Below are 72,089 nucleotides of genomic sequence, written 5' to 3' on the forward strand. Positions count from 1 at the left end.
GTCCCGACTTGTTCCGAGTAACTTCCAGAAAGAAAACACGACTGTCGCAATGTAACTAGGCGTTTATTTTTTTCCGGTGGACCGATTAATTCCCGAATGCGATCCCACCCCCCCTTTATTGTGGAACGCGCTGAATGTATCCCTTACGCAGGTTCGCAGAAGCATCAGCTAGCACGCCATTCCTTTTTTTGATCTTGACTTTGATTTACTGTGAAAGGATCGAACTGGCTCGTTTCCCGGCCAAGCGGGAGCACAATCCCGCGCGAATGAAAAGCCGAACGGAGCTCACTCCTAAAATTTACGTGTCCTGGAGGCACACCTTCGTTCTCCCTGCCCCGTTCCTGCTTGCAACAATTCCGGTGGGAGATTATCCTCAGATCATCCGCATTTTCCGACTGGAAGAAGATCTGAGCCAGGACTGTTCCTGTTGATCTCCTGTTCCTGGAGATCAACTGTCCTGTAGGTTTTCGCTCCAACCCCAATAGTACTATGCCACATCTGATTCTCCTAATTAGCAGCTAAACGAGATCTCTAGCTGTTCAATGAGGCGTGCTTTGTTAGGGTTGGAGTGAAAACTAACAGGATGGTAAATGGTTGGCATTTATATAGCGCTTTTATCCACAGTGCTGTACAATTGATGCTTCTCATTCACCCATTCATACACACACTCAAACACCAACAGGGACTGGCTGCCATGCAAGGTATCAACCAGTTTGTCAGGACCATTTTGGGGTTAGGTGTCTTGCTCAGGGACACTTCGACACACCCAGGGCGGGATCGAACCGGCAACCCTCCAACTGCCAGATGACTGCCTGAGCTAATGTCAATGCCGACAAATGGTAGATCTCCAGGAACTGGGTTGGGCAGCCCCACTCTAGCTGTTGAATGAGGTGTGCTTTGTCAGGGTTGGAGTGAAAACCTACAGGAGGGCAGCCTAGATCTCCACAGCAGTTAACCAATAAAGGTCCTCCCCAGTATTTTGTTCTAATCACCTGGATTTGCTAATTAGCACAATTATTCTGTCAGGAGAAACAAATGGCGGGATGTTTACTTTCTGAACCCTGCTGCCCAACCCTGCTCTTCAAGCAAAAAACTCAAACCCTGACCTTCTATAGCCATCTTCTTCCTTTTGTTTGCACTTCCCTTTGTAATAACAATGCAATAACACCAGTTATAGCTGTCCAATGGTAGATTAGCCTGACAGTGGCATTTCTCTTTGTTTACAGTATAGTATAGTATTGTCGGTTTTACCTATTTATCTTACGATTATTTATTAGTTATTGGGACTTTTGCGCCTTTTGCTGATATCGCACTTTTGCAGAGAGTAATACTCACGTGGCTCTGAATAAGACTGCTGTAATGTAACGACCTGTGTCATTAGCAGAGTGTGGCCACGCTATCCACAGGAAACGATAACGTCAATAAGGCCAAGGTTAATTTGGATAACACTGCAGGGCGATATGGCTCAGGCAGTAAGAGCAGTCGTCTGGCAGTCGGAGGGTTGCCGGCTCGATCCCTGTGTCGAAGTGTCCCTGAGCGAGACACCTAACCCCCGAAATGCTCCTGACGAGCTGGCCGGCGCCTTGCATGGCAGCCAATCGCCGTCGGTGTGTGAGTGTGTGTGTATGAATGGGTGAATGAGAAGCATCAATTGTACAGCGCTTTGGATAAAGGCGCTATATAAATGCCAACCATTTACCATTTACCATTTATATCGCCCCCTAGCTTGCTCACTTGACACACTCCTGTGGTGTGGTGAGAAGCTCCGGGGTGAAATAGCCGCCCGTTGTCATCTGTCAGAAAACTGGGTAGCACCAAGCACTTCACCAAACCCCTCCCCCCCGGTCGTGTGACGGACAGTTACAGGGGCCAGTTTTGCCCACGATTTCCAGACACTGTTGTTGTCCCCTTGAGCAAGGTATGCTACTACTACAGTACCAGAAATGCTTCACTATACAGTATATTCAGACATATGAATGAATGAATGAATGAATGAATACTATGTCTAAAATGCCGCGAGTTCTGTAAGTTGTTTTGGATAAAGATCGTCTGCTAAATAACCTACCTGGAATGTAATGTCATTCATGCAAAGTTACATTTCTGGTGCAGCAGTGGCTTCACCTGAAGTTCTCCCGGGGGAAAGTGAAGTTATTCTATTCTGTCCGCCAGCCAGTCTCACCGAGCCCCACCCCGTCAGTGAGGAGGCGACAGGGGCCAATTTTACCCAACCTCTAGCGCGAAGCCTGTAATGTGGAAAGTGGCTCGCTCATGGGCGTCGTCGACAGACCAGCACCACGCGTTTAGTTGTAGCTCTCGGGTGGCATGGCAACGATACAAGGGCTCGGTAGAACTACCGATTCCAAAATTGGAAAAGAGGGGAGGAAAGGAGGGGGAAAAAAAAAAAAAAAAAAAAAAGCTCTCTGAATGACGTAACGGTGGACAGATAAAAATGAATAGCAGCCGGCTGTGTTTATGCGTTTGCTCAAGTATGTTTATAAAAAGACTACATTTCAAGAACACGGCTTCCTGTTTGATAATCCATTGAAAACCGAGTTTAAAAGCATGTTTGACATCAGCTTGCACCAGACGAAAAAAAAAAAAAAAAAATCAGTACGACAGATACACCTACACGACCCTGAACTTCTTATGGCCTGTTTTCACGATGCCTGTATCCAATTAACCGAATGACAACAGTACTTTAGAAACCCTAGCACTGTGTGCGCATACATAGCATTAACTAGATAACAGAACATATGTCAAAAGAAATATACACTCGTACTGCTGCTCGCACAATAATTACAATAGAACACAAGCGTCCCACGAAACGTAAATACGCCTTAACGTAATCTTTAAGTATCATTTATTCGACTGTCCGGCTAAGTGTAGGTTCACAAATAGTTACCCATAGCAACACCGCTCACTGATCCACACCCTAGAACGTAGTGCCATCTCACCAGCCACGCATGTCGGCGAGGGGCAAAATTCCACTTCTCAAGCACGTCCCGCGTCCCACTACACAGAGGTACCGCGGAGTTTAATTGAATACAACCAATGTGCTTTTGTGAGACGTCCATTTCAAAGATGTACATTCAACAAGATACATAGGCAAAAGTGATCTCTTCATAGTATTGGAAATGATACTGGCTCCGAGGAGGGAAAACAAACTGTGAGCGTTAGTTGAAAGTACACCACACAGGCAAAATTGGGGGAATTTAATGTTGAATGCAGCGGCCAATCTCTAATATGGCACCCTTAAAAGGCTGTTTGAGGGGGAAAAAAAATGTTTCGCACCCAGCTAGTCTCATAAAAAATGTGCAACATCATTCGACTTATTCATGAGAACGTTGGTCAAAAATGTATCATTATTTAAAGATCCAGTCTCAGAAAAACAGTTTATGCCTTGAGCAGTCTTAAGGCAGTGACACCCTCGCGAGTTTCGCTCAGCTAGAACATTTAAAAAATGTTCACCAAAACAGGGAACATGTACTTAAGAAATGTGCACATTTAATGCCCAGAGCAACGCAGATGCTGCTGCAAGTGTGTGGCACTGTAGTTGAGAGGACAGCGCCATCTGTTGGACGAAGCTGAGAAATGCCTGACGAAGAAGATTGCACTTTACATTAGAAAACTAAACGGGGTGAGCTGGGTGCATCATCTTAACGGAGTGAGTGTAGTTTAATACGGTCAGAATTGGCAGAGAAGCTGAAGAACCAAAAAAAAAAAAACACAAATTGCTGGGATCAACCCATTAATTCATCAGTAGAGGCGAAAACGCATACCTGCCCGAACGTTGGCGGAACAGGACTACTCCTGGAGCGTGGTGTGATTTAGAGAAGGGTTTCTGGTGTGGAACGTGAGGGTTGCAGGTTTGAATGCAATGCGAGACACCATGCCATTGTAATATTCCGCCATGTCCTTGCACCTCAGCTGATGTGGCCAAAGCGCTTCATCGACACCTTAACCCTTTAATGTGTGCGACTAGTGTTCTGAACTGAACATTCTAATACTGATGTCACAATCCATCCATCCATCCATCCATTATCTGAACCCGCTTATGCTGATCAGGGTCGCAGGGGGGCTGGAGCCTATCCCAGCATACATAGGGCGAAAGGCAGGAATACTCCCTGGACAGGTTGCCAGTCCATCGCAGGGCACACACACCATTCACTCACACGCTCATGCCTACGGGCAATTTAGACTCTCCAATCAGCCTAACGTGCATGTCTTTGGACTGTGGGAGGAAACCGGAGTACCCGGAGGAAACCCACGCAGACACGGGGAGAACATGCAAACTCCGCACAGAGAGGCCCTGGCCGACGGGGATTCGAACCCAGGACCTCCTTGCTGTGAGGCGGCAGTGCTACCCACTGCACCATCCATGCCGCCGATGTCACAATCACTGATGGTAATTGAATGCAGTGGACTTCCAGGAGACTGACTAGGAATGTTGGGAAACCATTTCAAAAATGGGGAGGGGGGACCAACGTCCCCCTGCGTATAAAAGACATGACCAGGATTCACGTGTGTTATTCACTTTTTTGTATTGTTTATACAGCATTTACAAATTCTTGAATAACAACAATCCCCGTTAGGAAAAGCGGAGGAACCCGGTGGTAGACTAGATCAAACAGAAATGAGTTCAGCTGGTCCGTGAGCAACCCGGCTTGGGCAAACGAGTCTGGGGCTCCTTTAAGCCTGTTAGAAAAGGAAAGAAAAAGAAGAAACCCCCAAAAAAACAAAGCCACTGAGGCAACACCTCTGGTTTGCATCAAAAAAAAAAAAAAAACGACAAGGTTGCCATGGAAACTGCCACTGCCATCTTGTAGCCAATGATGTGAAAGGTTGAAGCAGCAGGGGAGTTTCCCCAGGAGACGGATGGGCTACCTGGACGACACCAGGGTTAAGGCTGGAGAACACGCCACACCACCAGTCCCCCCTACAACAACCTCCACAGCCCAACTAAAACATCTTCATCACCATCACCACCATCATCATCACCACCATCATCATCATCATCACGTCTCCTACACAAAGGGCATCAGGACTCTTCCCCTTATGGGGGGGGGGGGTTCACCACTAAAAGAAAAGCCGCTAAACACTTTACTCCAACCCCTCGCCACAGGGCTGACATGACACAGACATACACATGACATACACATGACATAGCGGCTGTTGTCACAAGATAACGGATGTCAGTCGATATAAAACTGCCAGTTTCATCTGTGAACGTTATGACAAATGTTAAGTCATAAAATTTCAAGACAAAAGGATGAGTCAAGTCATTTGACAAAACCTGAAATCCATCAGTTATGCCATCATTTGACAGCGGTTATGTCATGTGTGACAGTGTTGTCAGCCGTATGACGAAGGGTTCAGGTAAAGTGTTAGCGAAAAGCCAAACTCAGCTCCTGAGAAAACTGTCATCTATACAAAAAAAAAAAAAACACAAAGCCTGACACTTAAGAGCCAAGAGAATACAAAGCAAACTTATCTTCAATTATTCAAAGCTGAATATACAAACCACTTTTTTTCCTTTCTTCAAAATATATTCAGAGTCAAAAGTTACAAAGAATTGTTTTAATTGTACATATTGTCACAATTCTGCCAGCAAAAAAAAAGTTTTTTTTTTTTAGTTTTTTTTTTTTTACTCTTAATTTTTTTACTTCTGGAAAATGTACATAAGGCCTCCTGAAAATGTACATGACTTTTTATAGAGTAACAACCTCATATGTTCAGATGTATAATTGACAATATCTTACATTCTTTCACTTACAAGTTAGTCGATGTTCCAAAATACAGCGCTCTCTCAGTGCACCCAGGCCATATAAGGAAGGGTCTCCATGGTAACGGAGCGACCGGACTCCTCCAATGGCGTGCACCGAGGCACCACAGTAAGGTTTCTCAAAAAGGTCAATATTAACAGAATATTTAACAGATAGAAGTATAAACAAAAGGCTACTTTTCTTTCAAACAAAGGATAAAAAGAATGCCATTTTAGATAGTGAAGGCATATAAAGATTTTTAAAAATCACTCTGGATTCAAAGAAATATACAGTATACCCTATATGTAAGTGGGGCAGATTGGGGGTGGGGGTTGGGGGGTGATGCATATACACTAAAATTCAAATTTTTGCTTTTTTTTTTTTTTTTTTTTTTTTCAAAAGGGGTAAAAGACTTACATTTACAGCAGTAAGGTTTACAAATGTACAACTGTACAGACGTCGACTGCTACCAAAGCTAGCAAAGGCTCAAAATAAACCACCAAACCAAGACTTCTTCTTTTTCCCAAAAAACTGTAAACTTACATCTATGTAAATAACTACACGTACACTACATATTTATATGAAGCAAAAAACGATGGCTATTCGTATAATCATGCAAGCCTTAGATGGAGGCGTCGAGCGTGTCCCTCCCGGTCTTCGACGGCACTCCCTACCTGCTCACCACCTACGCGTCTGCCGCTAATATATCAGAGAAAAAAGAAAGCTAAGGACGACGTAAAAGACCCTCTCTCTCCTCCCAGTTCGCTGTGACGGGTTTAAAACATGCAGAGCGTGCGGCTCGTTCCGATAGGCCGACGGAGAGCCCGCCCCCCGAATCCAAGAAACGCCCCCTTTTAAAAAAGCCCCTCCCTCTTCTCTAGGAACCGCCCATGTTTGGCTCCGCCCTCTGCCAAAACCAAACTAATATTTACTTATGTACAAGGCTGCTATACATCACAGAACGGCTTTTGTTTAAAAAAAAAATTATATATATATTTATAATTTATATTTATATATAGGGCAGTGTTCATCTCTCAAAACAAAATGGCTGGACTTTTCACAAACTGGAGATGAATGTTTAAAATCATTGCTCTTATTAACATCGTGTCAAGTAACACAAGAAACAAAAAACTTTTGCCCTTTTGTGAGAAAAAAAAAAAAGTGAGATTAAATCTATGAAAATACAACTGAACCCAACATGCTTTGTTTGTGTGGAACCCTTTTAAAGAGCTGTACGGAGGGGGGACGTCAGGCACAGACACGCACGGTGTTACAGACTAAATCTTCCCCGGGGAAACGTACACAGCAGCTTCATGTTAAAACTCATCCGGTCAGCGCTATTCATCAAAACGAAAAACATAATGGAGGTGAAATTAATCATTTTTCCGATGGAGCTGCGTCAAGTCCTGGTGTACAGTGGGCTCTGTCATGGGAGGACTAGTGTGTGCCTGGGACTCTGTACCTGCCCTCTACCCCTCCGTACGGCCGGAAAACAGGGTCCCCTCGGGTACGATAACAAGAAAACCCAAAAGAACAGCAACATGAGGGATGTCTCGGTTGTGCGGAGTTGCCAGAATCATTATCATCATCATCATCATCATCATCATCTTCAACTCACATGCTGGTGCAGCTGTAAGAACAGTAAACTTTTTTTTCTTTTTAAAAACTACTCATTTTTTTTGTACACAGTGAATTTACAAGGTAAAAATTTACAAAATATATGACAACCAGTTTTGATACAATTAACATCATGTACATGCGTTCTGTGCTTAGCCCAGCTTGGGGGGGGGGGGGGGGGCGGCGGCGGCTTTGAAGGGGGCGCTCATGAACGGGGGGGGGGTCATGATCACAGCGTTACTCTTAGGTTAAGATGATTTCTTTTTGGTAAGTCCCGTCGTTGAGGAGGGGGGTCGATTTGGGGGAGGAAGGGGGCGCTGCTGCCTACATCAGCCCGTTGGGGGGGCCACCGATGGGGCCCAGGTCAGAGTTGTTCTTCATGTAGTACTTCTCCAGCTTGGCCAAAATGTGCTTCCCGTAGGTGTACTTCCTCAGGGTGGCGATGTGGGGCCGAATCTGGAGCGAGAGGGGAGGGGATGGAGAGGGAGAGAGAGAGGAGAGGAGAGGCAGAGAGAGAGGAGAGGAGAGGTAGGGGGGGGAGAGGGAGAGAGGAATGGAGAGAGGGGGGTGGGCAGAGGAAAGGTGTGAGATTGTGGAAACTCTAAATATTAATAAGTAAAAAGATAAATTTATGGTCCTTCAGGGCTTTCTCAGCAAGATGTAAACCATCCAGAGTATGCCTCCTCTGCTCTCTAAAATATGCATTCTGTGAATCTGCGCAACTCAATCTATGTGTGTGTGCGCGTGTGTGCGCGTGTGTGTGCGCGTGTGTGTGTGGATATGCCCCATAGCATTGTTAGCCTACAAGCTAGACACTACATGCTACTGATGACTAAAGGCTACAGGACATAGGCTAGGCTACAGGCTAAAGACTACATGGTACAGACCACAAGCTACAGGCTAAAGGCAACAGGACATATGCTAGACTACACGCTACAGACGATAGGCTAAAGGCTACAGGACATAGGCTAAGCTACAGGCTAGAGACTGCATGCTACAGACCACGGGCTATAGGCTAAAGCAGGGGTCTCCAATCTTATCCAGAAAGGGCCGGTGTGTGTGCAGGTTGTTGTTTTAGCACAGGACTAAGACAGCTGATTCTACTCATCTAGGTCTTGATTAAAGACCACGATTAGTTCATTAGTATAATCAGGTGTGTTACTGCTGGGTTAAAACAAAAACCTGCACCCACGCCGGCCCTTTTAGGATAAGATTGGAGACCCCTGGGCTAAAGGCTACAGGACATAGGCTAAGCTACAGGCTAGAAACTGCATGCTATAGACCACAGGCTACAGGGCATAGGCTAGGCGACAGGCTAGAGACTACATGCTACAGACCACAGGCTATAGGCTAAAGGCTACAGGACATAGGCTAAGCTACAGGCTAGAAACTGCATGCTATAGACCACAGGCTACAGGGCATAGGCTAGGCGACAGGCTAGAGACTACATGCTACAGACCACAGGCTATAGGCTAAAGGCTACAGGACATAGGCTAAGCTACAGGCTAGAAACTGCATGCTATAGACCACAGGCTACAGGGCATAGGCTAGGCGACAGGCTAGAGACTACACGCTACAGACCACAGGCGACAGGACAAAGGCTAGGCTAGAGACTACATGTTACAGTGCCACATGGTACAGGCAGGCCCGGCGAGGAAGCGGCTTCTCGCGCGTCGCGGGGAAAGCGGACCCCGGCGGGAAGGCGAGAGCCGCGGGAGAAGCCGGCGGTGATGGACAGGGGCGATGACGGGCCCCGATAACGGAGGATAATAAAGCGCTGAATAACCCGGAGCAGCGGAACCGCACGGCGACAGCCGAGGGGCGGGGGCGCGGAAACGGCCCATTAGCGCAGGGCTGAGACCCGGGGAGAGGAGCTCTGTCACTGTCACACATTACGCTGCGCTGGCAGACTGAGTCCAGGCTTTAAAATCGCATACTGGGGGGTTTCCCCCCCTAAACCAGGGTATATAAACCACACCAGCCGTAGGGCTGCGATAGGGCTCTCCTGTAGCCCTGCTTACTCCACAGCCCAGGGAGAATCTGCCCATACACCGCGGCCCCTGAAAAATAACCCACCGCCCACGGCAAATACGGCATTCCGATTGGCCGAGACGCGTCACGTGGGCGTGCGTTATTTTCGTACGACCTCGCTAACGAGGACAGATCGAACGGGCACGCAGACTTTTTTTTCACACCTAAAGTATCTAACGAATATCAATGCGCGAAACAGACTACTAGAATTCATGCAAGCGGTCTGGTTATAGCTGAACTGGTGACCAAAATATGTTACCGTCGGCTACACGGCATTGAGTTAAACCTAAACTTTGCATTGTCGGAAAGATAATCGCGGGAGACGTTTCAAACGGGATGTAACCGAGCGTTTCAACTTGCGCAGTAATAATAACAGCACTTACAACACACGAGTGATTGATGAGACAACGGCCAGGCGTTTACAATCTGGTATTCATTCTTTACCGTCCGTAATTCACACCGTGAAACAGAAAGAGCCGGAAGTGTAGAGGGATATACTTAGACACAGCAGCTGCAGCAGGCACTATTAGGCGGCATGAACATTTATTTTCTGAGCAACAGGGACTATTTTTCCCCCCTGTTCCCATTCCGTTTCGATTAATACGTTTGTTACTAAATGAAAAATAAATTGTCCATAACTACATTACTTTGACAAGTTACTCGTGGTATAAGCGGGAAAAATGCCCTATGGAGAAGTCGGTTATGAGGAAATAATTGCCCTTCAGGGTGGTAAACGTCATTCCCTCATAACGGATTCGTTCATAGAGTTCATTATCCCTAACGTAAACAGACCTGCTCACTACAGCATACTCTCATTCCGGGTTGAGTTGAACTGCCATTCCGTTGGACTTGCATGAGGATCTTGCGTTACCTTGCGGCATGAGGATCCTGCGTTACCTTGCGCATGAGGATCCTGCGTTACCTTGCGCATGAGGATCTTGCGTTACCTTGCGCACGAGGATCTTGCGTTACCTTGCGCACGAGGATCCTGCGTTACCTTGCGCACGAGGATCCTGCGTTACCTTGCGCACGAGGATCCTGCGTTACCTTGCGCACGAGGATCCTGCGTTACCTTGCGCACGAGGATCCTGCGTTACCTTGCGCACGAGGATCCTGCGTTACCTTGCGCACGAGGATCCTGCGTTACCTTGCGCACGAGGATCCTGCGTTACCTTGCGCACGAGGATCTTGCGTTACCTTGCGCACGAGGATCTTGCGTTACCTTGCGCACGAGGATCTTGCGTTACCTTGCGCACGAGGATCTTGCGTTACCTTGCGCACGAGGATCTTGCGTTACCTTGCGCACGAGGATCTTGCGTTACCTTGCGCACGAGGATCTTGCGTTACCTTGCGCACGAGGATCTTGCGTTACCTTGCGCACGAGGATCTTGCGTTACCTTGCGCATGAGGATCTTGCGTTACCTTGCGCATGAGGATCTTGCGTTACCTTGCGCATGAGGATCTTGCGTTACCTTGCGCATGAGGATCTTGCGTTACCTTGTGCATGAGGATCTCGCGTTACCTTGTGCATGATGATCTTGCGCTGGGCGGGCTCGGCCATGTCGATCATCTTCTGCACCACGTAGTTGGCGTACTGGTCCTTCATCATGGTGTAGAGGGCGCTGTGGGGCCCGTCGTTCTGACAGCACACCTCGTCTATCAGCAGGGCCCGCTCCGCCCGAGAAGAGTGGGTCACGCACTTCTCCACCACGTTACTGAGGGACAGACAGAGAGAGACAGAGAGAGACAGAGAGAGAGACAGAGAGAGAGACAGAGAGAGAGACAGAGAGAGAGACAGAGAGAGAGAGAGACAGAGAGAGAGAGAGACACAGAGACAGACACAGAGACAGACACAGAGACAGACACAGAGACAGACACAGAGACAGACACAGAGACAGACACAGAGACAGACACAGACACAGAGACAGAGACAGAGACAGAGACAGAGACAGACACAGAGACAGACACAGAGACAGACACAGAGACAGACACAGAGACAGACACAGAGACAGACAGAGACAGAGAGAGACAGAGAGAGACAGACAGAGAGAGAGACAGAGAGACACACAGTGTTAATGATAATACATCTGTTATTTAGCCTTTACCAAAAGTGACTTACAGGTGATTAGACTAAGCAGTGGAGAAATGCAGCGTTAAGGGCCTTGCTCAAGAGCCCAACAGCTGCCGGGATCTTATCGTGGCCACACCATAACTCGAAACACCAACCTTCAGAGTCCCAGTCATGTACCTCAGCCACGAGGGTATAAGCTACCTGGTTATACTGCAAACGCTCCCATTACGCACGCCTATACCAGGTCAGGCGCTTCACCTTTCACAAGCTCCACTAACGCGGGAACGAGAAGTGGGTCAAACAAGGCGAGGTGGCCGCCGGAAAGCAATTTAAACGCAGCCGAGCACAACAGCGGAAAATGCAAACACTGGTGTGTCATTAGAGACAGAAATACCTTCTTGACATCACCATAAAAATTGCAGGTTGCCAAAATATTTTCCCGCAAATTGCTCCTCTGTAAATAAAATATCACCCTCCCCAGTTGTCTCGGCCTCGGAGAACCTTTTTTTTTTGTACCCCTGAAGCTAACCAGACCACATACTTAGAAAAGGTAGCAGTAAACACACAAGGGTCTTTTGTACAACAAAACTTGTGTAATCTCTTGATTCTGGGCCTTTTCATGAGCTCAGTCATGCAGAGGCATATGCGCTAAAAAGACCCCCCCAGTTTTTCCTGTGGGCCTTATCCCCATATACACAACATTACAGTCCTGGTGCAGAACACTATCCATTTCAACAGCCATGCAGAGGTTAATCAATTCTATAGGCGGCGCCCCAATATGTCAAAGATGAACTTAATCAAAAGGGGCCAAGAGGCTTCCAAATCTCCCAAAGATGCAGAAACATTAGGCTAATAAACGACTGAACTGTGAAAACGAAGCCACGTTAATGCCCGAGGTATGAGAGTTAGCACAAACTCGTTGAGGAGGGTTGAGGGCCCAACACACAGCAAGGTTACATAACACCCAGTCTCTGTTTTTATCCCTACACAACGGCAGGCTTAAATATAAACACTGTGGGCGATTCTCAGGAAGTCTGGTTACTGTGAGCCCTGCCCTGCGGACAGTACGTCGGTAAACTGATGCAGGGCCCGTCTAAAACAGGAAACAGGAAGTGATGGGAAGATGGAGAACACAGGGTGGCATGAAGGCAAGAGAGATGTGAGAGGAGCCTGGAGATTAAACCCAGGACTGGACTAAAGTACCTGGAGATTAAACCCAGGACTGGACAAAAGTACCTGGAGATTAAACGCAGAACTGGACTAAAGTACCTGGAGATTAAACGCAGAACTGGAATAAGGAACCTGGAGATTAACCTACCTGGAGATTAAACCCAGGACTGTACTAAGGAACCTGGAGATTAAGCCCAGGACTGGACTAAGGAAACTACAGAATAATCGAGGACAGGACTAGAGAAACTACAGATTAACCCAGGACTAGACTAGGGGAACTGTACTAGACAACTGTCCAAGGAGTAGACAACAAAATTGGGACACAATAGTTGTCCTTGCAGACTTTACTCATAGACAGAGCCCCACCAATCACACAGTAGTCTAGTATCATCCAACAGAGCAACTCTGACAGGGACTGGCTACTTCCGGGTCATCACAGGGACCTTGGAAGCAGGACGGGAAACGATTAATCAATCACAATCAAAATGGCTCCACTGGTCATTACCAAGACACTCTTAAGATTGGTGGAGCTCCTGCATATATATTCCTTCCGTGAGTAAAGTTGACGGCAATATGCACCAACGCCCATGTTATTATCCCTAAGCAGGAGGAGGAGACGTGCGATCTTTACCTGGCGAACTTGTGCTGGCTCAAGGCCAGGACCTTCCCCCGGATCTCGGCCACGATCTTGCTCTTGTCCTCGGAGCGCCCGTGCTCCAGAACGTGCTGGATGACGTAATTCCCGTACTGATCCTGTCGGGACGAGGAGGTCAACACAATCGTGACATCTCGTCACTACCCCCCCAATCGCAGGTAGACAAAAACAAACAAACAAACAAACAAACAAACAAAAACACCCCACACGCTCGCACACAAACATACAACAAATAATAAAAATGCATCAAAGTAATTTTGTCCCCATGAAATATATGCATGCAGAGGGTGGATGTGATTAACTCAGATTCAAGTCCCTTCCCACCACAAACATCTGGGTCATCGGACCGTGACCCTGCTGAAGAGGACCCGGTCATTTAAATCCCGCTCAGAACCCGCTCTCTCTGTGCCCGAAAACGGGGACGTGCCGTAGCCCGTTCTGCACAGCGTCTGCACCGCGTCTCCGATAACTCCGACACAAATCACCTGCACAGAAAAGTCCAATGCGGCTACATAATACAGATTGATAGGGTTGTTACCTCACGACAGTTATTAAGAAGCACGTATCAGTCTAAATTATGTAGCTGTACGGGGGTTTTCCACACAAATATTTCACAGTTGTAAAGTCAGTTATCGCAGACCTGCCCTTTAAATGAACAGCATTCAGGCTTAACGCAGCAGACAAGCTTTGACGTAATTAAGCAACCGGGCTGGGATTCTGCGCTGACACTGGCAACATCGTTAGTGCTTCATATTTTACCTGCCTTTCTTCTCACAGCAGCTGACTCGACACTCCTGATGCATTACCACCAGTTCTACAAACATTATAATATTTTATGCTCCGCAATTTATCTTTTTTTCTATATTACTTTTGTAGTCATAAAAGTTAAGAATGTGCACATGAGCATTGTCGGTCTCTCCCTGGTTTTATTTTAATAACACGGTTACACGTGCATCTGCAGTGTATACATCAGGGTTTAGCTGTAGTTTATGTTCCTTTATCACTTTCCACTATCAGATGCTAGGCCTGTTCTTATCCCATACCATCCATGCCAAATTAATCTGTGTTCTGTCCGTTAACTATTACATTACACGCCATTTAGCGGACGCTTTGCAGTTGATTTAGACTAAGCAGGAGACAATCCCCCCCTGGAGCAACGTGGGGTTAAGGGGCTTGCTCAAGTGCCCGACAGCTGTGCGGATCTCACAGGTTCCCGGTCATGTACCTCAGCCAACGTGCTACAGGCTGCCCCCACTATTCAACCAACAGAGCAGTCGCAAACTAAGCCAGTGAACAGGAAAGAAATGTACACATTTTATGCAGGTTTAAAGAATAAAAAAAGAAATCTTTAATCGTAAACAGACACATCTGAATGGATGGTATGGATGAGCGTGAGCTGAAGGTGAGAGTCGATGCTCAGCGCTGACCACAAGGGGGCGCCGCACAGGGCCCAAGCAGCGCTGCATGCAGACGGCGCAGTGCACAGAGAGAGCGGGACACACGAGGCGGGCGGAGGGCCACGCTCAGAGGACACGACTCCTGACACCAGAGGTTTGCGGTTCGGAATAATGCTGAAAACAAAGGGAAAAAAAAAAAATCTCTGGGAAAATAAAACATTGGACCTCTTCTTAAGATTCAAACTACCGTCTAAAGCTTTGCAAGATTGGGAAGAGCGGTTTGTTCGCGTTTGCCACAACAACATAGACAAAAGTAACGTGTCAAGAACGACACCTTTTCGATTCGGATGGATTACGGATTAAGATATTTATGGCAATCCTATTATTGCTATCTTTTAAAAATACGTTTATTTTTCGAAAGCAAGACCGCAGCCAGAGAGCCGATGAGTTTTGTCAAACTACATTCTTGGACACTTTGGCATAAAAGCGATGTAAAAAACACTAAGTACGAAGCTGCTGAAAGGGCAGTGACCATTTTAGTACAAGTTGCACACCGATCAAATAAAGTGCAACCCCGTTCACCACCAGACTTCCATCAATATCCAGCATCCGATGAACCGATACATCGAACCAAAGGGACAGGAGGCCAGAATCTGTGAATTAATTACAATTTCATTTAACCTTTGCTGTAGCAGGTTAGTCCCGTGGAGATTAAAAACCCCTTGCATTAGCAGGATGCAGGGCCTTTTGGGGCTATGTTGTTGTTTCAGACGGCACAACGCTCTTTGGAGGGTTTCTATGTAAAAGCACGGAGAGCAGGTCAACAGGAAGGAGGCGGAGCCTGGGAGGAGAGGCGGGGGTAAGGGGCGGGGTAGGGGGGCGGGTTCTGACCTTGAAGAGCGCATCGCTTGACACTGTATAAAATGTTTTGGATGTCATCTCCAATGAAACTCCTTGATATTTCTAGATGGAATAAGGGGGGGGTGGTTTTCATAAGAAATTACTCCATCGGCTTAGTCAGGTCATTCTGCAGCATGGATATACTTTATCACTTCCGTATGGGGAATACATTTCAAATCCACTAGCATAACGGCGAACACTAACAAATAAAATAAAATAAAAAATAACCGACAAACATGCCAACATGCAATTACGCTATAGACATACAGGGCCTAGAACTCACTATAACAGACATTCAGTGCTACTGGTTTTACAGTGACCATTGTACTTTAAAAAAACGTATGCTATCAGGGCATGCATTAAAATATCATTACCATACATTATATCTATCAAAAAGGAGCATCTCTACCTTCAGTCTTTAAGAATGTATAAAAGCATGCTTCAAACATCACGGTGCAGAATATGAAATATGACAACGGTCCGTCAGTGAGTGAAGCGCACTGTGAGCAGAGTAATGGGGAGAATGGACGATGATCTGTGGATCTGTTCCGCAGACAGGCGTGTTGAGGAAGTGTTCAGGCCCGCCCCAACGTCAGCCACAGGAGCCCAACAGAGCCAAAGAAGGAGAGCCACGTTTCTCATAAAACTCCTAAACGCCACTCATTAGTCAACTCCTATATGTGATGCTCAACAGGGCTTTGGGAGCAATCTTCCTGGAACTGTGAACTGAGACTGCAATGTCCCGGGATGTTTTGTCTTTTCAAGTACGTATCAACACTATTCTGCCGTGTTAAAAGCTTTGAGAATAGCAGTGAACTGTACTATATGACCATTATTAATATACCCGGGGCCTGGTTCCACAAAGCAGGATTATAGAGTTAGTCAGCCAACTGCACACAAAGTAAAACCTGGAATAGCTCTACTTCAAGTCCATATTCCAGACTTTGCCAGGGACCGGGTTTTACTCAGTGTAGTTTTCAGGCTAGCTCCATAAACCTGCTTTGTGGAACAGGCCCATGGTCTGATAGCGTAGCCGTGCTATGGGGAGCCCTGGTGTGATAGGATAGCTGTGTTATGGGGCCCCTGGTCTGATAGGATAGCTGCTTTATGGGGCCCCTGGTCTGATAGGATAGCTGCGTTATGGGGCCCCTGGTCTGATAGGATAGCTGTGCTGTGGGGGCCTGAGGTCTGATGGCATAGCTGTGCTATGGGGGCCCCTGGTCTGATAGGATAGCTGTGCTATGGGGCCCCTGGTCTGATAGGATAGCTGTACTATGGGGGCCGTAGTCTGATATGACAGCTGTGCTATGGGGCCCCTGGTCTAACAGGATATCTGAGCTATGGGGCCCCTGGTCTGATAGGATAGCTGTGCTATGGGGCCCCTGGTCTAACAGGATATCTGAGCTATGGGGCCCCTGGTCTGATAGGATAGCTGTGCTATGGGGCCCCTGGTCTGATAGGATATCTGAGCTATGGGGCCCCTGGTCTGATAGGATAGCTGTGCTGTGGGGCCCCTGGTCTGATAGGATATCTGAGCTATGGGGCCCCTGGTCTGATAGGATAGCTGTGCTGTGGGGCCCCTGGTCTGATAGGATATCTGAGCTATGGGGCCCCTGGTCTGACAGGATAGCTGTACTATGGGGGGCGCAGTCTGATATGACAGCTGCGGTATGGGGGCCCTGATACCCTGCAGTGCTCTGGGCCTGACGTTGGGGAAAGGCAGCTAGGCCGGGAGTGAAGCCGGGGGCTGGAGTGAAGGCCCTACCTGCACGAGCTGCTCGGTGTGCTGGTGCAGCTCCTCCAGGATGGGCAGGGTCTGCTCCTGGGTGCAGTGCTCCAGGATGCGCTGGATCACCCTGCAGCCGTACGGGTGGGTCGACAGCACAAACACCTGGGGAGGGCCAGCCACAGTACACTCCTCTTTCAGTACACTCATGTGATCGAGCCTGTGTTCAGTAACTCCCCCTGTTCAGTAAGGCAGTATGTAGCCTGTGTTATGTAAACGCAGTGTGTGTTGTGCAAGGCAGTAGGCAGTGTGTTGAGCGTACAGGCAGTGTGTGTCATGTAAACTTAGGGTGTTCAGTAAGGCAGTATGTAGCCTGTGTTATGTAAACGCAGTGTGTGTTGTGCAAGGCAGTATGCAGTGTGTTGAGTGTACAGGTAGTGTGTGTCATGTAAACTTAGGGTGTTCAGTAAGGCAGTGTGTAGCATGTGTTATGTAAACGCAGTGTGTGTTGTGCAAGGCAGTGTGTGCTGAGTGCAAAGGCAGTGTGTGTTATGTAAACTCAGTGTGTTCAGTAAGGCAGTATGTGGTGGGAGTGTAAACGCTGTGTGTGAGTGTGTGAGTGTGAGTGTGTGTGTGAGAGTGTGAGAGTGTGTGTGTGTGTGTGTGTGTCTGTATGTGTGTGTCTGTGTCTGTGTCTGTGTCTGTGTGTGTGTCTGTGTGTGTGTCTGTGTGTGTGTCTGTGTGTGTGTCTGTGTGTGTGTCTGTGTGTGTGTCTGTGTGTGTGTCTGTGTGTGTGTCTGTGTGTGTGTCTGTGTGTGTGTCTGTGTGTGTGTCTGTGTCTGTGTGTGTGTGTGTGTGTGTGTCTGTGTCTGTGTGTGTGTGTGTGTCTGTGTCTGTGTCTGTGTCTGTCTGTGTGTGTCTGTGTGTGTGTGTGTGTGTGTGTGTGTCTGTGTGTGTGTGTCTGTGTGTGTGTGTGTGTGTGAGTGTCTGTGTGTGAGTGTGTGTGTGTGTGTGTGTGTGTGTGTGAGTGTGTGTGTGTGTGTGTGAGAGTGTGTGTGTGAATGTGTGTGAGTGTGTGTGTGTGTCTTTGTGTGTGTGTGTGAGTGTGTGTCTTTGTGTGTGTGTGTGAGTGTGTGTGTGTGTGTGTGTGTGTGTGTGTGTCTGTGTGTGTGTGTGTGCGTGTGTGCGTCTGTGTGTGTGTGTGTGTGTGTGTGTGTGTGTGACCCACCTGGCCCTTGAAGGCGTCGATGATGAACTGCAGGGCTTGCGGCTGCACACACTCGATGCACTTCTGCACCACGTGGTTCCCGTTCTGATCCTTCACACACTTCAGAACATGGCCGTCCAGCTCCCGCACCATGTCACTCTGAGAGGCACAGCAACGCGTCAATCACCCGTTCACCAGCTCAATCACCTGCTCGTTCACCTGCTCAATCACCCGTTCACCTGCTCAATCACCCGTTCACCAGCTCAATCACCTGCTCAATCCCCCGTTCACCAGCTCAATCCCCCGTTCACCTGCTCAATCACCCGTTCACCAGCTCAATCACCTGCTCGTTCACCTGCTCAATCACCTGCTCAATCACCTGCTCGTTCACCAGCTCAATCCCCCGTTCACCTGCTCAATCCCCCGTTCACCTGCTCAATCCCCCGTTCACCTGCTCAATCCCCCGTTCACCTGCTCAATCCCCCGTTCACCTGCTCAATCCCCCGTTCACCTGCTCAATCCCCCGTTCACCTGCTCAATCCCCCGTTCACCCGTTCACCAGCTCAATCCCCCGTTCACCCGTTCACCAGCTCAATCCCCCGTTCACCTGCTCAATCACCTGTTCATTCAACCATCCACCTGTTCATTCAACCATTCATCTGTTCATTCAACCATCCACCTGTTCATTCAACCATTCATCTGTTCATTCAACCATCCACCTGTTCATTCAACCATCCACCTGTTCATTCAACCATCCACCTGTTCATTCAACCATTCATCTGTTCATTCAACCATCCACCTGTTCATTCAACCATTCATCTGTTCATTCAACCATTCATCCATTTATTCACACGTTGATTCATTTGTTCACTCAACCCTGCATTCATTAGTTCATTCATCTATTCACTCATTGTCTTGAAATAACTAAATTCATTCATATACTCATTCATTGATTACTCTGTTCATTCACCATCACTACAGCAGCACAGACCACAACACAAACACACACACACACACACAGTATTTGAAGGTATCCTGAAGGTCATTCGAAGGTCACAGAGGGGTAGAAGGTCACCGAGCCCCGCCTCCACTCTACACAGCCAATGAGCACGCAGGGAAGCGCAGCAGAGAGACAGAGGGCTCTGACTTACGATTACCTGCTGGTCGGAGGAGATGGACTCCAGCGCTTTCTGAATCACCCTGCAGCCGTACATCTGCAGGGCCAGGGGCAGCACATGACCCCGGATACGAGTTGCCAGGGCCAGCTTCTGATCCATACTGCCAAACTGCAGCACAAACAGGCAGGGCATTAACACTGGTACTACAGGGCATGAACACTGGTACAGCAGGGCATTAACACTGGTACTGCAGGGCATTAACACAGGTACTGCAGCACAAACACAGGCAGGGCATTAACACTGGTACTGCAGGGCATTAACACTGGTACAGCAGGGCATTAACACTGGTACTACAGGGCATTAACACAGGTACAGCAGGGCATTAACACTGGTACTGCAGGGCATTAACACAGGTACTGCAGCACAAACAGGCAGGGCATTAACACTGGTACTACAGGGCATTAACACAGGTACTACAGCACAAACAGGCAGGGCATTAACACTGGTACTACAGGGCATTAACATAGGTACTGCAGGGCATTAATGCACGCACGCACGCACGCACGCACGCACGCACGCACGCACGCACGCACGCACACACGCACACACGCACACAGAGCGGTGCGTTATCCAACAGCCTCGGCGTTCCGCTGGTGTCAATAACGGCCTGGCTTAAATCCCACAACCTGTCAATTTCAGGACTAAAAATAGAACTTGAAACCCCCGTTGGGGGAACCTTGGCCCGGTGTGGAAGACGCGTGACTCGTTTGCCAAGGGCCCGTGAGGAGGACTCCCCGAGCGGGGGCAGGGAGGCCGGGGACCAGGTCTCACCTCGAAGAACTTCTGGATGACGTAGTTGCCGAAGACGTCGGTCATGAGCTGGTAGGCGGCCTGCAGGATCTCGCTGAACACCAGCTGCCTCTCGGCGGGCGTGGCCCGCTCCAGCTTCTGCTGGATGAACCTGCGCCACAGGAACCATGACAACCGTCAGCCAGCCCACCGGCAGAGACCGCAATCAGCAGGGTTTCAACCCAAACTACAGTCGGCTACAGTCACACTCACCCATCTCACGCACACCGACAAGCCCACACACACACAGACAGACACACAGACACACACACACACACAGACAGACAGACACACACCTGGAGCCGTTCTGGTCCTGGGAGAACTCCATGATGTGGCCCAGCACATAGACACAGACAGACACAGACAGACACAGACAGACACAGACAGACACAGACAGACACAGACAGACACAGACAGACACAGACACACACAGACACACACAGACACACACAGACACACACAGACACACACAGACACGGAGCCGTGCTGGTCCTGGGAGAACTCCACGATGTGGCCCAGCACACAGACACACACAGACACACACAGACACACACAGACACACACAGACACACACAGACACACACAGACACACACAGACACACACAGACACACACAGACACACACAGACACACACAGACACACACAGACACACACAGACACACAGAGACAGACAGAGACACACACAGACAGAGACACACACAGACAGAGACACACACAGACAGAGACACACACAGACAGAGACACAGACACAGACAGAGACACAGACACAGGCACACACACACACCTGGAGCCGTGCTGGTCCTGGGAGAACTCCACGATGTGGCCCAGCAGGTCCCGGAGCTGCAGGTTGGGGAAGCGGTTGTTGCGGAAGTCCTCCAGCAGCCGGCTGCGGCCGGAGGGCATGATGTCGGAGCGGGAGTAGCGCAGGCGGGATGGGGGGAACAGCTGGCTGCTCCCGGAGCTGAACAGGCTGGAGCCGCTCCCCGCGCTGCGAAACTTGGCCTCCGCGCCCGGCGCCGCCGAGATGTACCGCCCGCTCCCATTGGTCAGCCCGCCTGCGTCACCGCGGAGACGGAGAGAGGAGAGGGGGATGAGCGGGGAGGAGAGAGGAGAGGGGGATGAGCGGGGAGGAGAGGAGAGGGGGATGAGCGGGGAGGAGAGAGGAGGAGAGAGTCATGTTTTAAACCACCCGGTTCAGTGGCACACCTACAAAAGCTTCACACTGAGCGATCCATATGGTTTATATTGGCCTTCATGAATGCCCGTCAAGTGACCAAGGTTGACACTAAGCACTAGCTATTACCACGACAGTGCTCTGCATGGGACAACTGTTTATTCAACATCAGTACATCTGACCATATTCAAATAACCCAGAAATAAGTGCGGAAATGCATTCAGCATTACACCGCTTAAAGGGTAATAAACAGGGCACGAGATTAACACCAGCCAACAGCCAAATGTGGGTAAACTGAACCTGCGGCTGGTTAGCTGGTCTGTTGTAGCAGGCTCTTTGGCAGGACCCATCACACAGGTCCCGTTCTATTCTGAGTATCTCGCAGAGTTATCTAACGAACGCCGAGATTTGCTGGCGAACTCTGGGGGCGCCCCAGCCGCTGTGTCCTGCGGACAGAAAGGTGAACCTCGCGCGGCGGGTTCGTTTCGGGGCGTACCCAGGTGCAGGCTGGAGGAGGAGCCGTGCGATGACAGGGACGGGGGCGGGGTCTGGCTGGGCAGGGGCATCCCGATTGGGCTGGGCGAGGAGGAGAAGCTCAGGCTGTTGTAGAACGGCTGGCCAATGGGAGCCAGGCTGTTGCCGCTGCGCTTGTACAGGTCCGAGCTCGTAGACAGGGAGTCCCTGCGGGGGGCGCTGTTACTGACGGAGCTTCCTGCCGGGGAGAGGGAGGGAGAGAGAGCGAGAGAAGCCTTAGCTTTAGGTCCGTCCCTTCATAAGCCATTATATGGACTAATGCTCCCTCTAGAAAACCCATAGAAAGGCCCAGGAATCACAAAGCATTTCAACGGTCGTGTGTCAAATACAACGCTCAGTCACACAGCATCTTGGTCATTTGTATAAAAACCAGCGACAGTCACAGACTGCAGGTGTATCCAAAAAAGTTTTACTGATCCAGTACAGGAGAGACACCCAGTGTAGTTTATAGAGAGGTCAGAAAACTAAAACTACGGCAATGTGGCCGGAACGAAAACCGGCACGGAGATCGGCCGCCTCCAGGACCCCCGCCGCTCTAGGTCGACGTTTCCGGGACTGACCTGAGGACCCGAACCCCCCCAGGGCGGAGCCGATGGCGGCCCCCAGGGACCCGGTGCCTCCGAAGCCCAGGGAGGAGTTGGTGGGCTGGGGGCCCGGCCCGTGGGAGAACAGGGAGCTGCTCTGGGAGCTGGAGGCGTAGAAGGAGCTGGACTGCATGCTGTTGTTGGGGTGGGGCGGCTGTTGCTGTTGCTGCTGCTGCTGTTGTTGCTGCTGCTGCTGTTGTTGTTGCTGCTGCTGCTGTTGCTGCTGTTGTTGCTGCTGCTGCTGCTGCGAGCTGATTGGACGGAAGAGCCCGTTGGCCGCACCCCCCAGGTTGTTCCCGGAACCGGATGCAGAGGCCGCGGCAGCTGCTGAGGAAGAAAATTAGAACGAGAGAGAGAGAAAGAGAGGGGAGATGGAGAGAGAGAGAGGAAAAGAGAGATGGAGAGTGAGAGAGGGAAAGAGAGATGGAGAGAGAGGAGGGAGAGAGGAAGAGAGGGAGAGACCAAAAGAGTGAGAAGGAAGAGAAAGATCAAGAAAGTGATGGAGGAGAGAGAAGGAAGAAGAGAAAGAGCAAGAAAGAACAAAAGAAAGTGAGACAGAGAGGAGAGAGTGGGGTGAATAATCTGTCCTCTTAGCTTGAACATTAGCCGGAAAAACGGAAATTCCAGTGGGGGCGGACTTGAGAAGGATACATTTAAAATGTTTTATTTAAACCAAAATATTTCAATGTGTTTACTTCATTACTCAGCCGAGCGCAGGAGTCTAGAGAGCTTCTCAGTTTCTGTGTAGCTTTTCATGCCCGGCTTGGCACGCAAAAAAATGATACATTAAAAATAACAAACAGAAGAGGTTCAAATGACTGTCATTAGGCTGCGTTTTCAGTTAGGCATTTTCACTTAATTTAGAGCATCAGTGGTGTATGAAACGTGACTCACTCAGAGAGGCACCAAAATCTGAGTTTAACAGCTGATAATAAGTCTTAACCCCTGCAGTACCGAGCCCAAGAGGTTTTTGGCATTGGTTGAGGAAATTTTGTAGGGTTTTAATAGGGGCTTAAAACAATAGTACAGAAATCATTTTGATTGGTTGAAAAGGTATGAAGTCGAGAGTGCCACATGGAACGATTACTGATATGACCCCTATATAAATGAGGGCATGGACCCATCTTAAACAGGTATAGGTACAGAACAGTGGATTCAGTGGGGATTATGGTACGCTCACGTGACAATAACGCACAGTGCGGACACACTTTGAACAATCGTATCACAATCATACAGACAAACTCAGGAGACACTCAAGACAATCATACACACTGGAGACAAAGTGGGGGACATTCGCACACAATGGGGACGTGTGTACACATTTTACAATCATACACACAAAGCGAGGACACGTTTAAGATAAGCATACACACTCACAAACTGGGGACATTCGTGCACAGTGTGGAAGTTCTCACACAGACAAAGACAGAGACAGACAGAGACAGACACACAGACAGACAGACACACAGACAGACACACAGACAGACACACAGACAGACACACAGACAGACAGACACACAGACAGACACACAGACACACAGACAGACACACAGACACACAGACAGACACACAGACACACAGACAGACACACAGACACACAGACAGACACACAGACAGACACACAGACAGACACACACACAGACACACACACAGACACACACACAGACACACACAGACACACACAGACACACACACAGTTGCCCTGCAGGTGTCGAGGGGGGCAGGGACAGTAGCCCGACAGGATGGCGGGAGACAGGGGCACTGTGTTACATACCTGCTTGCGCAGCGGCTGGGTTGATCAGCACAGGGGTCTGCACCAGTCTCATTGGCCCCCCGAGACCGGTCCGGGCCCCGGGGCCCATGACTAAGGCACCAGTCTGGTCGTAGTAGGCAGCCGGGGCCAAAACCTGATAGCCTGGAAGAGGAGAGAGACAGGGATGGGGACGTTCACTGGGGACACTCCAGCCAGCTTCCCAAACTTAACGAGACATTGACGATGAAAACAAGCCTTTCGGCCCATGGAGGCCCATAATTCTGCTTGCGCTAGAAGTTTTTGTTTTTAACGTAAAAATAAACAAATAAATCTAATCAGCAAGCCCCAAGGAACCAGTTAAACCTGTGAAAAGGGCGGTTTAATTAACCCATCAAGTGCTGAAGAACAACGAAAAGCGGCAGACCCTAGCGGGAAGAGCAAAGCCCGGTCTTGGATCGCACGGGGGAGCTTTGTTTGCCAACAGCCGGATGTTATTTTGGACATCATAAATGCTAATCTTGTCGGGCACTAAAAATTTAGTGCCGCAATAAATCTCAATGGCGAAGCACTGTGCTGATTACTACCAATACACCCAGGCCTGGAGCTCTTTCTCAGAGCACAAACCATAACCGCTGACTAGGCACGTTTACATGATATTTGCATTCTTATCTCCGGAGCCACTTGCACAGCACAACGTATGAAAAACGTGCACAGTCCATTTCTACCCCTGGAATTCAAATTAAGCACCTAGCTGTGAGAGTACACAGGCAATGCCTCATCGAGGATTTCAACCTACCGCCTCTAGATCAGGGAACAGCTGATCTGCTCTGGCCCCTGAATCAAAATCCAGCTCCCGGGTAATTAGTGCCACTGATTGGACAGACTGTGTTCACACCTGACTCCCAGGTAAAGGGAGGGTGGAAAACGAGTTCCAGGCCCTTGAGGACTGCTAGTTGCTGATATCCGCTCCTGATCAGGCTCAGGTGGTAAGGGCGGTCGTCTGGCAGGGTTGTGTAGAAGTGTCCCTACGCAAGGTACTTAACCCCCAATTTCTCCTGAAGAGCTGGTTGGTGCCTTGCATGGCAGCCAATCACCGTTGGTGTGCGAGTGTGTGTATGAATGGGTGAATGAGAAGCATGAACTGTACAGCGCTTTGGACAAAGGCGCTATAGAAATGCCAACCAATTTACCATTTGATCTAGAGTTCACAGCGAGAGAGCTGGAGATCAGCGTGTGGGCGTGTCAGAGTGGGAGGGGCTCGGGATCCTGACCTTGCATGCCAGTGGCCAGGCCCTGACCGAACGCCAGCGCGGGATTGGCCGCGGCAGCGGCCGCCAGGGACTCCTGCTGGCTCTGCTGCCCCTGCCCTGGGGTGAGGGGGCGCTGGCTGTTACCCGCGCGCATCACCTGGGAGACGAGGAAGCAGGGGGTGAGAAACCCACCCTTACACAATCACCCAAACTCTGCTCGGTGCTGTTCCCCTTCCCACCACCAGGGGGACCGCTGAGCATCCTCCCAGACAATTACATTTTATTCACATGAAATATTATACAAAATACACTAATGATACTCATTGCTGCAGCTAAAACAATTCCTGAACTTGATTTTGAGTCTGTATTTGTTGCATCCGTCTGAAAAAGCTTCATGAGATGTTGTTCTGTTATAACTCTGGTATTGTAAATGAGGATATTTTGCTCAATGCATATCCTGAGATCTGTTTCTATTTTCTCAAGGCTTTACAAAAACCGAAATCACTTTCCAATATTGACTTTTTAGGCAGGTGTAACTGCGCTGGTATTCGTTTCCAACCAGTTACCTTAGTTCTGACAGCCCTACACTGGTTCATTCCTGTACATATCTTACGGACGCATCTGCAGTCTGCGTCTGTAGCTGGTGCTTTTACAGTCGTCAGATCAACATATGATTGAGCTAATGAAGTAATTATGAACAGAAATGGGCCGGCCCTTGTTGTGCACCCCGGATGTCATTCCCAAGATCCATTCTGTGTGGGCGGCACCAGAAAGGGGGCGTTACCTGCTGTTGGCCCTGCCCCTGGTTTGCTGCTTGCTGATTGGCCGAGTTGTTGGCGGCGGCGGCCGCTGCCTGCTGCTGGAAGAGGTTGGCGGGGTACACCCCCCAGGGGACCCCGTAGTACTGCGGTGGAACCACGGTGGGACCTAGAACCCGAAACAGAACCGTTGGCATGGAACCTGAACGGTCCACACACATTGACCCCCAAAACCACCTTGATCTCCTGAAACTGGAAGATGAAGATTCTACAATTTAGCAGCACAAAGATCTATAGCTGCTGAATGAGGTGTGCTTTGTTAGGGTTGGAGTGAAAACCTACAGGACAGTAGATCTCCAGGAACAGGGTTGGACAGCCCTGCTCTAGCTGTTGAATGAGGCGGGCTTGGTTAGGGTTGGAGTGAAAACCTACAGGACTGTAGATCTCCAGGAACAGGGTTGGCGATGCATCTCTGGAATCCATCAAACAACAATTCTTGAACCCAACAGAAGTATTACAAGCCAAAGGATTCACAGCCATGTTCTGGTCAATTTAGACAGAGCAAGACGTATGCTTTTTGAACAGAATTAAGCAGCCTAACTTCTACTCCATCTGCACAGGATCTCCCTTAGTCTCGTAGAAACGCAAGCCTCCGCAGCCAAATACGAGCGGACTTAATTAGTTGCATTTGGAACACGAGTAACCAAAAGCTTATTTTAGTTTCTGTTTACTAGTTCAATGCTTTGAACCTGAACAGTGGAACACAAAGTTAAATCTGTGTGCCTGGTTTTAATAATGCCGTAATCGTTGGCCACGGTCTCCAGGATTCCAAAGATTGGGACAGTGATTTTTCACGATTCCAGACTTTGATGATCCTGAAACGTGTCTGTGGGCAATGAGTACTTGGCTTCATTACAGAACACCCCGTGTGTGTTTCCGACAAACAAGACCTCTACTGGAGACCATTTAGGGCAGGGACACTTAAATTTGGTGTTTGGGACTAATAGCACTGCTGATTTACTTTCTTTACAGACTGATTTAAACCTGATGTACCAGGTAAGGTAAATCAGTCCGTGCTATTAACTGATCAACTAAGATATCAGGTAGAAAAGAGAAGTACTACTGGCATTGAGAGTGAAATTTGTGCATCGCCAATTCAGGTCCTGAAGAAATTAAGAACTTACAACTTAAAATTAACAACTTACATCCGTCCTATAGGTAACGGGGCCTGTGGAGGTGTTGCTAGGCTAGGCTAGGCTAGGTATCTTACCCCGTAGTAGTGCGACATTAGATGCGAGCATAGCCGCTAACGGGGACTATACAGAAGACTGCGGAGGTGTTGCTAGGCTAGGCTAGGCTAGGTATCTTACCCCGTAGTAGTGCGACATTAGATGCGAGCATAGCCGCTAACGGGGACTATACAGAAGACTGTCGAGGTGTTGCTAGGCTAGGCTAGGCTAGGCTAGACTAGGCACCTTACTCCTCAGGTGCGCGACGTTTTTCGGCGTTACCTGCGAGAGAGGCGGCGGCGGCGAGCCCAGCGGCAGTGTAGGGGTCCGTGCCGGGGGGGGCCGTGCTTATGATGTAGGGGTTTGGCATGAAGGCGGTGGGAGGGAGCCCTGCTGAAAACACACCCGCTGTCAAACAAAAAGCACAGGCTTTTACACCCGCCCCAGAGCGCCCCCTGTGGTCCGGAGGCCAGCACAACGCCACGCTCCTGGGCGGGGGGACATGAACAGCAGGGGGGGGATATGCTTAACCTAAAACGCACAGAAAACCAGCAGATATTGTAGCCCTCCAGGACAGGAGATCCCCAGCCTCAAACAGCATCCACTGGGCAGGCCTGTACACCTCTTTCCCTGGCCCATTTCCCAAAGCTCATGAGACAACTGTCAGCACTTACGAGCCACAGTCCAGCCTGCACACACAGAAGCTTTCTGCCTCACTGCAACTTCCAATGGTTGCACTTTCTGTAGTACAGCGTCTGATGAGCTCACAGACACTGCAGTACAGACTGATAAGCTCACAGACACTGTAGAACAGGCTGATGAGCTCACAGACGCTGCAGTACAGACTGATGAGCTCACAGACGCTGTAGAACAGGCTGATGAGCTCACAGACGCTGCTGCAGTGTCAGTCATAACTGAAGATGTGCCGCCACACTCTAAAGCACACAAAGATGTGACTCACACACACAGCTCAAAGTGCTCTCATACATGGCTGCAGAACAGGAGCTAGAACAGACACAGGGGTGTGCACAGGCTTTAACACTGAACAGACACACACTTCTTTTTCTCTTGTTCCATCTCTGTTCCACTAACACACAGACTCAATAAAAGACCCGCTCACACACGCGCTCACACACGCGCGCACACACGCGCGCACACACGCGCACGCGCACGCGCACACGCACACGCACACGCACACGCACACGCACACGCACACGCACACACACACACACACACACACTCTTACCTATGTGTTGTTGCTGGGCTGCAGCCAGGGCATACTGTTGCTGAGCAGCAGTGAGAGGCTGCACCTGCAGGTGATTTGGCCTCTGGAACAGCTGGAAGAGGCACAGCCACAACGTCAGAAGCAGGGTCACTCACAAGCCAACAAGGGCCAATCAGGACCACTCACCAGCCAACAGGGGCCAATCAGGACCACTCACCAGCCAACAGGGGCCAATCAGGACCACTCACCAGCCAACAAGGGCCAATCAGGATTCCTTACCAACGAATCTGCTTAAATCAGCTAAATCATCTGCATGAACGGACATTCTTTGATATGCTGAGTTACAGCTGAAGACCACACTGGACAGACACACACTTCCATCTTCTCTTGTTCCATCTCTCTCCCACTAACACACAGACTGAGTAACACTCACACCTACCTCCTCACACACTCAATTCAGATTATCTCTTTCCATCCCTCACACACACACACACACACACACACAATCCATTACAATCCATTCATGCAGTAGAAACATTATATTGCTGAAACAATTCAGGTAAGCACCTTTTTCAATGGTGCATCTTGGAATCAAACCCACAACCTTTGCGTTACAAGACCAGTCCTCTTTTTATTTTTTTTATATACTTTTTATATACCTTTTATTGAACCCCGTGGGGTAATTTGTCCTCTGCATTTGACCCATCCTAGTTATTAGGAGCAGTGGGCAGCCACAGTGCAGCGCCCGGGGAGCAATGTGGGGTTAAGGGCCTTGCTCAAGGGCCCAACGGCTGTGCGGATCATTTATTGTGGCTCGACTGGGATTCGAACCACTGACGTTGTGCCTCCCAGTCATTTACCTTAACCACTACGCTACAAGCCGCCCCATTAACATTACATTGAACTTGAGCCCCATTAGTCTTACACACTGTCACTGACAGAAGAGGCGGTTATAGGACTATGTCTTTATCAGTCGTTTCCAAACTGCGGGGCACTGTAGAGAGGGGTTCGGGTAGACAGATACAGATGAGGGGAAAAAAACGACACTAAAGTTCAGTATATACTTTCCATAGATATTCATATTCAAATCGTACACTGCACAGGCTACACGGAAGCCTTTCAACTGCACACGCACCAGTACAGATGTGACAAGCCGCCAAACATTATTTCAATATCTCAACACAGGCTACGCAGCATTCCTGCCCCCGACCCCGCCCGGAGAAATCGGCACCGACCGGCGTGGCAGACCGATCGCTTAATAACCGTCCCTCGTCACGGAGCTGCGCCCACGACCGTTTCTATCAAACGTTTTACAAATTACGCTCGCAAATCCACATTCTATGAGGAACAGCTGCGCGGGCCTACAGGTCCGACAGGAAACGCAGGGAGTTTCAGCAGCGCACGGCATGCAAATTCCGTCTGCGGATCGCTCTCTCGATGCGACCGCCGAGGGGCGTTTATCTCGTCTGCAGGCAGAGAACAATTAATACGGCCAACTTTCCTAACCGCATAACTGAGATCCTGCAGATATGAAACAATGCTTCTTTTTTTTTTTTTTTTTTTTTTACATTTTGAATCACTGCAATCTCCCTTTATATTTGTCCTCTACTAGAAAAAATAACTTTACAGCGTGCAATATTCCCGTTGGGAGTTTTGATCTGCTGAAACTCTGGGAATAGAATTTTAGTACAAGCTTCCACAATCTTAGTGCAACATAAAAAGCAGCCCAAGGCTGGCAGCTACAGTTGTAGTCTGCACCTGGGACTAGTCTAAATCTGCACTTGGGACTTGTAGTCCACCAATGTGCATCTCGCTGTTGGGAGTTGTAGTCCATTAAGCACACAAACCTGCTGCTGGGAGTTGTAGTCGAACAGGCCGACCGCGGCCCCGGAGGAGTCCAGCTGCACCTGGTTTCCAGCGTAGTCGAACTGGAGCGACTCCAGCCCGACCTGCTCCATGCTGTCCATGTTCTGGGCCTCCTGGTTCTGGAACTCCTCGGCAGGGGGCTTGCTCATGGTCTGGCCTGGGTGCTGGTGCTGGTGCTGGTGCTGATGCTGGTGCTGGTGCTGATGTTGGTGCTGGTGCTGGTGTGGGTGTGGGTGTGGGTGCTGGCCCATCATCTCCGGGCCGGGCTGGGGGGGACCCATCCGCTCCGCCACCTCTGTGGGGGACGCCTGGCGGCTGCCGGGGGTGCGGCTATGGGGATTGGGAGGAGTTAGGCATCCCATCACGGAAAGAACTAAACATTGCCTCCCTGTAGGGTCAGGCTGTCTCATGACTGACTATGGACTGACATTGCATCAGTAGACCTTCACGTGTACACCCAAGTGCTTTTCAGAAGCAAAACAGGTTCCTAGTCGAGGCGTTCAATATTCAAATTTTCAATACATACTTGACATACATGTGAAACTTCAGAGTACTGTAAAAATGAACAACAGTTCCATTCGAGGCAATGCTAATCCAAGCCTTGCTTTTGAATGGCTGGTATAAAAACCAAACGAAGAGGGACAGTCAAACGCATAGCCTGGACAGGCCTGACTGGAGGTGAGCTCACAGGTTACTTACGCATTTCAAATACCTTAACACTAGGTCAGGGCTGCCAAACCCTGGTCCTGGAGATCTACCATCCTGTCGGTTCACTTCTACTCGAATTTGGCACACATGATTCTACTAATTAGCAGCACAACAAGATATCTAGCTGTTGAATGAGGTATGCTTTGTTCAGGTTGAAGTGAAAACCGACAGGACAGTAGATCTCCAGGAACAGGGTTGGGCGGCCCTACTCCAGAAGCTTAAAAAAACATCAAACGAAAAGAAAGTATTTTTGGAGAAGGGTCTGTCCCGTGAAAGGCGCTGGGCTCTGAGGCGGTAAAGCTGGCGGCAGCTGGGGACGCACTTGAAGTCCTTGCAGTCGCCGTCCATGCCGTTGGGCAGGCCGCGGCCGTTGGCCTTGGCGACGTCGTCCGCCTCTCCCGGCGCCATCTCCCGGCTCTTGTCCTCTTCGTACGGGGACGGCTTGTCCTTCGCGTCCCCCTTCTCCGTCCCGTCTGGCTCGGCGTCCGCCCCGCCCTGCAACGGACGACTGCGTCACGCGACAGGAGGCCACACGGACCCAGGAGGGGTGAAACAGACGACTGCGTGGAACCCGTGGAACCCGGAGGAACCTAAGGTCTCCGCACGCTGCAGAGGGGCCGCAGAACCACCCCGACACGGAGAGAGGCCACTGCAGGACGCAGCACAAACTACACCCCCGGAGAGCCACACCAACTGCACTGTCTCTCTATCCTCTCAACAACAGCCGCTTTAAAAACAACAAGGTAAGAAATGTGCCGTATTAACCCTATGAGTGCTGAAAAGCAGCATAAGGCAGCAGTCACTGTGATAGTCTGAGAAAGAAGTGATAGCAGAGTACACTCCAGCCCAGGTCTTACTGCAAACAAGCTTCTCCCCCGAGTGAACTCCACCAGCAGGGGGCAGTCCACTCAGGATGCCCACGGGCTTCTCCCAAGACCTGGAGCGGCACACAGCCCTACACACCCGGAAAGCCATTCCCATTCCTGAGCGCACCACCGTTTATTTTAGTTCCTGATATTTCCTTTGTATTTGGCAGAAGAGATTACGGGGTGTTCACAGGGCTACCTTCTTTCCTGAGTCAGATTTCAGTGTAGTCACACAAGGTCAAACACAAAGTCGGTCATCAAAACCCGACGGGGTCCTTTCCTTTCCTTTCTGTTCAGCTGGAACTCACCCGCTAGTCTGAACTCCGACCTGGCTCCTGCCAAACTTTCCCTCAACCTCCCCCAGCAGCAAGAAGGGCCGCAGAAGGGCCAATAAAACACAAGCTCGCGGTCAAACACACATCAGACAGGAGTGTCAAGAGGAGGAATTTATTGTTCCCGGCACAAGTGTAAGAGCAGGAATTTACAGTTTCCGGCACAAGTATAGGAGCAGGAATTCTGTGCTCCCGGCAGGAGTGTAAGAGCAGGAATTCTATGTTCCTGGCACAAGTGTAAGAGCAGGAATTCTGTGAGCCGTGTTTATTTTATCCCCCGAGCTACACCGTACGGCTGCCAAATAAGCCCCCATCTCTGAGGCAGTGACAAGTCTACAACTTCCTAAGCGTACGGCGTGGAAGAATTCATACGCCTGTACAAGGCCTCTCCTAGCAGACTAGCACTGTGCCACGAAGATTGGTCTGGCCCACCGACGTGTTTTCAGCGCTACATTTATCACATATCACTGATGAAATAATTCGGTTTTCCTTTTCCACTTCTTTTGATGCTTCCCACCGAAGGAAGCGACTCCACTACATAAGCCAACAACGAACAACGACAACAACAATAGACAACTTGGAACAGTATTTGAGATCAACAGAGTCCTAGCTCAAAGCCAGTCACACCGCTAGTTCTCCTGGGCTGGCACAGACATATGGAAACATCGTTATTACAGTGCCCAATGGAGATGGGGGTTGAAGCACAAACGTTTCTCAGGGTAGGGGATGGGGATGGAGGCAGGGATGGAGGCAGGGGGCTGATACAGTGGCAGGGGCCAGGGATGGGGGTAGGAGACAGGGATGGCAGGTAAGGGGGCAGATACGTGGGGATGGAGGCAGGGGGCTGATACAGTAGCAGGGGGCAGGGACGGGGGTAGGAGACAGGGATGGAGGCAGAGGGCTGATACAGTGGCAGGGGCCAGGGATGGGGGTAGGAGACAGGGATGGCAGGTAGGGGGCAGATACAGTGGCAGGGGGCAGGGATGGGGGTAGGAGACAGGGATGGAGGCAGAGGGCTGATACAGTGGCAGGGGCCAGGGATGGGGGTAGGAGACAGGGATGGCAGGTAGGGGGCAGATACAGTGGCAGGGGGCAGGGATGGGGGTAGGAGACAGGGATGGCAGGTAAGGGGGCAGATACATGGGGATGGAGGCAGGGGGCTGATACAGTAGCAGGGGGCAGGGATGGGGGTAGGAGACAGGGATGGCAGGTAAGGGGACGGGGGTAGGAGCGGGTTCACTTACGTAGGCCCCCTTCCGGTAGCGGCCGTCCAGCTTGTCGCCGGGGGAGGAGCTGAGGACGTACTCCACCATGCTGACGCCCAGGCCGCCGCTCTCCGAGCGCGGAGACAGCACTGAGTTCACCTCGCTGTTACCGTGGAAACTCTGCCCCGGCCTCCGCTGCACCATGATGGGCTGAGACACGGAGTGATCTGAGAGAGAGGGAGAGGGGGAGAGAGGGAGAGAGGGAGAGAGGGAGGGGAGAGAGAGGGGGAGGGAGAGGGAGAGGAGGGGGAGGGGGGAGAGGGAGAGGGAGAGGGAGAGAGAGGGGAGAGAGGGGAGAGAGGGGGGAGAGGGAGAGGGGAGAGAGGGGGGAGAGGGGGAGAGGGAGACGGAGAGAGAGAGAGAGAGAGAGAAGAGAGAGGGAGAGAGAGACAGAGAGAGAGAGAGAGAGAGAGGGAGAGGGAGAGAGGGAGAGGGAGGGAGAGGGGGAGAGAGAGGGAGAGAGAGGGAGAGAGAGGGGAGGAGGGGGAGAGAGAGGGAGAGAGGGGGAGAGAGGGGGAGAGAGGGAGGGAGAGAGGGGGAGAGAGGGAGAGAGAGAGGGGGAGAGAGGGGGAGAGAGGGGGAGAGAGGGAGAGGGGGAGAGAGGGGGAGAGGGAGGGAGAGAGGGGAGGGAGAGGGAGAGGGGAGGGAGAGGGGGAGAGGGGGAGAGGGGGGAGAGGGGGGAGAGGGGGGGAGAGAGGGAGGGAGAGAGAGAGGGGGAGAGGGAGAGGGAGGGAGGGGGGGAGGGGGGGGGAGAGGGAGAGGGAGGGAGGGGGGGAGGGGGGGGAGAGGGAGGGGGGGAGAGGGAGAGGGAGGGAGAGGGAGGAGAGGGAGAGAGAGGGGGAGAGGGAGAGAGAGGGAGGGAGGGAGGGAGAGGGGGAGGGAGGGAGGGGGAGGGAGGGAAAGAGGGAGAGAGTGAGAGAAGGGGGAGAGAGAAGGAGGGAGAGAGAAAAAGACAGTTTTAGTAATGCCTTTTTGTTTGTTTTTCTCGGCATAATAGGCCATAGTTTTACGCCCATGCTTAGTCTCATCAGCTGTAAGACGTGTTGGATAACTTACGGGACGCTCCCCAGGCGTTCTCCCTCCACTCCTCTCCCAGAAAGATGCCCTTCTGCCCGTCCTTGGCTGACTCGTCCGATTCCCAGAACTTTTTCGCCGGCAGCAGCTGCAAACGGAGAAGCCAGATGAGAACCGTGAGTGTGGGTGATGTCATCACTCAGGGACCGGAGTAATTAACACTCAGATTATAGAACACCCATGACCACACAGCACCTCACGCCTTATTTAATCTGACTTCCACAAACCACAATGCACGGGACAGAGCAGCTAAATCAGGCACACTAACAGACTCAGTGTGGGGGGTTACTGTACAGTCAGATCACTCAAGCTTAACAAAATAACACTATTCTTCATAATATTTGTGATACCATTTCTCAACAGTGAAAACAAAACGTATGGAAAATAATTCACAAATATTGTCAACATATCAGTATGTGAATTAATATACAAATTACGGACATTAACTGCCACGGACTAGGAAAAGCAACAGACTTCCGATCAGCCTGGACAGAGGATGACCTACCTCCCCCATTCCTCGAGACTCCAGGGCCAGGGCCTGGAAGTCATGGTTCATATCATCTACGGACCGACCTGAACAACACACAACACAAGAGAGAGCGTTACATTACATTACATGTTATTTAACGGACGCTTTTATCCAAAGCGACTTCCGTTGAGCAGTTGATTAGACTGAGTATCTAGTACCTAGAGCAATGTTGGGTTAAGGGCCTTTCTCAGGGGCCCGACATCTGCGCGGATCTTATTGTGGCTACCCCCGCTCTCTGATATGGACTGAAGTGCACCTTAACTGGAAATCTTCAAAAGCACAAACCTTTAGCAAGACTCATCAATGCAGTTAGCTTAAAAAAAAAAAAAAAAGAAGAAAGAAAATAAACTAGCGTTTGAAGTCTGTTCAAACAAGTGATCCGAATGTCGACGCACTTCTAAACCCAGATCCGATCCGCCAGAGGTCTACCATGGCTGGAACAGCAGCCCACATTCTCACGGTGGAGCAGACTGACTCCACGGTGTGGGTTTGCAGCCTACAATACCCAAAACAACCTGCGGGGCTGGTGACAGGCGGAGTGTTCAAGACGACAGTCACTTTCCTCAGATCATTATGCTTTCGCTTTCCCGCCGGGTCCTCGCGTGGCCTCGTTGACTTCCTGCGGCTAACGACGGACGACACATCGGACGACACATCGGACGACAGTCCAGTGTCTTTACTGGACTTACACCACCCAGCTGGCGAGAAGGCCTCTCTCAGACCCACGGGCTCAGGACAAAGGCTGCATCTTCGCCGTCAGCCGCTGAAATGCGATAGTTGTGGCAAAACGCTTTTTTCTTAAGCACTGATCCCTGACATGGAACATTCACAGCTCCAATCCCCATGAAATTAGCTACAAGTCCCTGTTCCCTTTATCAACAAGAACAATTTGATAACACACATACACACCCACACACACACACACACACACATACACACACACACACACACACACACACACACACACATACATATACACATGCACACACACATACACACACACACACACGCATACACACAGACATACACACACGCACACATACACACATACATATACACACAGCGGTTTTCCGGAAGCCTCTCCAGCCAGCCGGCCAGACCAGCCGGCGCTCAGACCACAGCGCTTCCAGCTGTCCGTTTCCCCCGTCACGGCACTCAAACGGCGCACACGTGACGCACCGTCCCGAGACGCAACGCACTGTCCTCAGACACAACACACGTCCCCCACGCCGAGACCGTTCGGAGATAAACACAGGAAGACCGTTTGACACTTTCCACAACCGTGAGAAAACGACCTTTAAAACGAGGCTTTACAAACAAACGAACGGCAGTTAGGCCACGCAGAGCCGAGACAGGTCAAGTGTGAAGTTGTGGTTTTTTTGTTTTTTTTCTTGTATTGAAACACTTGTGAGGACCTGCAGCGTAAAGGAAGAGGGCCTATGGGCCCCCAGTAGGGCAGCGGAATCGGACACGCTCGTGGCTCGGAGGAGCCGGAGAGGGAACACTGCGCCTAATGTGCAGCCGGCCGTGAAGAGGAACCCCGGAGTCTACGTCAACCAGAATTTAAAAAACATGGGAACAGACCTGCCTTAATGCACAGACAATCAGCTTACGATGACACAAGCAGAAGTTGCTGAGATGCCAGGCCATCACTTCGCCCGGCGCATCTAGCCGGAAATTTGACCAAATCACACCGTTTCAGAATATTCGTCGTGATCTAAATTTGGGTCAAAAACAGGTCTTTTAACCATCATCAGAAAGACGTCACTGGGAAACAAACCTTCTCCCTCGTCATCGATTACGGGAACGCACTGGAGAACATCTCACTGTGGTTGTGGTCCACTCTGCCTGTGAACCTGCAGCCACAACATCTGTATGCTGCCTGCTTAAAGCGAGGACCAGAAGATTAAATGCTTTATTTCCAGCCGAACCAGGGGGGCCATATGTACAAACCATCCTAGCCACCCTCTCCTCTCCTCTCCTCTCCCCCTTCCACCCCCGCCAATGACGGGGGCGATGAAACGCCTCTGGAGTCCTTCCAAATGTAAATACTGTATAAACTAAGCACACCCTGCCCCCTTACAAAAATAGGGCAGCGGTTCTTTGGAGTGGCAGCGATCGTACAGTAATACTGCCCCTCCCTGCGCTCACACGCTTATTGTCATGGAGAGCAACAGAGAGCCTGTAGCGTACTAACTAAGTATAATATACATGGGGCAGCGTGTAGCATAGTGGTTAAGGTTAAGGTAAATGACTGGGACACGCACGGTCGGTGGTTCTAATCCTGGTGTAGCCACAATAAGATCCGCACAGCCGTTGGGCCCTTGAGCAAGGCCCTTAACCCTGCATTGCTCCAGGGGAGGATTGTCTCCTGCTTAGTCTAATCAACTGTATGTCGCGCTGGATATCTTAGAGCGTCTGCCAAATGCCATTAATGTGATGTAATGTAATGTAATTTAAGGAGGAGACATAAACGAGCGATAAAACACCTTATCAGGGTCCACCGACCAACGGGCGCTACGGCTAAGCAAAGCGCGGCTCGCAGGGAGGCCACATGCCGCGGTGCCTCAATACAGGAAGAAAATAAAACTTAATCTTAACAATAAACCCCAGACAAAGTGTGGTGCGCAACCACAAACTGCACAAACCATGTAATCCACACCACTCCAGTCTGTTACTGTCGCTCGCAGAAGAACCCTGCAATCACCCCAACGCAAGTGAAGTAATGACCAAAATGTCAAAGAGACTTTACATCCAGTGCCAGTATTAAAAATGTACCGGCAGAATGGCAAAAAAGCAGCGCTTGAAATAAGGATTTATTCATGGTAAATTAAAGACATTGTGAAAGGTCTGAACTAAACTGGTCTCAGTCTAAACATTACAAGGCAGTTAACCTCACAGGCCAACAGGACCGAGGGGTTATTTAGCCTAAATGGTATGCTCACCATCTACGATCCTGTCTGAGGGAAAGGTCCAACGAATTATCCAGGAAAAGAAACTCACACTACACTTATCACTTCTTAAAAATAGGAGCAGAACTGGTCGACTGAAAGCATGTGACTGAATCACAAATATCCTTCCTCAAAACTGCACAAAACACAGGCTAGGCTGAAGGACACTCAGCCTACAGCAAACCAATCATAAAAAAGGAAACAAGACAGCCAGGTCAGGTTATTTTAAACATAGTGCATATCTAATCACTACAAATCACACTATGTGATAGGTTCCCAACCCTGTTCCTGGAGATCTACCATCCTGTAGGTTCACTCCAACCGTAACAAAGCACACCTCATTCAACAGCTAGAGCAGGGCTGCCCAACCCTGTTCCTGGAGATCTACCGTCCTGTAGGTTTTCACTCCAACCCTTCAAGCAAACCTTGTTCAACAGGTATAAATCTCATACAGATGCTAATTAGGGCTGCACAAAATATCATATATTTATTGCCATTGCGATATGAACATGCAAGAAACACATCGCTAAAGACTGCTTAAACTGCAATGAATAGTATTTATTTAAATTGATGTTCTGTTAAATTGTTGGCTGCAATTTGTTCAATAAAAGTATGTCGGAAATAATACATTGCATTTTTTTTTTATTCAGTGGGTATAGGCTATTTACTGTCTGGGGTCTGTTAGCAGTGTACCTAAAGCAGAACGATATTAAAACTGTGCACACTTCAATATTTCTTTAATTATCACAAGTAATATCATGATTGCAATAGTCAACATTATTACATATTTTCCGCATATCGTGCAGCCCTACTGCTAATTAGTTGAATGAATAGGGCCAAATTAGGAATTAAACAAATCTACAGGACAGCAGATCTTCAGGAACAGGGTTGGGAACCACCGCACTTCAACAAAATCATAAAATAAAGACTTTATTTAGCTTTAGTCACCAAAATCTTCAAAGTGTCATTAACTTGATCCGTGCTAGTTTTAAACTGAACTGCTGGGTAGCACATAATCTCCCTAACACTTCACAGTAAAGTTCATGAATTGGCATGAACGAATGAAGTTGTTACCTACTCCAGAGAAGTTAATACGTACAGCTCTGTTAATGCGTTTGTAATAATAATCATTAATTCAGGTTGACAACTGCATTAGTTAATGCCAATTCATGACCCCAATTACAACCACCATACCACACAAAAACCGGTGAGCAATTTACAGGTGAATTCAATGCTGCGTTGTATTACTAGATGTGTACATTTCCATAACGTCACTGGCTGATAACTTCACATATTTGACACTGCTGTTCAAAATCTTCCGGTAGACAGTTGAGGCCTATTAGTTGTCAAACGTTACAACCTGCTTTGACGGGTGTTGTACCATGCAGGCAAGGTTGGCTGACCTGAGAGGAATGCAAAAGCATCGGCCACCTGAATGGGTCGAGTGGCATTCCAGGGAGCGCCCCGGTGACCCGGGAGTCTGGGTATGGAAATTCTGGCCCGGTATCGATACGCGATACTTGCCCGGCCATGTTGGCGATGCTACCCTGCCTTACATAACAGCACAAATAACAAAATAAAACTTCTCCTCCACCATACGCTCCACAGTCATGGAAACAGCAGATGAGCACAGATGTTAGCCGATGAAGGAGAGAAAGGAGAAAAGAAAAGTACAATGCTTGTACAAAATATTTCATCTTTGAGATATCTTTACGATTACGCAGAGAGAAAGAGTCAATGGAAGTGTTGCGTCTGTACAGCTTTGTGCTTCTGACTGGTAAAAATGATCAATTCAAATGAAATGTTCAGGTGGCTGATTAGGCTACTCTTTGAGCTTGGTGTTTAACTTGCAGCACGATTGGTGCATCAAGAGCGATGCATGCCACATCATACCTGCTATAACCCTAGGCCGATACAGTTACGCTTTAATTCTCAGGCATTTAGACTTGTGGCTTTAGCAGGAATGCGGGTCTTTAGAGCCCTCGCACGTAAGCCCTTAACACCTTGAAGGCATTCGATTCACTGAAAGTGTGACAGGAACACAAGCGGTTTTAATTAATTTGGGGCGGATGGTTGCCGTACAGGGACACGTGGGCGGACCGCTGGCCTGTTCGGTGGAATGCCGACTCGAGCGTTTCCAACCAATCACCTGTCTTGCTCATTGTTCTAAAGAAAGCAGGAAGTAACACTGAAGAATGCAGAGACATGGCAGCCGTCCCCCCCGTTTGCATACCTGGGTCGTCGCCGACAACGGTGGCTGTTCACGGCTAAATTAACTCCGAAAGGCCGGGTAATACCAGCAACCACCCGAGAACTCCACGTCAACACATTGTCCGTCTACAACTGGGCCGCATGCGAGAGCATTCAAGACCCAAGCCCAGTAGGCCTACAAAAGGGCATCAGTGGTACAAACCAAAGTTGTCACTCGGCGATTGCAAAGATCCGAGACATTGAACCACCAGACTCCTAAAACTAAAACCAAAAAATATAACACACATTTCTTGGGTCCCTAGTCAGCCTGTAGGCTAGTGGCTAAGGTAAATGACCAGAGGTTGGCTGGCGTAGTCATGATAACATCCGCACAGCGGTTGGGCCCTTGAGCAAGGCACTTAAGCCCACATTATCGCCTGCTTTGTCTTATAAACTGTAAGTCACTTTGGATGAAAGCTTCAGCTAAATAAACAAATGTAGCATTATAAAATAAAAAACTAAGACGACAAGGAGATCCAGAGCTCGACGCTCACTGAGCGCTCTTGCCCTGAAGGACCAGCGAGGACACGTGGGTCTCTGTCAGTTCTCCATGAAGGGTTAGAGCCCGCCGAAACCACCGGCCTTCTTTTCACTCAGTCTCTCGAAAGGGAACTGCAACTGCGTGCCGTACAGAGTGCGCGACACGCCGACGACCTTTTACCGTCGGTTGGTCTCGGCAGCTAACTGCGCGGCGAAACGCGCGCCTTCCTCAATGGCATCGCCAGTGTCACGCTGACCGACAGATGTCCCGGACCGTGGAGAAGAAAGGGCTTCCTCCCGAAACAGGAAGCACTCGAGGGCCTCGGCCAATCCTGCAAGAGAGCTGCCCGCTCGATACACACTCACTGCACTCCAATCGCCACTTCCCCTTTAACAGGGGGGGAGGGGAGAGAGAGCAGGGGGGGGAGGAGAGAGAGAGGGGAGGGGAGAGAGAGGGGAGGGGGGAGAGAGAGAGAGAGAGAGGGGAGGGGGGGAGAGAGAGAGAGAGAGAGGGGGAGGGGGGAGAGAGAGAGCGGGGAGAGAGAGATGGGAGGGGGGAGAGAAAGGGGAGGGGGGAGAGAGAGAGCGGGGAGAGAGAGGGGTGAGAGGAGTGAGCGGGGAAAGAGAGGGATGAGAGGAGAGTGGGGAAAGAGAGGGATGAGAGGAGAGAGCGGGGGAAAGAGAGGAGAGAGAGCGAGGAGAGAGAGGGATGAGAGGAGAGAGAGTGGGGAGAGAGAGCGGGGAGAGAGAGGGATGAGAGGAGAGAGCGGTGAAAGAGAGGGATGAGAGGAGAGAGCAGGGAAAGACAGGGATGAGAGGAGAGAGAGCAGGGAGAGAGGGATGAGAGGAGAGAGAGGGATGAGAGGAGAGAGTGGAGAGGAGAGAGAGCAGAGAGAGGGGGGTAGTGAAAGGGAGAAGAGAGGGAAAGGGGGGAGGAAGATAGGAAGAGAGAACAAGGGAGAGGCGGATAGAAAGAGTGAGGGAGAGAGGGTGAACGGAGGCTTGCTTCAGTAATCCTCCAGCTGTAAGCAGCAGTGAGCCACAGCTCAAAACAAAGACGGGGGGGGGGGGGGTGGGGGGGGGGGGGTACACACAGGTGATTGACAACCGTAAGAGACCGCGCAACTGAGAACGGTCCATGACATCTCGAAACGGGTTTGTGTATCGCGCGCGGTGCCATTTCCTCCCGTCACCTCAGAGCGCCCGACATCCTCTCACAGATGCCAATCGCACCTCGCCATCTGTGAGCGCCCCGGCGGCATTTCCCCCGGCGGTGTCGCTCAGGACCTCAGCGCAAGGGCTGCTCAACCGACCCGGCTTACGCAACGGGCAGCATCGATTACAGGAAAGCACCGAAAACCACAGAGTGGCCCGCAGAGGGCTGCCATCAGACAAGTGGTCCAATCAGACCCGGGGGAGGGGGGCAGGTCTGCAGGGAAAGGCTTCTTGGACGTCCGTGTGTAATCTTTCATTTTCCATGACGTTTGAGGCCTCCGCCACGTTAACCATCTGCCACGCTTGGGTCCCGCCATCAGATAAACCCGCAGAAAGGGCGAGAGAGAGCGGTGTGGCACGAACAGTGCATTGTGGGTAGGGAAATGCGTAACGGGGTCAGCTGGGGGCGGCGAAGCCAAGCGTCGAGAACGAACGCACCGCTGTGCGATACCGCCAATGTGTAAAACACCCGCCCCTCTGTGAGTCTAAGCGAAATGGCACCGTGTAAATAAGCCGGGGCGAGGTCTCGGCCTCTCCGCCAGGCTGCAGGAGAACACCGCGGGCCCACGGACAGGAGGAGGAGGAGGAGGAGGAGGAGGAAGATGATGCTATGTCAACGCAGGGCACTTTACCTGAAAGTGATGGCCTCACCTCAACCCTCACCAGTAGGCATTTTGCCAAGCAGCGCACTATAAAGGAATGATAACTTTATTCACGATCGTCACTGCCTTCTAAGGCAATGAAATGTGTCACTTTGGATAAAAGCTTCAGCTAAATAAACAAAGTGGTACTAATAACTAGGATGACGAGGAGATCCGGAGTTTGCTGAGAGACCAGCGGGGACACGTGGATTTCTGTCAGATGGAGTCTCATTTCTCCATGAAGGGTTAGGGCCTGCCAAAACCACCAGCCTGGAGGGGACAGGAACAGGAGGAGGAGGAGGACGCAATATCAACGCAAGGCACTTTTCTCACACTCAGTGTACCTTAAAGTGATGGCCTCACCTCAACCCTCACCAGTAGGCATTTTGCCAAGCAGCGCGTGATAAAACAATAACAACTTTATTCATGATCGTCACCGCCTTATAAGGCAATGAAACGTGTTCTCTGCATTTAAATCCTTACTTAGGAGCAGTGGGCTGCCAGACAGCACTGCAGCCTCTGGGGAACAACCCCGGTTCAAAGACCAGTGCCTTGATCAAGAGGCCAATATAGACTCTCCGATTAACCCAGCCTGCATGCGGGAGGAAAGCGGAGTACAGAGGTCATGAAAGTCCTGTAAAGAGCAACATGTCAATGAAGAGGGAAAAAATGCCTACTGTACTACTACTGTACACTACTGTAGCAGTGATAGGGCATATGTCAGGGACATACCTGACCCACACCTCCCTCTATTCACCGCTATCTAGAGGCTCAGAGTGTATTTGACTCAGGACTGAAGGAGGAATACGGGTAAAACAGCCGGTGGAGTGAAACTGAAAGTGGAGGATAGGATGAGCGCGGTCGGGTTACAGACGGGGGGGAAATGTGACCCCGGATCAGAGCTCAGAGGCGCTCCGTACACACGGGGGGCGCCCGGGTCTTAACACGTCCGCGGCGTCGACGTGCCGGGAACGCGGCGGGGGCGTTTCCGCTTGGTTTGGCGGGCGGAGGGGTCGCGGGTCGCGAGTGTGGGGCCGAGACTCCTCTTACTCACGCCCCGGGTGACTAATCGCCCCGGCCGTGCGCGCCATCCAGGGGCCCCTTCTCCAATGACAGCCCCGAGGCGGCGTCGCGCGGTTTCAGTCGCCCCGGAGACACCGTCTCCTCCGAGCCGTTCCCATTGGCTGTGCCAAGCGGCGCACGTTTACCGCCCGCCGGGCAGACCGCTTAGCCCCCCGCAGCGAGGCGGGCCTCGAAACCCGGCGCTCCTCAGCTCCGCGGACACGGCTCTTCTGCCGGGCGGGGGGGGGGGGGGCGCGGAAACGCTGCTCCAGTCTGCCGTCGGTCCACTCGGAAGGAACTCCCAGCGAGAACCAATGGGAACGTGCCGTTCCTTCGCGTTACCGCGGAGACCAGAGTCGCAATCGACGCGCTGCTATCGGGTTCCCCAACACACAGACCGTGCGGAGTTCCGTTACAGAAAAGCAGAGGGTATCAGGTACCCCCCTCTCTCCTTATACCACGGGGGGGGAGGCCAATGAGCTGAATAGTGCTTGCTCTCTCTCATTTACATAATGTGCTGAGAACGTGGCCCAGCGTGACCCGAAACACACCGATCTCCATGCCCGACCTCCCGTCCCATTCCCGTTAACTTTAGGAAAAACAGGCAAATTAGCCCTTCTAATGGAGATCAGATGAAATCTCCTAAACCCAGGTATGACGAGCACTTTAGCAGGCTCCAGGACCCACAATGTTACACTGTGATCCGTCGGCTAACGACACACGGCTGCTCACCGGCTACAGGTTCGCAATGCACTCCGTAAACCTGCTTCTAATTCTAAAAGTTAACCAACAAACACCGAAAGCCCGGCATTGCTAATCAAATCCACCTGCCTGTACTTCCTGTTAAATGACCCTTACAGGAAGCCTTAAGCAAAAAGGACCACGGCCAACCGCCATTTTAGGTGAGGCTCAGGTTGGAAACACCGGCTGAATCCTCCACTGAATCTAACTGAACTCGGCTCAATTGTAAAAAATATTAGGCAACAAATTGTAAAGAGGCCAAGAGCACTCTTTACATGGCTATAAAGTGAGAATTTAGGAGTGTTAAACTCCAGTCCTGGAGGACTGCAGTGTCTGCTGGGTTTTGGTGTGTTCCTGGAACCAGTGGTTAATCCACCTCCCTTGTTCCCAAGGCCTTAACTGGCAGCTGATTGAAAGGAAACTACAAATACCTGCAGTCACTGTGGCCACCTGGGAATTTAGTTCACCAACCCAGATTTAGAGCTTCAACTTGCCACCCAAGAAAAGAAAAGAAATATAAAACAGCCATCAGCTGTAGAGAGACACTGAGGAGCAAGACTTCAAACCGGCCATTAAACCAATCTGGATGTTTGGATGATCAAATGTAAACTTTAAAAACTCTTCATGCGTTATTGCCATTTGTTTTAGCTTGCGGGACATAAACTCTTCTCTCTTAAAACAGACAAAGTCTGCTCTGCCCCGTGCAGAGAAAGATCTAATTAGATACTTTAAAGCTGCTTTTGTTTTACTGGAACCAAAAACATTTAACCGTGTCCTTTTGCATACCCTTTCCAACAGTCTCTCGATACTCTTGAGAAAAATAAACCTGACCAACTGGACCACCGATGAAGAAGGCCTTCAGAATTCATCATAGCGAATTTCACAAGGTCTGACACGATTGGCTCCTTAGCCGACCACGTAAATAAAAGGCACACATACCAGCAGGACCTTCTCCACGGGGGATGCAGTCGAACATGATGGTACAGACTCTCTCCAGCGCTTTGAAAGGTCTCATGGAAACAATCATCGGCAGATGTCAGCGTTTGCGTGTTGGGCCACTTTACTAGGCTGTCTTTTAGAAACGGTTGCTCATCTTACTCTTCAGCCATTGGGCAGATGTGACTCATATTGGAAAGGTTGTGCAGGGGCACAGGTGCCCGTGAAGTGGCCTCAGACCACCATGACACACGTACAAACCCGCTGTGAGAGTCTTAACGCCCAGAATGAATCTTCTTTACGAACAACCTGCAGCAAAATCACTGCGAAACAGCCCCACTAGCTGGGACTCGGAAGGTTGGGGTTACAAGCCACAATAACGTCCACGCCAGGCGTTGGGCCCATGAGCAAGGCCCTTAACCCAAAATTGCCCATGGAGGGATTGTCCCCTGCTTAGTCCAATCAACTCTTATAAGTCGCTTTGGATGAACGCGTCAGCTAAAAAACTTCAATGTAATGTAAAGTAATGCAACAGCACTTACTGTAGCAGTGATAGGGCATATGTCAGGGACATATCTGACCCACACCTCCCTCTATTCACCGCTATCTAGAGGCTCAGAGTTTATTTGACTCAGTATGTATGAATCTCCCATTCTAATCACCACTTTCACCTTAGACACTCCTTCAGAGTTGGAAGGGATTGGCTAGAAAGTATTGTTTCTTAAGGTTGCAGGGTTTTTCACTGATCTGACTTTGGTAGGAGTATAGCAGAGACCAGGCAGACGAGTCTGCTAAGCCTGTTGTGAGGTCACTGAACCAGTCCAGTCGCCAAACCCAGTTCTACCAGGTCAACATACCTCGGACCAATCAAATCACCAAGGCACTCGCAATTTTAGCGGAATGGTATTTTAGTGTTATAATATTGCCACTACACAGCAGCAACATTGTGACAATGTTTCATGTCAGCTGGTCTTGGGAGGAGATCACAAAAGCAGGATGAAGGACACAAATTCTCAGAGTAATATCCGGAAGAACCCCACTGACTTCAGTCTCGGAAGGCTTTCCAGGTTTCACGCTGTGAATTTACCCGGCTGACTCCATAAATCACGCTTCGTGATACACACCCCCCCCCCTCCCCCCGCGTGTGGTGTGAGATTCCCGGGACCCGGCCGTACCTGGTCGACGTGGATGCTGTCCCCCGTCGGCCAGCGGTGTTTGCTGGTGTAGCCGCTGAGCTGCTCCCCGGGCTGTCTCTGGAAGAAGTACCCCACCGTGGCGTCGTCCTGGGACCTCCCGCTGAGGGGAGCCTGGGGCCCCGGGACACCCGCCGCCGAGACCGGGGCCAGGGCGTGGGGGTTGGGGCCCCCATCCAGGGCCTGGGGTGGCGGGGGCCCGACGGGGACCGGCCCGGCGCTGGCCAAGGCTCCGGCCCCGGGCCCCCGGACGCCCGTGGCCTCCTGCGCGCCGTTAGCATGTAGCATCCCGCTCCGCGTCTCCTGCCAGCCCACTTCATTCATGCTGAGGAGAACACATGGAATGCTCATTCCACGGAAAAACCTGCGGAGAGGAGGGAGACGGAGGAGACGTGAGGCCCGCGCGGAAAAAAAAACAACGCAGACACCAGGCCTGGGTCAAACGGGAAGCCGTTTTGGATTCAAATACTGGTCCAACTGAGACAACCTAGAGGACCAGAAGTTGAGAGCATTTTTGAGAGTATTTCAGTGTCCAATACTACAGACAAGCCAAGTAAAAGGAAAGTATATGAATCCAAAACGGTTACGTATTTTCCCCAGGTCTGGCAGACACCAGGGACTAATGGCCTTTGTCCCGTTCATTACAGATCTGTGAGTGCCATCCTCATTCCGATCTTCAGTTTAAATCTTTTCTCTTTTCTTCAGCCAAGTCCAAAACAGCTTAAGTGCCTACTATTGAGTCTACAAGTCATATACTCAACAGTAGGCAAGCAAGCGGTCAAGAAGGTCGGTTACAAGTAGGCAAGTAAGTTGTTATGATGGTCCTGTCGGTCGATCTTTTCCTGTTGAAATGTCTGGGGCTGCTTATCAAACAAGGGGAATCACCGTGTGAAACAACCAGTGTCATTTTCACTATCCAAACCAACGGAGATTCTATTTAAAACACAACGGCTTTTAGCCGTCAGGAAGGCCCCTCAGCACAAAGGTAATGTAAATAAAAATGTCCCGAGTTAATCTGTAACAGGCTGTTTGTGAATATGACGTGTTACGGTACCGGATTACTTCACAATGGCGCCTCATTTTTGTGGGAACAGGAATTCAATAATAAGTCAGTAATTAGTGCTATGATTGTTCCATAATATGTTATATTTGACCAGGGTTTCAAAAATGATAAGCCCCTAAGCATCCAACTGTTATAGGGGACTCTCATAGGACGAGAATAAGAGATGCAATACTAGACCGTGAGCTGCATATGAAACAAGAGAATAAAGTAAAAACTCTTGGCACCATGTACGACGAGTACATTAAGAAGCAAGGGTGAGTCAGTCAGTGTTTATATTATATCACACTTGCAGAGAACACCTTATTACAAACTGTATAGTAGGACTATAAAAATAATGTAGGGCAAGGGTGTGCGTGCTCCGCAACAATACATGTGCTAGTGCTCTACAGCAATAGACACCGAGGTGCTCAAAATGGTTCATGACTTGTCACATAACATAATATTGTTTATCTAATATCTTCTGTGGCTAATGCGGACGCCAAGCAGGCCCTATAATGTACTGCTATTAGCTAGCTATATGCTTGGGTTCATGCTTACCATAACACTCATCAATTTATACATTTCAAAACAGTAATGCGATTTATCAGTCATTCGTATAAAGTGAGTAGCCGCAGTTTATACGCGAGTCAAAATAAATCTAACAAAGCGAAGAAAAGTACTCCGCCAAGACCAACTTGAAGCCAAGTTGGCGAAGTTAGCGAGCAAAGTAGACAAACACCAGCTAGCCAGCCAGCAACTCCTGTTGCGTTGGAATCGTCAATAGTACGAATTCATCAACTAGGCAACAAACTGCATTGACACTTTTCGAAACGATTTCTGCCATACACTTATCGTTAATGCCAACCTAAATGGGGTGAAAAATACAATATGCCAGATCGAAAAGAAAGAGCGGCCTTCCCCCTCCTACAGAGGGGAACTGCAACATTGTAGCTCGCTAACTTCAGACAAAGCTATCCCGAAAAACCCCACCGACGACCGGCTGGCGCTAGCTAGCTACCTCACACAAGTTCTCTTAGGTATGTTACAAAATTAAGTACGTTTAGCCAATTATGTCAATTCACACAGATGTCTAGCCAGCTACATGAACTTACTTTCGTGTCGTTTGAACACTCTTGGAGTGGAAACAAATGGCAAGTCATGAACTTCGTTTAGGCTACTCGCTAGCTAGCCGAATTGACGATGCAAGAGGCTTGCTAACTAATGTTAGCCAGCTTAACAAGTGAGTTAGATTTGGTAAGGTAACTGAAATAGTTGCATTGATCCAACCAATTTTAGCGAAGCTGCAATATAGCCAGAATTCAGTCTAAACTTAACACTCACTAATTAGCCTAGGCAAGTTAACTAGAGCTAGCCAAACAGCTTGCTAACGTAGCCATGGCGGTATGGTGTTCACAAACACAAAAACAGCATGCCATTTTGCTACGCATAACAAGTAATATAAACACAATGCAAGCTAGTAGTGTTTGCTACAGCTTTGAAATAATCAGCTAGCACAAAACACCACACACAATTAAACTTAGCCAACTAAGTTACTTACATAAGCAGAGTAGGTCTGATCGATTTGAGCAAAATTATAATTTAGGAACTAGCTAACGTTTGAGCTAGCTAGCTAGACAGCAGGTAAGCTTGTGCTGCCTATATAGCGAGAAGAATAAGCTAAGTGGCTAATAGGCTAACTAGCTTTACAGGCCTCTTAACGTACGCGTTCAGTTCAAAGGCTAGCTGACTAGCACAACTTGGCTAAAAATAAAAATAAAGAACTAGCTAGCTAGCTAAGTGAGCAAGTAACTTACTTAGCTCGCCAATACGCACAGTAACACGTAGCAGCTGGCTAGCTTTCACAGGACGACAAAGCGACTTCAGGACTATTAGCGATCCACCTAACTTAGCTAAAATAAAAGTATTAATGCAAAATAGTCGGCAGAACATTCAACGTCGGCTTCTTTAGCGTGCAAGCTAACAAAACAAAACCACAACAACATCGAGCTAGCAGTCGCTGCTGGGTTACTACGCTAACATGGCCCCCCCTCCTTAGTCTACACAAGAGGGCCTTACCCGCTAAACAAAAGGAAATAAAAAAATAATAAAATGTTATAGGCGTTCAGTCCCACGGATATAACCCCGGATTTGGATCCAACAAGGTGTGCATTTGGTTAGAATCAGGGGGTGGACGGGATACTCACGGGCCGTGCTGTCGGATGACGATGGATATATTTTTTTATTTTTTTTTATAAAGCAGTGTAGTTTTTCTAGTTTTGTGGAGGTCGGTGTTTTTAATGATTTTGGTTTGAACGATGTATGTTGAGTAGCAGTGTGGCCCTATCCCCCCTCCCCTTGTGAACTGAACCACGGGCAATAGAATTCCAGGAATATGGCGACAGTGAGAGGGGGCGGGGCTTTCATCACGGTGGTATACGTCATGGCGAATGCGACCACTTTAGCGCGCATGCCCATTAAATCACAAACGCGAACGCTATTTGCATTTTTACCAACTGAAATCTAACTTTCTGTAGTCTGTCAACAAGACGGAAACACGAACCATTGATGTTTACCTAAGCTGACACGTTCAGTGATGCGCGATAAGCAAATCGAATCAATTATTTTTGCTGTTCAATTGGCTTTTGTTTTTGGTTAGATTTTAAGCCGTTAGTTTGTTTACTACACTAGTTGATGTCACGTGATGCAGTTGTAAATGTGGCCCTCTGTTAGGCTACAGTATTTAGTGCCAGTCACGGTTGTTAAGGCAGTGATCATGCTTTCTTAGCCACAAAGATTTATGAATCAACCTTGTAAAACTACTCATATTGTTGCAACATTGAGCGGGCTGCTGTAGCCAGAATCTACTCGTATTGTATTCGGATATTATCCTTACAGCAGGCCTATGTGAGTTACCATTTTAACAACTTAAAAAAACTAACAAATCTAAAGTCAAAACAAAAGAAGTTCAGCAAAGACTTGAAATCAATATGAAATTAAAACGACTGTTGGAAAAGTGACTGTGTAGTTGCCATATCATTTAGTGTGAATTAATGACACCTACTGGACAGCTAGGAGACATACTTAAAAAATAAAAATAAAAACAGTTAAAGTTTGTAGCGTACATATTCCCAGAGCTAGGCATAGGTGACATAGGCAGTCACCTTTGGCCCCATCTGTCTGGAGCCCCCCCCTCCAGTCCACTATCCAGCTCACAAGAGGACCGCCAAAGAAAACAATTACCTTGGCCGTCCAATAGCCCAGTCTAAAGTCAGCCGTACCTCATTCCACACACAAATGTTAATGAAGCAAATGTAATCTTTAGCACTGTTGGAGGAGTAAAGCCTGTCTTTGCAATGATGGTGTTCTTTCACTCGGTCCAACTGCTCAATAGCAAAGCCAGGCAACTCCGAGAATCATGTAAATGCATGCCATTAGAATTAGGGCAAACAAAAAAAGCTCTATTTCCAGAGTGTGTAAAATGAATGGGCCCATAAAATCTGCCGTCCTTCGTCTCTCCTGTTCAGTGATGTAACACGCACCGTCGCAGCCCCATGCCATCAAAACATGCTTCCCGTGCCATCAAAACATTTCAGTATACATACCTTAAAATATTACCCTTGAGCAATATTATTTTCCTTTGCACGGAGGACTTCAAGCCTGTCATGTAATTATTAACTGACTCGGGTTGTGTGCGACTTTGCCCCGTAACATTATTCATTTTCCCCCAGGAGACCCAGGCGCCGGTGAGAAAATGAGCAGGGCCAACGCCAACGATTCGAGCGAGGGCCGCCCGGAACCGCTGAGCCTCCAGCGGGAGCTGGGGCTGGTGAGCGCCGTGTCCCTCATCGCCGGCACCATGATCGGGTCGGGGATCTTCATGTCGCCCCAGACGGTGCTGCTGAACATCGGGAGTCCCGGGGCCAGCCTGCTGATCTGGTTCCTGTGTGGTCTGGTCGCGATGCTGGGAGCCCTGTCGTACGCCGAGCTGGGCACCGTCGTCAGGGAGTCGGGCGGGGAGTACGTCTACATCTACCGCACGTCGGGCCAGCTGCCGGCCTTCGTGTTCATCTTCACCTCCGTGCTGGTGGTGCGGCCGGCCAGCATCGCCGGGATGTCGCTCAGTTTCGCCGAGTACGCGGCGGCCCCCTTCTACCCGGACTGCCCCCCTCCCGCCCTGGTGGTGAAGAGTGCCGCCGCTGTTGGGATAGTCGTGCTGGCGACGGTCAACTGCCTGAACGTCCGCTTGTCCATATCCATCCAGAACTTCTTCATGGCAGCCAAGGTGCTGGCCCTGGTGGTGATAGTCGTCGGGGGCCTGGTTCTCCTCGGAGTGGGAGGGCACACCGACAGCTTTCAGAACGCATTCGAAGGGTCAAAAGTGGGCGTCAATCCAATAGGAGTGGCGTTTTTCCAGGGCCTCTGGTCTTACGACGGCTGGAACAACCTGAACTATGTTACAGAGGAACTGAAGCGGCCAGAGGTAAGCAAGTTTTGTTTTCCATAAATTAAAATTCCTGTCCTTTATGTCCATTGATTTCCCATAGTGAACTGAAAAAAAGGGTTAGACTACAATACAATATTGTGTTTTGTTGTATACATGCCCCTTATCTCAAACACTCGCTCTCAAGGCTAAAGGTAAGTGACGTAAGTTTGTCTCTCCAGGAGGAACTGTATTGTTATGGGAATAGGCAATAAATTGCTTGAACATTTAAGGGTTAAGAAGGCACATCGGGATAAGTGTGCCTCTTAAATTCCAAATGTAGGCTACCTAAAAATAGGTTTAGACATTTTGTTCTGTACATTGGCACCTTTTTTACAGACAAACTTCAGTAAAAATAAAAAAAAATTAAAAATAAATCACTCACTTGAGATTTTCTGTTTTTATTTTTTAAGTTTTGTAATAATCTTTATTGCCATTAGATTTTTTCTGATAATAAACCAATCTTTTTCTTAGATAAAATGCAATATTTTATCTGGAATATTATGAAGTATATATGACCTCAACTGATTAAGTACTTGGATAATTATTTTGTGTATTGGGATGCACCGTTTATGTTGTAATATTTTTGTTGGCCCCTGTCAGCAAGGGTCCTGGGAATTGTCTTAACTGCCCCCAGCAACACCGAGGAGACCTGACTCCCTAATACTGGTAAAATGCATCCTCCTTTCCTCCACTAACACATTGTCTCAGATCTGGGAGTATGTGGAGGAAACAGGATACATTTTTATTGGGACGCACACACTAACACTTTGTATGAACTCAAAATCCCCCAACTACAAACCCGTAGCAAGTAGACTAAACCATTTCATATACAGTCAGGTCCATAAATATTGGGACATCGACACAATTCTCATCTTTTTGGCTCTATACACCACCACAATGGATTTGAAATGAAATGAACAAGATGTGCTTTAACTGCAGACTTTCAGCTTTAATTTGAGGGTATTTACATCCAAATCAGGTGAACCATGTAGGAATTACAACAGTTTCTATATGTGCCTCCCAATTTTTAAGGGACCAAAAGTAATGGGACAAACTAACAATCATAAATCAAACTTTCACTTTTTAATACTTGGTTGCAAATCCTTTGCAGTCAATTACAGTGTAAGGCTGAAAATCTGGCATTATCACTCAGGGCTGGTCAGCTTGCTGGCTTCCTCTGGTATTGTGGAATATGTGGCTGTAAAGTAATTTAAGTGCAACTGGTGCAATGGTTTTATTTCTGCAACAGCAAACCCTGGACATCATAACCAACCAGGAGAAACTGTGTGGAGCTCTGCCCCAGTGAAAGCCATGTGCCTCAACCCCCCTGCGTTTCCTGGGGAGGCATGGCTCCAAATTACAGATGGGTGACCCATTTTTAGGGTTAAGATCAAAGGCCAGATTTTGGATTTAAGAACAGTAAACTAAGCAATCTGGGAGGATGCAATCAGTCTCTCCCGTGCACACTGTGCACGTAATTTCTACATACAGGGTGTCTGTAGCCGGACTCCCGTATGTAGCTTTTGTTACCAGGTATGACTTTTAAGACTCCGTAATTTGGTTTCTGTTGTGATGTTTTTTGATTTGGAACTAGTATGTAATTACGTGTATGTAACCTGCCTGGTAAAATAAATTGTTAAAACTTGATCTGTTTGGTTTCGCTTACTGACACTCAAAGTTATACAGGGAATGCGTGGTTTACCCCCTCGAACTGGTCTAGGGAGGATGATTATTTCCACTTAATGTATCACGGCGTATAGCACCCATAGACCTATGCTGGTAAATCCCTCGCCTCCGCATGGTAGTTCATTCATGTCGAGCACAGCCGTAGCTAGGTTGGTCTGCTTGGGTCCCTAGGCTGTAAACAGATATACCCAAGAGTAGCTATTCCTGCGACCTCTGATGACTACAGATAGCTAGTCAGTTCCTGAGACATGCACATTACGCGCAATGTGACATGCGGTGGTACCAGCAGAGGACTGTTCGGAGAGTAAATCTCAGTACAGGATTCCTATAGCGATCAAGTCAAAATTATAAATACGACATCCACTAAATGTGGACAACTAATCTAAATTATTATTCTAAAATGGAGTCAGATAAACGAAGGTGAATCTATTGGCCCTATTGTGGAGATTCTTGGTCAGCACGGACCAGTAAAGAGGAAGGCAGAGTGGTACTACTGTCTTTGTATCATGGTTTATTTATTGGCTGATCTAGACTCTCCGCATAGGGGCCACTAATTTTTAACCCTATTAGCATTCTTTCAGCAACACCAGAAGGACGAGCACGCTGATACCTTCAGCCCTCGCTAAATTCCGTCGTTGGGTTAGCGTGGGGTTTTACTACAGCCTGAAGTCTGGAACGCATAGACTGCTCCTAAGTAACTATGATGGGTCAAATGCAGAGGACAAATTAACCCACAGGGTTCAATAAAGTATATCTTATCTTATCTTATCTTATATGACATCACCAGACGCTGGGTTTCATCCCTGGTGATGCTCTGCCAGGCCTCTACTGCAACTGTCTTCAGTTCCTGCTTGTTCTTGGGGCATTTTCCCTTCAGTTTTGTCTTCAGCAAGTGTTCAATTGGATTCAGGTCAGGTGATTGACTTGGCCATTGCATAACATTCCACTTCTTTGCCTTAAAAAACTCTTCTGTTGCTTTTGCACTATGCTTCGGGTCATTGGCCATCTGCACTGTGAAGCACCATCCAATGAGTTCTGAAGCATTTGGCTGAATATGAGCAGATAATATTGCCCGGAACACTTCCGAATTCATCCTGCTGCTTTTGTCAGCAGTCACATCATCAATAAATACAAGGGAACCAGTTCCATTGGCAGCCATACATGCCCACGCCATGACACTACCACCACCATGCTTCACTGATGAGGTGGTATGTTTTGGATCATGAGCAGTTCCTTTCCTTCTCCATACTCTTCTTCCCATCATTCTGGTACAAGTTGATCTTTGTCTCATCTGTCCATAGGATGTTGTTCCAGAACTGTAAAGGCTTTTTTAGATGTCTAATCTGGTCTTCCTGTTTTTGAGGCTCACCAATGGTTTTCTTGTGGTGAACCCTCTGTATTCACTCTGGTGAAGTCTTCTCTTGATTGTTGACTTTGACACACATACACCTACCTCCTGGAGAGTGTTGTTGATCTGGCCAACTGTTGTGATGGGGTTTTTCTTCACCAGGGAAATAATTATTCTGTCATCCACCACAGTTGTTTTCCGTGGTCTTCCGGGTCTTTTGGTGTTGCTGAGCTCACCAGTGCGTTCTTTCTTTTTAAGAATGTTCCAAACAGTTGATTTGGCCACACCTAATGTTTTTCTATCTCTCTGATGGGTTTGTTTTGCTCTTTGGATCTCATATTGAGAGTTGACAGCAACAGATTCCAAATGCAAATAGCACACTTGAAATGAATTCTAGACCTTTTATCTGCTCCTTGTAAATGAGATAATACTTTTGGTCCCTTAAAAATTGGGAGGCACATATAGAAACTGTTGTAATTCCTACATGGTTCACCTGATTTGGATGTAAATACCCTCAAATTAAAGCTGAAAGTCTGCAGTTAAAGCATATCTTGTTCGTTTCATTTCAAATCCATTGTGGTGGTGTATAGAGCCAAAAAGAGGAGAATTGTGTCGATATCCCAATATTTATGGACCTGACTGTATATGAAATGGTTTAGTCTACTTGCTACAGGTTTGTAGTTGGGGGATTTTGAGTTCATACAAAGTGTTAGTGTGTGCGTCCCAATAAAAATGTATCCTGTTTCCTCCACATACTCCCAGATCTGAGACAATGTGTTAGTGGAGGAAAGGAGGATGCATTTTACCAGTATTAGGGAGTCAGGTCTCCTCGGTGTTGCTGGGGGCAGTTAAGACAATTCCCAGGACCCTTGCTGACAGGGGCCAACAAAAATATTAGGAGGCACATATAGAAACTGTTGTAATTCCTACATGGTTCACCTGATTTGGATGTACATACCCTCAAATTAAAGCTGAAGTTAAAGCATATCTTGTTCGTTTCATTTCAAATACATTGTGGTGGTGTATAGAGCCAAAAAGTCTGCAGTTAAAGCATATCTTGTTCGTTTCATTTCAAATCCATTGTGGTGGTGTATAGAGCCAAAAAGAGGAGAATTGTGTCGATATCCCAATATTTATGGACCTGACTGTAAATAGAGGGGACAATCTACCTTTTGCCAGGAAGGAAGGAAAAAGAAATGTCGTGTCTAGGAAACGACAGAGTCCAAATCTTCAATTTGTCGAAAAACATCTTCGCGAGGGAAAAGACGACACCAGGCAGCAAGATCTTCAGGAAAATCAGACTTTATTAGCACACGTGCATAAAGCCGGATCAGCTCTCCAGAACTGAACCCCGACTGGCATTTGTACACCCATTTTATACACAGTTACTCCACCTACAACTCCTCCTCAAACCGCATTCTGGCAAATCACCCACACTTTTCTTATCGTAACTCCTCCCAACGCTCCTCCCAACGCTCCTCCCACAACGTCATTGTGGCAAATTGCCAACGGCCCTTATGCTCTGCCAACTCTGTACAAAGTTCAGGGCATTCTGCCAACTACGTGTCCTCACTTCACCCCGCACCTGCTCTTGGCAAACTACCAGACCTCATAAAGTTCTGGATGCCCTCCCTCTAACACGTCATCCATACACGTCACTCTGCATCTTTAGCTTTTATAAGACAAACTAAGCAGCAGTAATCATTGAAAATATACAGACAAACTAAACATTTCATTAATATTCACTTCTAATATACTTTTCTAATATACAGACATACTAAACATTTGATTAATTATTCTCTTCTAAGGGAATAAATGTACGTAGCATTCTTTGCTCTCATTTCAACAGTTTTCACTGTGGTTTCTTGCGTTTTCATAAGCTCAGCTATAATTAATGTTCAAGGTCAAATAGATACACTTCTGGCATAAAACATTGAGAGTCCCGGAGAAATCAGCTGCATAGTCATATCTTGCTCTGCCCGTGTCCTTGACAGTTTGGTCTACACAGTTCAAGACGGCCCCCCCCTGCCAGCTGGCTGGGCTCACTGTGTAATCCTAGCACAATTTAGCAGTTAATCAGTTTGAAACTATACAGGGTACATATCATACTTTAATACAGATATATTGATAAACTTTTAGCACACATCGTCGAGAGTTTTGGAGGAACCAGCCTGCTCACTAAGGCGGAGTCTGATTTTGACTTGTGATTGGTTATCATGCTTTTAGGAGGGAGATCTTTCATTCTGTGAATTTTCCCCTACAGAAACCGTTAAGCACATTGTATATTTATTTTTTTATTTAAATTTCAATAACTGACGAAAAAAAACGTATTAAGTCCTATGTTCTAATATTTTTGAGGGCCCTTGGAATCAAACTAACCCCCATCACACAAATCACACGCAGCTTATCAGATAGGTAGGCTAGGGGAGAGCTAATCTTAGGAAGGATCTGCTGTAAATATAGTCGTAAAAAATAAGTTGTAGCAATTCAATTGTAACACATAACAGTGTGAAGTTAATATTAACTTTTTAAACGTAGAACTTTGCCCCGATGCTGAACATTGCTTCGTCCTTTTCTTTAATTATGTTCATTTAAGTCTGTCATTCTTTGGCTTGAATCTACGCAGTCGGACGATCGCAGGAGTTTCCTTAGTTTTTCTTCTCGTGATAACGTCTGAAATCAAAGCGGTGAGGAGGGCGCGGGTGTGTGGGTGTCGCAGCCGCGATGGACGTCAACGAACAGCTGAAGCTGAAGCGGGAGCTGGGGCTGGTGAGCGCCATGTCCCTCATCGCCGGCACCATGATCGGGTCGGGGATCTTCATGTCGCCCCAGACGGTGCTGCTGAACATCGGGAGTCCCGGGGCCAGCCTGCTGATCTGGGCCCTGTGTGGTCTGGTCGCGATGCTGGGAGCCCTGTCGTACGCCGAGCTGGGGACCGTCATCAAAGAGTCGGGAGGGGAGTTCATCTATATCCTGCGCATCTACGGCGGGGCCCCGGCCTTCATGGCGGCGTTCACGTACATCTTCTTGATCAAGCCTGGCTCCATGGCGGCTACAGCCCTGAGCATCGCAGAGTACGCAGTGGCGCCCTTCTACGGCAGCTGCACCCCGCCCCAGCTGGTGGTCAAGTGCGTCGCAGCTGTGTGCATCCTGCTCGTGTCCACAGCCAACACCCTCAACGTGCGATCGGCCATGTCCATTCAGGTGGTCTTCTTGGTGGCCAAGCTGCTAGGGCTCGTAGTCATAGTGATCGGGGGACTGGTGACCCTCGCCCAGGGGTCAAGCAGAAGCTTCGAAGACGCTTTCGCGGGCACGCGTTTGGGCCCGAATCCCATCGGAATGGCCTTTTACCAGGGACTCTGGTCATTTGGCGGCTGGGCCAATTTGAACCTTGTGACGGAGGAGCTGAAACGACCAGAGGTAAGACCGAGGAACCGGAGGAAGGTTTTTCTTTTGTGACGTGGTAGACACAAAGGTGCTGAAAGAGTAGGCCTTCCGCATCAATGTAAGGGCCGTCAGGGTGAACGGTGGTGATGTTTCTATGGCCCACAGCTGGAGAGGCCCACCAAAAATTCCAGTATGATGGAGGGCCCAGAGCAAGATTATAGTGAGCGTGGTTGCGCTCACTATATGTACGCATTGGTTGGCACTTCCATTCAAAACAGTAAATCTTGAACCTCTATATCTCATGGGTTTCAAAACCAATCCCAATGCCATTTCCCAGGTCTACTGCAATGGCAACGTGCTCGCCAACTACCCATTTTGGTATTGATATGTTGCGCCATTTCGGTGTTGAAAAATAGCATAAAACGCAAAAATAACTCAATTCAAATCCAACAGATCCCGACACAAGTACGAGTACTGTCCACTAGGGGTGGGTGACACTGCAAATTTCAGGTTCGATACGATACCAAGTAATGCTAGGCCAGTATCATCGATATCAATACCGATACCGATACCAATACTTTTCAATAATAAATTCTGTTGTAGGAATTTCCTGTGCTCTTGCAGAGTCACATGAAGAAAAATACAAAAACTCCTTTGAAAACTATTTTAAATGGAAGTAGAAATATGAAACATTATCATTATTATTATAATATGTTTTTTTCAGCCATTTCACATGTTTTTTGTTTCGGTTTTGTGAGGTGAGGAATCAATTAAGAGCAATCGCAGGAAGTTAATGAGCAATCACGCTGTGTAAACACTGATTTTTATTTTGAATGGAAGTAGAAATATTAAACAGATTATGATTATTATTACTGTGCAGCCTGTACAACGCATGAAGATACATTTGTGCAGGCAGCATAAAAATGCATGCCCCTGCACACCGAGTGTACTCGCTAGTTTGACAAATAAAAGTTGAATCTAGTCAAAGCAGTGCACTCTCTCAGTCAGGCTTCAGGTAAGCAAAGATAATTTTTGAAATGTATTTTTGTAAACATAGGTACCAATATTTTATGGGAGAGATCGATACCAAAAACAAAATTACAGGACACTTTGGTATCGATCCGCCCACCCCTACTGTCCACTTTAGACAGTCTCATGGACTGTATCTCTACCCCTATGTTACCGCTATATTGGGTGTGATCTGGGGTGACTACGGTTATATTTTCCACAGGACATTCATGGCTAATTCTTGTCTAGCTGGATTAGATACGAGCCTAGGGGAGAGCTGATTTTAGGAACGATCAAGGATGTGACAAATCATCAGTTTTTGTAACTGGTTACCGTCCCATTTTTTAAACGGTTAACTGGTTAACAGATACTTCTTATGACTGCGTGGGGTCGCATCCTTTTTCTTTTCTTTTTTAAACTGGATTACTGATTAATGTAATAGCATTTTCAAACTTTATTTTGGGCCATCTCAATAGTTAAATGTCAACATTAGTAAATCAGCCTAATTGGCAAGTTCAATATTTCCATTTCCATTGACATTGTGCAGTGTATCCTCACAGTTGCAGAAACCTGTCGTTAAATCCCTTTAATTTACGTCCGGTGTGTAATTTATTTTAAATGCATCGGTTAAAATGATAATTCTTCATGTTTTCATCCCTCTTCCCTATGGCTTCTGCCTGATAGACTTGATTGGCATGTAGTCTGTAAATATGCTGCAGTTAACAGCTTTGTTACAGACAAGGTTTTGCACTCAAAATTCCATGGTCACGCAATATTTGGCTGATATAATATAACACCGGGTCTATTTTACCAAAGGCGACTGGTCTAATGATGTTACTTTCTCACCAATACAGGTCTCTGTATAATTTGATATATTTTTATGTAAGGCTGAGCTTGTATTTTATGTATCAACGCATTTCATATGGTGGTGAAATTAACGTCTGAAAGCAGGGAATTTTCGCTTTCAATATGCGATGGATGAATAGCCAAATGATAATTACATTACATTACCTTACATTACATGGCATTTTGCAGACGTACAACGAAGTGCAGATCAAACACAAGTACAAGTGCGAAGAGGACCTGATAGGACAGTACAGTTCCGAGTCCTAGTGTAACCATACAGATATAATCGGAACCCTTGAAGAATACATCTACTTCCAAACCAGCATACCACAGTTGGCAGCTAGAATACCCCGAGTACAACAATACAATAACTAAGACAAAAAAACAACAATATCTATACGACTATTCAAGTGCCATTACAGTCTATGGCATATATAAGGCTAATCACGGTGGTGAGTTAGGGAGGGAAATGTGTAGCCTGAAGAGATGAGTCTTCAGTCTGCGCTTGAAAGAGTTCAGAGACTCTGCCGTTCTGACATCCACCGGGAGGTCATTCCACCACCGTGGGACCAGGACAGACAGCAGTCGTGAGCGAGATAATGCATTGCTTTATTTATTTTTATGTAGATACCGCACAGTGGAAAGCGAAGTTCAGTTTTCCGATAGTTTGAATTTGTGTGTCAACAAAATAAACACGGATGAAGAAACGCCATAGAATGAGCCATAAGTGAACTAACAGCTACAGATTTCAAGCACGCAGAAATTATTTGACAACTATAGTACCGTAGCAATCAATTACATGCGGTGTTTGCACATGCTCGAACTACTGAAGCTTGTCGATTGCTAGTTCACAATAGTTTAGAACCGCAATAATACGCCTTGTGATGAACGTGCATTTATTTTAAACTGAGATTTCGTTTCACCTTCAGAAAAAAAACGGCTATCGGTTATCCATTTTTTGTGACCGTTGACAGATACATTTGGGTAAACCGGTTACATGTTTAATCGTTCACACCCTAGTTCATCTTCGTGGTGAAGTCTTCCGCCACTGCGGCTACAGCCCTGAGCATCGCAGAGTACGCGGTGGTGCCCTTCTAGTAGCAATTAAATAGTAACACAGTGTGAAGTTAATATTAACTTTTTTAAGTTAGAACTTTGCCCCGATGCTGAACACTGCTTCGTCCTTTTCTTTAATTATGTTGCATTGAGGACTTTCATTTTTTGGCTTGAATCTACGCAGTCGGTCGATCTCAGGAGTTTCCTTGTTTTTCTTCTCGTGATAACGTCTGAAATCAAAGCGGTGAGAAGGGCGCGGGTGTGTGGGTGTCGCAGCCGCGATGGACGTCAAAACCGAACAACTGAAGCTGAAGCGGGAGCTGGGGCTGGTGAGCGCCGTGTCCATCATCGCCGGCAACATGATCGGGTCGGGGATCTTCATGTCGCCCCAGACGGTGCTGCTGAACATTGGGAGTCCTGGGGCCAGCCTGGTGATCTGGGTCCTGTGTGGTCTGGTCGCGATGCTGGGAGCCCTGTCGTACGCCGAGCTGGGGACCGTCATCAAAGAGTCGGGAGGGGAGTTCATGTATATCCTGCGCATCTATGGCGGGGCCCCGGCCTTCATGGCGGCGTTGACGTTCATCATCGTGATGAAGCCTTCCGCCATCGCAGCTACAGCCCTGAGCATCGCAGAGTACGCAGTGGCGCCCTTCTACGGCAGCTGCGCCCCGCCCCAGTTGGTGGTCAAGTGCGTCGCAGCTGTGTGCATCCTGCTCGTGTCCACCGCCAACTCCCTCAACGTGCGATCCGCCATGTCCATTCAGCTGGTCTTCTTGGTGGCCAAGCTGCTAGGGCTCGTAGTCATAGTGATCGGGGGACTGGTGACCCTCGCCCAGGGGTCGAGGGGAAGCTTCCCCAACGCTTTCGCGGGCACGCAATTGGGACTGCATCCCATCGGAATGTCGTTCTACCAGGGACTCTGGTCATTTGGTGGCTGGTCCCATTTGAACCTTGTGACGGAGGAGCTGAAACGGCCAGAGGTAAGACCGAGGAACCGGAGGAAGGTTTTTCTTTTGTGACGTGGTAGACGCACGCAGCATGAAAGGTGCTGAAAGAGTAGGCCTTCTGCATCAATGTAAGGGCCGTCAGGGTGAACGGTGGTGATGTTTCTATGGCCCACAGCTGGAGATGCCCACCAAAAATTCCAGTAGGATGGAGGGCCCAGAGCAAGATTATAGTGAGCGTGGTTGATCCCGACACAAGTACGAGTACTGTCCACTAGGGGTGGGCGGCACTGCAAATTTCGGGTTTGATACGATACCAAGGAATGCTAGGCCAGTATCATCGATATCAATCCCAATCCCGATACCAATACTTTTCAATAATAAATTCTTTTGTAGGAATTTCCTGTGCTCTTGCGGAGTCACATGAAGAAAAATACAAAAACTTGTATGAAAAAGACTTTAAATGGAAGTATAAATATTAAACATTATCATTATTATTATAAAAGGTTTCTTTTCAGCTATTTCACATGCAAAGTTATGTGAGGTGAGGAATCAATCAAGAGCAATTGCAGGAAGTTCATGAGCAATCACGCTGCATGAACTCTGTGCAGCCGTACAAAGAATGAAGATACATTTGTGCAGGCAGCATCAAAATGGATGCCCCTGCACACACCAAGTGTACTCTCGAGTTTGAGGAATACACTTATAATCTAGTGGAAGCAGTGACTCAGCCCGGCTTCAGGTAAGCAAACATAATTCTTTTTTTTTGTCAACATAGGTACCAATATTTTATGGGAGAGATCGATACCAAAAACAAAATAGCAGAATCGGCAGTATCGACACTTTGGTATCGATCCGCCCACCTCCAATGTCCACTTTAGACAGTCTCACGGACTGTAGCTCTATTTAAGCGCGATATTGGGTGTGATCTGGGGTGACGACGGTTATATTTTCCGCAGGACAATCTTGGCTAATTCTTTTCTAGCTAGATTAGATACGAGCCTAGGGGAGAGCTAATTTTAGGAAGGATCTGCCGTAAATATAGCCAGAAAAAAAAAGTTGTAGCAATTAGGGATGTGACAAATCATCAGTTTTTGTAACTGGTTACCATCCCATTTTTGAAATGGTTAACCGGTTAAACGATATGTTTTATGACCGCTAGGGGTCGTATCTTTTTTTTTTTTTTTACTGGATTACTGAGAAATGTAATGGCATTTTCAAACTTTATTTTGGGACACCTCAATAGTTAAGTGTCAACATTAGTAAATCAGCCTGATTGGCAAATTAAATATTTACATTTACATTGACATTGTGCAGCGTATCCTCACAGTTGCAGAAACCTGTCGTTAAATCCCTGTAATTTACGTCCAGGCATGACATAATTCCAAGGTCACCCAATATTTGGCTGATATAATATAACACCGGGTCTATTTTACCATAGGTGACTGGTCTAATGATTTTACTTTCTCGCCAATACAGGTCTCTGTACAATTTGATATATTTTTATTTAAGGATAAACTTTTATTTTATACGGCAGTGCATTTTATATGGCGCGGGACAATCGTGGTGGTGAGATTAACGTCTGAAAGCAGGGAATTTTCGTTTCCAATATCCTAAGTATGAATAGCCTCATGATAATGTGTAGCTTTATCTATTTGTATGTAAATAATGCATAGTGGAAAGCGAAGTTCAGTTTGCCAGTAGTTTGAATTTGTGTGTCAACGAATAAACACGGCTGAAGAAACGCCATAGAATGAGCCGTAAGTGAACTAACAGCTACAGATTTAAAACAGGCAGAAATTATTTGGCAACTATAGTACTGTAGAAATCAATTTCATGCGCTGTTTGCATTGTTAACCCTCTGAAATGCTTGCTTGTACGACTGTAGCTTGTGAATGAAATGTAAACAGCGTATTGTAATATTTTGTACAACATTTGTCCAATGATGTATTGCTTTGTTTATTTTTATGTAGATACAGCATAATGGGAAGATACGTTCAGTTTGGCGGTAGTTTGAATACGCGTGTCAATGAATAAACACGGATCTTCTGTTAAGAAACTACGTAACGTTACACTAAACCATAAGTCAACCAACAGCAACAGAAATTGCTTGCTCGAACTACTGAAGCTTGTCGATTGCTAGTTCACAATAGTTTAGAACGGCAATAATACGCCTGGTGATGAACGTGCATTTATTTTAAACTGAACTTTTCGTTTCGCCTTCAGAAAAAAAAAACGGTTATTGGTTATCCATTTTTTGTATCCGTGGTTGAGAGAGAGAGAGAGAGTAAAATTGGTGCACGAACACACCTTCAGGGCACTCCTCAACTATTTAGCACGGCCAAGTGCTTTCTTTTCAAAAAATAAAAAGAGGAAAAAAAATAAGTGGCCAAAAAATTAGGAACGTTTGTCCGTCTTTAGTCCGTTTGAATCCGTTCAATTCTTGCCGCCTAGTCGTCCACCGGGGATGCTCCATTCTAGATGCAGAGAGGGAGAGATTAGCTGGGTTAGGGGGATGGTGATTTTCTCACGTGACTCCGGGATGTACAGTTGATTAGACTAAGCAGGAGACAACCCCCCCCTGGAGCAATGCTGGGTTAAGGGCCTTGCTCAAGGGCCCAACGGCTGTGCGGATCTTATTGTGGCAACCCCGGGATTAGAACCACCAACCTTGCGTGTCCCAGTCATTTACCTTAACCACTATGCTACAGGCCGCCCCAATACATCCATGTCAGGGGGGCATGGTCAGTCACTAGAACGAATTCTCGCTCCAAGAGGTAATATTTAAGCTGCCCATCTGATGACCAGGCACCGTGGGTGCTGTAGTTTCTCTCGTGGTTTAAGAGTTTCCGGCTGATGTATGTTATGGGGTGCTCCGTTGCATCTTGTATTTGCGACAGGACGGCTCCCAGTCCTGTCTCTGAGGCGTCCGTCTGCAAAACAAATTTCTGGGCAAAGTTAGGGGTGGTTAATATGGGTTCCTGGCCCAGGGCCGCTCTCAGGTCCAGGAAGGCTTGGTCCGCCTCCTCAGACCACTTCACGGTATGGCCTCCTGGAGGGCCCTCAGCATGGCCTCCGCCTCCTCAGGTGGCTCTCCCAGTCGGTGCTGTGGATTACAATGTCATCCAGGTAGGCGGCGGCATACTCCCTGTGTGGTCCTAGGATCTTGTCCATCAGGCGTTGGAAGGTGGCGGGGGCTCCATGGACTCCAAACGGCAGCACCCGGTACTGGAACAGGCCATCTGGGGTGGCGAAGGCTGTCTTCTCCCTCGCCTGCGGGGTGAGGGGTACCTGCCAGTACCCTCGGGTGAGGTCCAGAGTGCTGGGGCATGGGGTAGGCATCATACAGGGAGATCTCATTGAGTCGCCGAATCTCATTGCAGAAACCCCAACTGCCGTCCGGTTTTGGCACCAGGACGACCGGGCTGGACCAGGCGCTTTGGGACTCTTCGATCACCCCCAAGTCCAGCATCCTCACCACCTCCTCCCGGATGGCCTGCCTTCTAGCCTCCGGGATCCGGTAGGGTCACAGCCGTACTTCCCGGCCTCGGTAACTATGTCGTGGTGGACGAGTGTTGTCCGGCCCGGGAAGGGGGAAAACACGTCCGTGTGTCGGCTTACCAACTCCCAGAGATCTTGGTGCTGTTGGTCTGTTAACAAGTCTCCCGTGGCCACCTCCGGAGTTCCGGTGGCGCCCCCTGCTGTCAGACAGAAGGGAGCAGGGTTGTGCACGGGCTCATGCCATCTTTTTAACAAATGGACGTGATACCTTTGGAGAGTGTGTCTCCTCCCTACCTGTCTCATGGTGTAAATGACCGGCCCGACCTTTCCCACCACCTCATAGAGGCCGTGCCATTTGGCCAGGAACTTACACACGCTGGTGGGGATCAGGACCATTACCTTGTCTCCGGGTCGGAACTCACGCACCTGGGCATTCCTGTTGTACAGCCGGGCCCGCTCCGCCAGGGCTTGGGTCATGTGCTCCCGGACCATCGGCCAGATTTTCGTCATCCGGTGGTCCATGTCGACCACATGCTCCACGAGGGAGCGCTGTCTGAACGGCTGCTGTTCCCAGGCCTCCTTCGCAAGGTCCAACAGCCCTCGTGGCCGCCTCCCATAGAGTACTTTGAAGGGGGCTTATCCGGTGGATGCCTGGGGGACCTCACGGATGACAAACAGTAAATAGGGCAGTAGGTGATCCCAGTCCTTACAGTCCGTGTCTATCATCTTCCTCATCATAGCCTTCAAGGTCTTGCTGAAGCGCTCCACCAACCCGTCTGTCTGAGGGTGGTAGACCGAGGTCCGCAGCTGTTTGATCTTGAGCAGTCGGCACATCTCCTTCATCACTCCAGACATAAAACATGACCCCTGGTCAGTCAGAACCTCCTCAGCTATCCCCACCCGGCTGAACACCAGGAAAAGTTCCCTCGCGACACTTTTCCCTGTCGCGGCCTGTAACGGCACGGCCTCATGGTAGCGGGTGGCGTACTATTACCAGGATGTAGCAGTGGCCCCGGCTAGACTTGGATAGGGGTCCCACTATGTCCATGGCAATCCTGTGAAACAGCACATCTATGATGGGGAGGGGTATTAGGGGGTTGCGATACGTCACCTTCGGGCTGTGAAGTTGGCATGTTGCACAGTCCTCCATGGCCCTCTTGACGCCCGGCCAGGAGAAACGGGACAAAATCCTCTCCTGCGTCTTCTCGCGCCCCTGGTGCGCCCCCAACAGGTGAGTGTGGGCGAGATACAGGACCTTGGAGGTGTGAGTCTGGGGCACCAGTAGCTGCTCCTCTTACTCCTCGTTAATCCTACAAACACGATATAGGAAGCCATTCTGTATTTGGAAATATGGTAATGCCGGCCTACTCCCCCCGTCTTGTGGGACACCCTCAATATAGGCAGCGGTTTTCCAGGCCTGGGCAAGGTTGGGGTCTTGCAGCTGGGCAGCGGCAAAATCCGTTGGGGCCCTTTCTGTCTCTGGTTGAAAATTCCCCAGTGCGGTGGGGTCGGCCCTCCGGGGCGGTGTCCGTGGTTCCTGTGGGGGGTCATGATGTTGGTCTTTTCTCTACTGGGGTTGGGGTCTCCTCTCCGTCACTCTCCCCGGACGGGGCTACCCAGACCGGGTGTGGCTCCCGGTGGCCCCTACGGTGGGATCGGGGGGTGGTGGCTGGCCTCCCCGATGTCGGGCTCTCATCCCAGTAGCTAAGGAACAACGGGCAGTCTCTCCCCAACAGAGTAAAGACTAATTGTCCGTCTTTAGTCCGTTTGAATCCGTTCAATTCTTGCAGGGTCCCGGCCACCTAGTCGCCCACCGGGGATGCTCCGTTCTAGATGCAGAGAGGGAGCGATTAGCTGGGTTAGGGGGATGATGATTTTCTCACGTGACTCCGGGATTTCGAGATTTCGTCCGCGGGGTTTTCGAGATTTCGTCCGCGGGGTTTCTTTTCGTGAGGCTGGGCTCTCTCGTAGTCCGGTCCAAGATTGTTCCGCTTCTTTTGGAGCGGGCTCAGCTCGGGGTTTCGGTCGTAGTGTCCGCGCACTCTGGCTCCGGGTAACCCTCCTCCGTCATGAGCCCCGCTTGGCGTTTGTGTTCTCCCTTTTGAAGGGCGCCGCTCCCTTCCCCGAACTCGGCTCAGCTGTGCCTGTTCAATTAGAGAAGGTTAGTATTGCAGTCGCATTCCTCACGTGCCTCGCCTCGGGGGTGCTGGCCTTGATGCTGATTCTCCTCCCGGCCTCTCCCCAAGGTGCCGCTCTTAGATATGACAAGGGAAAATATTCGGCGTTAATTAGTTTCCCCAGCTCTAGGCGCCAGTGCACGGGCCGTTCCACCCCAGTGGTGTACCGATCGCAGGTCGGGCCACCACACCGTAAATTCTGGTAAACTGGTTAAATGTTTAATCGTTCACACTCCTAGTAGCAATTAAATAGTAACACAGTTTGAAGTTAAACTTTGCCCCGATGCTGAACACTGATTCGTCCTTTTTTTTAATTGTGTTGCATTGAGGTCTGTCATTCTTTGGCTTGAATCTACGCAGTCAGACGAACTCAGGAGTTTTCCTTGTTTTTATTCTCGTGATAACGTCTGAAATCAAAGCGGGGAGGAGGGCGCGGGTGTGTGGGTGTCACAGCCGCGATGGACGTCAAAACCGAACAGCTGAAGCTGAAGCGGGAGCTGGGGCTGGTGAGCGCTATGTCCCTCATCGCCGGCATCATGATCGGGTCGGGGATCTTCATGTCGCCCCAGACGGTGCTGTTCAACATCGGGAGTCCCGGGGCCAGCCTGCTGATCTGGGTCCTGTGTGGTCTGGTCGCGATGCTGGGAGCCCTGTCGTACGCCGAGCTGGGGACCGTCATCAAAGAATCAGGCGGGCACTTCATCTATATCCTGCGCATCTACGGCGGGGCCCCGGCCTTCATGGCGGCGTTCACGTTCATCTTCTTGGTGAAGCCTTCCGCCATGGCGGCTGCAGCCCTGAGCATCGCAGAGTACGCAGTGGCGCCCTTTTACGGCAGCTGCACCCCGCCCCAGCTGGTGGTCAAGTGTGTCGCTGCTGTGTGCATCCTGCTCGTGTCCACAGCCAACACCCTCAACGTGCGATCCGCCATGTCCATTCAGGTGGTCTTCTTGGTGGCCAAGCTGCTGGCGCTCGTAGTCATAGTGATCGGGGGACTGGTGACCCTCGCCCAGGGGTCGAGTGGAAGCTTCCACGACGCTTTTGCGGGCACGCGATTGGGACTGCATCCCATCGCAATGTCGTTCTACCAGGGACTCTGGCCGTTTGACGGCTGGGCCAACTTGAACTTTGTGACGGAGGAGCTGAAGCGGCCAGAGGTAAGACCAGGGAACCGGAGGAAGGTTTTTCTTTTGTGACGTGGTAGACGCACGCAGCATGAAAGGTGCTGAAAGAGTAGGCCTTCTGCATCAATGTAAGGGCCGTCAGGGTGAAAGGTGGTGATGTTTCTATGGCCCACAGCTGGAGATGCCCACCAAAAATTCCAGTAGGATGGAGGGCCCAGAGCAAGATTATAGTGAGCGTGGTTGATCCCGACACAAGTACTAGTACTGTCCACTAGGGGTGGGCGGCACTGCAAATTTCGGGTTTGATACGATACCAAGGAATGCTAGGCCAGTATCATCGATATCAATCCCAATCCCGATACCAATACTTTTCAATAATAAATTCTTTTGTAGGAATTTCCTGTGCTCTTACGGAGTCACATGAAGAAAAATACAAAAACTTGTATGAAAAAGACTTTAAATGGAAGTAGAAATATTAAACATTATCATTATTATTATAAAAGGTTTCTTTTCAGCTATTTCACATGCAAAGTTATGTTAGGTGAGGAATCAATCAAGAGCAATTGCAGGAAGTTCATGAGCAATCACGCTGCATGAACTCTGTGCAGCCGTACAAAGAATGAAGATACATTTGTGCAGGCAGCATCAAAATGGATGCCCCTGCACACACCAAGTGTACTCTCGAGTTTGAGGAATACACTTAAAATCTAGTGGAAGCAGTGACTCAGCCCGGCTTCAGGTAAGCAAACATTATTTTATTTTTTTGTCAACATAGGTACCAATATTTTATGGGAGAGATCGATACCAAAACAAAATAGCAGAATCGGCAGTATCGACACTTTGGTATCGATCCGCCCACCTCTAATGTCCACTTTAGACAGTCTCACGGACTGTAGCTCTATTTAAGCGCGATATTGGGTGTGATCTGGGGTGACCACGGTTATATTTTCCGCAGGACAATCATGGCTAATTCTTCTCTAGCTAGATTAGATACGAGCCAAGGGGAGAGCTAACCTTAGGAAGCATCTGCCGTAAATATAGCCAGAAAAAAATGTTGTAGCAATTAGGGATGTGACAAATCATCAGTTTTTGTAACTGGTTACCATCCCATTTTTGAAATGGTTAACCGGTTAACCGATACGTTTTATGACCGCTTTTTTTTTTTTTTTTTTTTTACTGGATTACTGAGAAATGTAATAGCATTTTCAAATTTTATTTTGGGACATCTCAACAGTTAAGTGTCAACATTAGTAAATCAGCATAATTGGCAAATAAAATATTTACATTTCCCTTGACATTGTGCAGTGTATACTCACAGTTGCAGAAACCTGTCGTTAAATCCCTGTAATTTACGTCCAGGCATGACATAATTCCATGGTCACGCAATATTTGGCTGATATAATATAACACCGGGTCTATTTTACCATAGGCGACTGGTCTAATGATTTTACTTTCTCGCCAATACAGGTCTCTGTACAATTTGATATAATTTAATTTAAGGCTAAACTTGTATTTTATACGGCAGTGCATTTTATATGGCGCGGGACAATCGTGGTGGTGAGATTAACGTCTGAAAGCAGGGAATTTTCGTTTCCAATATCCTAAGGATGAATAGCCTAATGATAATGCGTTGCTTTATTTATTTTTATGTAAATACTGCATAGTGGAAAGCGAAGTTCAGTTTGCCGGTAGTTTGAATTTGTGTGTCAACGAATAAACACGGATGAAGAAACGCCATAGAATAAGCCATAAGTGAACTAACAGCTACAGATTTAAAACATGCAGAAATTATTTGGCAACTATAGTACTGTAGCAATCAATTCCGTTCGCTGTTTGCATTCTTAACCCTCTGAAATGCCCACAGGTTGCTTGCTTGTACGACTGTAGCTTGTGAATGAAATGTAAACAGCGTATTGTAATATTTTGTGCAACATTTGTCCAATGATGTATTGCTTTGTTTATTTTTATGTAGATACAGCATAATGGGAAGATACGTTCAGTTTGGCGGTAGTTTGAATACGCGTGTCAATGAATAAACACGGATCTTCTGTTAACCTTAAGAAACTACGTAACATTACACTAAACCATAAGTCAACCAACAGCTACAGAAATTGCTTGCTCGAACTACTGAAGCTTGTCGATTGCTAGTTCACAATAGTTTAGAACGGCAATAATACGCCTGGTGATGAACGTGCATTTATTTTAAACTGAACTTTTCGTTTCGCCTTCAGAAAAAAAAAACGGTTATTGGTTATCCATTTTTTGTATCCGTGGTTGAGAGAGAGAGAGAGTAAAATTGGTGCACAAAAATGATTTTTATTTTTTCACACACCTTCAGGGCATTCCTCAACTATTTAGCACGGTCAAG

General features: G+C 48.6%; 2 protein-coding genes across 14 annotated transcripts; one reads left to right on the forward strand and one right to left on the reverse strand.

Moving 5' to 3' along the window:
- Positions 1–4,516: 4,516 nt before the first annotated feature.
- On the reverse strand, positions 4,517–49,962 carry pum2 (pumilio RNA-binding family member 2). 13 transcript variants are annotated; one of them, XM_061243019.1, is made up of 23 exons: positions 49,720–49,962; positions 47,092–47,483; positions 35,627–35,694; positions 35,104–35,209; positions 34,027–34,214; positions 31,907–32,079; positions 30,858–31,206; positions 29,032–29,122; positions 28,068–28,175; positions 26,583–26,725; positions 25,820–25,955; positions 24,570–24,710; positions 22,772–23,119; positions 22,174–22,389; positions 21,288–21,558; positions 20,486–20,615; positions 19,688–19,822; positions 18,558–18,695; positions 17,369–17,494; positions 15,595–15,666; positions 13,283–13,404; positions 10,933–11,125; positions 4,517–7,835 (listed from the first exon to the last, which is right to left on the reverse strand). In XM_061243019.1, coding segments are annotated over exons 1-23 (3,780 nt in total). In that variant the 5' UTR covers positions 49,722–49,962; the 3' UTR covers positions 4,517–7,703. The 13 variants fall into 13 exon arrangements, with proteins under 13 accessions (XP_061099003.1, XP_061098959.1, XP_061098951.1 ...); XM_061242975.1 differs by lacking the exons at positions 47,092–47,483; positions 49,720–49,962 and having other exon boundaries at positions 22,772–23,122; positions 35,627–35,686; XM_061242967.1 differs by lacking the exons at positions 47,092–47,483; positions 49,720–49,962 and having other exon boundaries at positions 22,772–23,122; positions 28,068–28,178; positions 35,627–35,686.
- A 1,950-nt stretch (positions 49,963–51,912) lies between these two features.
- Positions 51,913–58,408, forward strand: LOC133139618 (b(0,+)-type amino acid transporter 1-like). Its single transcript, XM_061259248.1, has 2 exons — positions 51,913–52,641; positions 58,305–58,408. The coding sequence occupies exons 1-2, from the start codon at positions 51,913–51,915 to the stop codon at positions 58,353–58,355; spliced, it is 780 nt and encodes a 259-aa protein (XP_061115232.1). The 3' UTR covers positions 58,356–58,408.
- Positions 58,409–72,089: the final 13,681 nt, after the last annotated feature.

The sequence above is a fragment of the Conger conger genome, chromosome 1, assembly GCF_963514075.1.
Source record: "Conger conger chromosome 1, fConCon1.1, whole genome shotgun sequence".
Classification (NCBI taxonomy): domain Eukaryota; kingdom Metazoa; phylum Chordata; class Actinopteri; order Anguilliformes; family Congridae; genus Conger; species Conger conger.

Bases quoted from the DNA above. Each gene is read 5' to 3' on its own strand.
- pum2 (XM_061243019.1), bottom strand. The intron at 31,207-31,906 runs GTGCGTCCCCAG...CAATCCCCATAG, and splicing joins GGCGACTGCAAGGACTTCAA to CCGCACCCCCGGCAGCCGCC. The intron at 19,823-20,485 runs GTGAGACCTGGT...TTTGTGCTGCAG, and splicing joins TCATCCAGAAGTTCTTCGAG to TTTGGCAGTATGGATCAGAA.
- LOC133139618 (XM_061259248.1), top strand. From the start codon at position 51,913: ATGAGCAGGGCCAACGCCAACGATTCGAGCGAGGGCCGCCCGGAACCG. The intron at 52,642-58,304 runs GTAAGCAAGTTT...GAATCTACGCAG, and splicing joins AGGAACTGAAGCGGCCAGAG to TCGGACGATCGCAGGAGTTT.